Genomic DNA, 72,089 nt, shown 5'->3' with positions numbered 1-72,089 from the left:
TTATCAATACTTCTGACAGGATTATCTTAAAATAGGACTTTTCACTTATTCAAGTAGTAACCGTTTAATACATTTATCGATTATTACTCACACAACTCATCCATCGGGCAATCAATAATTCCAATATCTAACCATCGTAAATAGTAATTTTATAATCAACTCTTAGCTTATAGATTAAAATAATCTTCGATCTAATTCCAATAAATTTTCATATAATTCCAATTTTATTTCAGTATGATTTACTTCCTTAATTAGTCACCAAACAACAAATCTTTTCTACCCACAAATAATTTAATTAACTTTACTTGAAATATAATATCCTTTAACGAAATCCGGGATTAGCTATTAAAATTAATACTTCTTTTAGTTTATCATTTTAATTCATATAATATAACATCAATTTCAAACTAACTGCTATCTTCCCATCAATCAGTTCTCTTTTTTCCTAAATTACCTTTCGTCTTCAAAATTATTCATTAAGTACTTAATTTATTTTCTTATTTAATTCTTAATCCTTAATAGTCATTAATCTAGACTAAATTAAGGAATTGATCGTTCTTTAAAGAACGAATATATATATATATATATATATATATATATATATATATATATATATATATATATATATATATATATATAACAAATTAAGGTCCAAAATAATTTAATTATACTAGTAACTCTTCACCTTTTAAAATAATCATATTTCTTATGACCAAATATTTTAATTTATATGCTTTATTTATTTTACCTAAGATTCATTCTATGAATCCATATTTATCAAATCCTAAATTAATTTACATAAAAATAATTAAAATTTATTTGAATTTCTTAGAGTCTTCTAATCAAATCAATACTTGTGAGATATATTAAAATATACCTAAAATTAAATTAACTAGCCACAAAATGCTAGAGATTAATTAATTTTCTGGAAAATAACCAAAATTAGTTCTAATACCCAAAACACAACACTGTCGAAAATTGCTTGGCCGGAGACAGTGGTTGTGCTCGCCAGAAAGGCAACTGGAGGTAGCTGACGTAACCAAATTGACGCGGAACCCTATGAAAATTTATTCCAAGAACTCTATGACAAGATTTGGAAAAGATCTAAATAAACTCCCCTCCATGGCACCCAAAGCTTAAAGAAGCAAGAACACCAATAATAGAGTAAAAGAATAAGATAAACGCTACAAGTAAATTGATAAGTTTACCTTGATTCTTGATGCAATAAGAGGAATGCAATCTCACACTCTCTCCAAAGCATGAACACGCCTAAGCATGAAAGAAGAAAACTCTCTTTTTGATTAATTGATTGAATGTTTTGAATAATTACAATATAGCAAGCTATTTATACTAATTCTAAGAGGTCCAGATCCTTAAAGGATTTAGATTAGTTAGTCTACATCAACTAAGGATAAGTATTTTAGTAAATCTAAACCAACTAAAAATCTTAACAACTTAAGGATTTGGATATCTAATCCAAATCAACTAAAGATTGACCAAATCTAAACAAAATAAGGCTAAAATAATCAAGGGTGGCCGAATTATAGGAGGCCCAACCCATTAACAAAGCAAAAACTCAAAATAAACTAACTAATATTTCAAGAGGCAGAGGCGGGCACGGTCTGGGGCGTGGCAAGCCGCACAGGCGTGCTTCAAATCAAAAGTGTCTTCACGAGAGGCAGAGGCTTGCACGGTCTGGGGCGTGCTAGTTGGCATGGGCGTGCGTCAAATCAAGTGTTATCTCGTGAGAGGTAGAGGCGGGCACGGCCAGGGGCGTGCCAAGCGCACGGGCGTGCTATCATAGCATTGTCTAGGCATGCTATATGCTGGAAATTCAGATTCCATCTCTACTTGTGCTTCCATTAATGTGAGAAACTTAGGTATTCCCCATGCTTCCTTGAGCTTTATGATTGAGTGGTATCGATTCTGTATCACTGTCAGTGGCGGGGAAGGGCCAAGTCAGCTGGCCTTCAACTAGTCTTGCCGAAAAGTGGATAAGAACCACACTAGCAATAGGGAAATAGTAGCATTTCCCTACCGCGTCGCCGAAAGAGGAGAGAGAGAAAAGTTGCATCGTTGCTTGCTTGAGTTGCCGCTCTTACCAGAGTCACGAGTGAGGAGAGAACACAACTTTAGTAGTGGTGACCAAGGAGGATCGGCATTGAGCGGCGATCGGGAGCCGAGATCGCAGGTGGGGCGCGATCGATCGCGGTGGGTCTGTCGCTTGACTAGGAGAGAAGAAAGAAAAAGAGAGAAAAAGAAGTTTCTAACACATTCTAGGGTAATCTGGATCGATCTAAACTGGGTTTGATCCAACTCTATTGTTTAGTCTAGTTTTCATATGGTTTGAAGATTTTAAACCAGTTTATAGGTTCGTTTTAGCAATAATAAAATATATTCTTTTAAATTTCATTGTATTATCCCATTGGTTCGAATTAAAAATTAATCTTTAAATGAAAAATCTACAAAATTATATTTTTGGGTTACTTCAAAGGAAAAGTAGTTAATTATGCCAAAATGTAGATATAAAATCGTATTTTTCCTTTATAAGAAATTGGGTCAATCCCTAATTATAGGTGAGTAAAATTCGATTAAAACCGAGAAACCAATCTCATTTGGTTATTTGGATATTTAGTGCAATTTTGGCTGGAAATTTTAGATATTTCGGTCTCGATTTTTGATTCAATTATTCAGCATATGTGATTTTCATCCAGCAATCGAAATTAACTGAATCGATGAGTTTGATTCAATTCCAATGAACTTCGATGTTATTTCAGTTTAAAAAAGGGAAAAGTTTGGTCCTCAGTTTTATTATTCCGTTTGAAACCCAACCCATCATTTGTACACCCTTATCCCTCATCTTTCAGGAGCAGTTCTTCTACCGCTCATAGATAATTCACTTTATTTTGGCTAAATTATACCCGAAACCCCAACCTTTGTGACTTGTAACAACTGTACTTGTAACGCCCTATTTTTTCCTGTGTTTCAATAGTATTTTACCGGTCTGTGAATAGTATCATCGGTCCGGGAGTCGGTATTATTTTTGTCCGGAAAAATTACTATATATGTTTTATATTTTATTTAACATTTTTGGAGCATGTATACATAGTTTTTATGGGTAGGAAGTAAGTAATGAATATTTTTGGAGAATTTAGATAATTAGTGAAAAGTGAATTATGGTGTTATATTAATTAAGGAAATTTGAGGAATTATTTTTATGGAGTAAATTAGAGAATTTTGTGGAGCTAAATAATATTTGGAAAGAATTTAATTGGAGAATATTTGTAGCCATTAGATTAGATTACTAGTGACTTAATCCTAGCCATCCAATTTGGGAAAAAGACTAAAATACCCTTGTTGCTTTATATATTTCTAATGAATATGATTTCATTCAATTTGGAGACTGATAATTCAAGTTATGTCTTAAAAACTCAGCAAATGTTAAGGTTACTTTTATGCTGGAAATTTTCTATATTAAGTCATTTTGGTTAAGTATGAGAATTTTTATGAATTACGTAAGTTGAAATTAAGTTTTTATTATGATTTTAAGAAGACTATGAGAAATGTTATGAAGTAAGAATTAAAAACAAGCATTTTGGGCTCTATTATACTTGGTGTGAATTTGTTGTATGATATGATTTATTATGTACGATGAACATGCTCGGCATTTGATGCCATTATGATAAGAAGCTATGATCATATGCTAGACACGTGAGTATCTTATGTTAGGGCGGACACGCTCTATATGTTATGAAAAGGTTGGCGACCTAAGGCCATTATGAATAAGCTATGAAAACTTATCTGCTTCTTTTTCTCTTAAGTGTATGTGAGCCCTTGTAAAATATTTTTAAGGAAATGAAATAGATGATATCACATTCTTTTACTAAATCTTAGTTTACAATAACTTATTTATGAGATCAAATGAGTTTTTAAAGCATGATGTGGTGGTGTATATATGTAATGCATGTTAACATTTAATGATTTATGTATGTAAATGATTTTTTAAGTATATTGTCATCACAGCATTGGTTTATTGTGTTTTATGAGCACCACTGAGTTTTATACTCAGCGCGTTGATTTTATCACGCGCAGGTTGGAGACTGTGCTTACTGCTTAAAGACTTGAAGAGTAGCATCAGAGCTGAAGAGATATTTTGGTAGTTAATTAGTATTTTATGTAACTAAAAATTATGGCATGTATAAGTATTACATTTTTGGAGACTATATAATTTAATTTATGACTTAATCATGTTATTGTAAATTAGTTTGGTATATCTATTGGGAGATAAACTTGGAACTTATTTAATGGTTAGAACATTAGAAGTTGATATATTTAAATGAATGTATTTAATTGATGAATATTAAAATGTTATTGAGGAATTATGTAGTTATGAAATTATAGAAATGCTATTGTGTTGATATTGGAGTTTGATGGGGGTTTGGAGTTTGAATTTGGGAGTGCTTTGTATTCATATGTTTGACGACTTCTATTTTTAGGGGAAACTCTTGTAGTTTTTCTATAGGACTCTCCCAAATCATTGTCAAAACAAAATATTATTATTGTAGAACCATTTTTCTTTCTTCTTCTTTTCCTTACACGTCTTCTTCTTCTCTTCTTTCATTTTCTTCAATTCTTACTTACTAAACACATCAAATTCACCCCATCCAACTTGATTTAAGTAATTAATCTTAGAGAGTGAAGCTAGAGAAGTAATTTTTGGTGACTAATTTCAAGGAATTTGGAGATTTTCCTACTTGGGTCAAGTAAGTGATTTTATGATAATCTCATTATTTTTGGGTTTAGAGTGCCAAACTTGTGAATACTAAGCCACTTATAATTCATAATATGATTCTATGATTTTATGATTTATATGTAGGTTAGGACGGTGCCTCTGGCACCGAATGTGGCATCCGCCGTCGGGTCTCTCGGGATTAGGCAGTGGGTGATACAGTACTTGAAATCGAACTTAATCCCCAGACACTCCAATTTTAAACCTTTGTAAAAAAATTGCACCCTAATTTGGAATCCAGTCAAAATTGACATTAAAAAATAATAAACGTGGGATCCACTATAGTTATCTAACCCACCTTATGTTACCTAACCGAAACACACCGTTTAGGTTTGAAACTCAGTGTCATTTTGAACTCCCACTCTTTCTTCTCTCACGTCACAATCGAACCCTTTCTTTCATTGTTCTGTCTCTCTCGCCTCTCCCTCTCGGCACTCTCCTCCAATAATTGAACCTTTGTTCCATTGCAATAATGGGATAACTTTACTTCTAAGATCGGTGCGTGATTCCAATTTCTGAAGATGTTTTTTCAACTACTGAACTTGAGTTAGGGTTTTAAGAAAAAGAAGCTGGTGCATGATTCATGACATCAAAATGAGAAAGGGTTTTCAGAGGAAGAGAAACTGGTAAGTATTTAATTGCTTTTTTTAATTTTTAATATATGCTTTTAACGCATTAGAGTGAGTTTATATGCTTTTTGAAATGGTATAAGCTGGATGAATATAATGAATAAAAAATTTTGATAAAGTATTTTATATTATTTGTTATGCACTATAGGATAATAATTTAATATTAGCATGGAATCTCAGCTGTAAAGAGAACACTTTTTATTTTTTTTGCTCTTAAATATCCTATTTACACAGTACCGATATTGTGGAAAATTAGTTGGTAGTCATAAATTCATCAAGTATGAAATGTGCTTAATATATAATATATATTTGTGTTTTAGTTGTGATTTTAGTTATCATTGGATGTATTTAACAGGTTCCCCATAGAGGTATGGGTTGGTGGTGTCATGAGTAAGGAGGGAAAGATAATGAAATATGTTGATGTATGGGTTTTAGAAGAATGGGGTACCCAAACAGGGACAAATATGAAGTATGAGGAAATAGTGAATATGGTTAGAGGTTTTGGTTGTGGTGAGGTACATAGAATACACTATTTAAACCAAGGGATGATTGGAGATGCTTGAGTTTGGCAAGGACAGATGAAGACATAGTTGCAATGCTAGGAGAGTCAAAGGATTACATTTTTGAAGCTAAACATTGAGATCAACATGAAATTAGTGAAAATAGTTGGACTCATCATACAATTAGTCAGCTTAATGATGAAAAAATTTCATTTGAGCTTAATCATGATGGTGTGGATGACATTGACTTGATTTTGAAGCCTTGGAGAGGGAGGGGTTGATAGTAAATGATGATGAGAATGATCCAAAGGGTCAAAATGTTGATGGTTGTGTTGAAGTAGATATAGATATTCAAAACCAAGAAAGTGATTCAAACATTGATGTTTCTTCAATACCCGATGAAGATAAAAATGATGAAGAGGTTATGAAGGTTAGGGAGAACAAGCTGAAATTGCGGAACATAGTAATTGAAAATAGACTTGGGTTAGGCTTAGAAGGGCCTTTTGCCGCTGAGAATGAAGAGCCTGCTAACAATGAAGTGACTAAATCACAAGAAGAGCCTGACATTGTGAATGATCCCATAGCATCTGATGTGAATGTGCCTGAAATAAGAGCAACTATGAGCAATCTGATGTAGAGTTCTCAAGTACAAATAACAACGATGAAGGGGAAATGCAGGTTAAAAAAGCAGAAAAAGCTATCTAAACATGTTTATGACCCTTCATGCGATCACAAAAAACTGCAGTTAATTTGCCATTGCCATGGTGTTTCCTTCTAAGGAGCAACTAATGATGGGTGTACAGAAATTTGCTTTGCATAAGGAATTAATGTCAGATAGGTTGATTGTAGATGCGATGGATCTTGTCCTTAGAGACTATATGCAAGCACCCGAGGAAAGGACAAGTCATGGGTAATCAGGACCTATCAAGATAAACATGGGTGTTTTAGGTCACTGACAAATAGAGAAGCAACTTTTGTCTTTCTTACAAAAGACTTCTTATGAAAAATAAGAAGAAATCCTTCTTATGGCGTGGATAAAATGATTATTGGCATGAATGAAAAATATGTTATTACTATTAATAGACAATTGTGTTACAGAGCGAGGGCTAAAGCTATGATAAGGCTAAAGCTATGGCAAAGCTAACAGGATCTCTAGAGGCATACTACAAGAAATTGAGGTCTTACATAGCAAAGCTAAAAAGAGTTGACAAGGAGGGGACATTTATTCTACAATGTGAAGAGAATGGAAGAAGGGGCCAAATGTGTTTCAAAGGCTATACATTGGATTCTCAGCTTTGAGAAAAGGCTACAAAGAGGGTTGTAGACCATGTCTATTTGTTGATGGTTGTTTGTTAAAAATAATGCTTGGAGGATAGTTACTTAGTGCAATTGCATTAGATGCGAATAATCTAATATATTCGGTTGCATGGGTTGTTGTGGAAAGATAGAAGGAGGCTAGTTGGACTTGGTTTTCGAATTTGCTATTTGAGAACCTAGGAGTTATAGACGGTGTTGGAATCACTATTATGTGTGACCAACAAAAAGTAAAATTCTTTAAGATTAGTTCCATTTTATTCAAATTTTGTGTTCATTTTAATTAAAATGTTTGAGCTTGTGATCTCTTTTATTTGCTAAGGGATTGGAGAATGCCATTAGAGAGCTTATTCCTTATGCTAAGCATAGGAACTGTGCAGTCCACATTCATGCCAATTGGATGAAAAGACATAGAGGAGAAGGGTACAAGTAATGTTTTTGGGCAATTGTCTTTTCTACTCAGGAGGCTAAATTTAATAAGAAACTCAAAGGATTAAAGGAGCTTGATGCAGAAGCAGCTGAGAATTTTTTAAAGAGTGTTAAAACAAAGTTCTATAAAGCATTTTTGTCCACTTATCCTAAAGTGGATAACGCTATAAGCAACATTGTGGAGACCTTTAATGGATACATTGCTGAAGCAAGGACTATGCATTTGATCATGATGTTAGAAAAAAATAAGTACATCCTTAATGATAAGAAACTACTTCAACAAGACACATATTGAGAAATGGAAAGATGGGGTTGGAGGAAGAATAAGGAAAAAAAATAGAAAGTACCAAGATGGAAAATTCACAATGTTTACCAAGTAGTTCTAATGGTGATACCTTCCAAGTCAAAGATGATGAAAATTCCTTTTTGGTTTCCCTCTCATAAAGGAATTGCTTCTGTAGTTTGGAGTTGCTTGCAGTCATGCCATTTCATACATTCACAACATGAGATATGAAGTATTAGACTATGTGGATGATTACTTGAAGAAAGATTGTTACATGAAGACATACCAATATAGACTTATCCCTTTGAATGGAGAAGACATGTGGCCTAATGTTGATGAGCCATCCACAACTAGAGTACAAGAAAAAACCAGGTAGAAGGAAAAACTGTGAGGATGAAGTCAGGTACTTGATGCATGATACCGTCTCCAACTCGTATTAGGCAGGTTTGCACAAGATGACATTGTATGGAAAGTGGATGTCTGCTACTATGAATTTTAACTTGAACCTTCTTAAGGTACCATCTACTCCGAGCTCTAATGTCACATCTATAGATCCGGCGATAGGGACTGGCTTCCCAGCAAGTCCGGCCAGAGGGGTTCGGATAGGTTTCAACTTTATTTGGTCTAATTTTAAGGCTTTGAAAACCCCATAGTCAACAAGTTAACCGCACTACTCTCATCTACCAGGATCCTTTTTACCAAGAAGTTTTCTAGGACCCCTTCTATTACCAAAGCATCATTGTGTGGGGTATGCACATGTTCTCTATCTGCCTCAGAGAATAGGATTGGTGGTCTTGTAACCAACTTTGGTTGGCGGAGTACAGAATAAATTTCCGTAACCCTTCTTTTCCTAACCGAGTTATTTTCCCTGCCTGAAGAGCCTCCAAATATTGTGTGAATTGTGCCTAAAGTGTTGCACTGTCTTGTCTTCTTTTCTTTCGTCTTAGTTTCTTTTCGAACATGTCCCATAAATTCTTTTAGTTTGCCTCTCTGTATTCGGCGTTCAATCTCTTTTTTCAATTGCCAGCAAGCTTTGGTATCATGGCCTGTGTCCCTGTGAAATTCACAGTATCTATTCTTGTCTCGATAGCCCATTGTATCTTTTTTCATCTTTCTAGGATAATTGAGTTGAACTTTATTTTTGTGATCCTTAACCCAGGATAATATTTTTAAGTGTGGCTTGTTCAAAGGGGTGAACTCTTGGTCTTGTTGTGATATATCTTTTCTTGAATAGGGTGCTCTAACAGCATAGCTAGCTCGTGGATGCCAGAGAAGCTATCTTCTCCTAGGCGAATGTCTCCTGATTGGAGACGGGTGTCTTCTATGCCTGGGCTTTTCTTCCTTGGGTGAGCTTCGGTGTTGAGCTTCGTAAACTTCGTCCAGCTTTATGTATTTGTAAACTCAATCCATGAGTTCGACAAAAGTTACAAGAGAGTCTATACTCAAACTCTCAAATAATTTTTATATTTACAGTTCTTTGCCATGGCACTAATTGCCACTTCATTGTTCAGGTTTTCAACTTGCATTGTCGTTCTCTAAAATCTGGAGACGTACTATCTCAAAGTCTACTAGGTCTACTAGGTCAGATGAAATTTTCTTGGACAGCACACTTATTATGAACCGAGCTTAGAGTGCCGTGGCCAATTGGGAGAATGATTGGATGGATCCTGTTTTGAGAGTTTGATACCACTCTTGGGCTGCCCCTTGAGTGTGATTGGGAAGACCTTGCACATAAGATCTTCAGAGTTAGTTTGTAAGTACATCATGGCTTAAAAAGTCACTAGGTGACTTTAGGGATTGGTGGATCCGTCACAACGTTAGAAGGTTAGAATTTTGAATTTTGGGGGGAACGTCGTTGACGACGTTTCAAAGATTGGCATTATTTATGACTAGCTGTCTGCGACTCGGCTCTTGACTATAGGGAGTGACCATACTGAGATTTGCTTCTGACTCCACCTCATGGAATTGTTCAAACATTGGGTGATGTTGTCGTTTAGGTGATGGTAAAGGCGTACTGTGCTCTTTGTGGCGTTGGTTTGTTAGACCACTTGCAGGTGTCAGTTCGCTGCCTAAATGAGGGGCCTTGAGAAGGCATTTCAGCACAAAGGTGAACTGGTAGTATACTTGAGCTAGGGCTGCTGCCACTTGAGGGTCAGTTGTTTGCAGAGGAGGTATTATTGTGTGTTCAACTACCTCATCATAGTCATTATCCTAACCCTCCATGTTATGGCCTTTGACTGATTCATTAGCCATGGTGTCCAAGGTGAAAAAAGACTAAGGTTAATGAGGATCGAAGGTATGTACGCTCACCGCACCGATTGTTAATTTATCAGAAATTGAGTGAATGAGAGAGTTGTGAATTCGTCTTTGCTAGAATTGATTGGGGATATTTATAGTAGAAGAGAGATAATCATAGTTGAATAAGGATAGTAGGAATCCCAGTTTATCTGTTAGTTAGAGTTTATGTATGATTCTAATATCCTTCAATATACTATTCATTATATATTTCATTATTGTGTATAACTAATATAATTTTACAAGTTGGAGTGTCATTGCAAGTTAAAATGTTTGATATATCCAAATTTATAAGTTGAAGTGTTCAATAATTTAAAATAGAAATTAAGAGTGCCACAAAATTTATTTATGTAAAATACTTGGTTTAATATATGTACTTATTGTATCTTTTCATTCAAAAGTATCAATAAAATGTCGAAGTAATATCTGCAAAGTGATGTCTGAAATTAATAAAATTAAAAAAATAAATAAGTGATGCCTGAAATTAATAAAATTAGAAAAATAAATAATAAGACACATTTTTTAGAGTATATGACAAGTTCAAAAGTGTCAATATGTATATATGAAATTTATAATATATTAGACAGTCTTTCGTACTTAGCATAGCAATATAGTCTTTCTTTCTTTTTTTTTTCAAGGTGTAAAATATGTGTATCAAGTAGCTTGTTAAAAAATTGCGGTACATACAATGCATGTATAATATGATCTAAATGTATCAGGTAAAACTAAAATTTTTTATTCTAACTAAAGTGAGACATCACTCTTACTATAGTATGTAAAGGAAAATAAAAAGACAAAAAAGTTAAACAATAAGAGAACATTAAAAGTTATTGTGTTTAAAAGTTATAAAAATCATAAATAAGAGAATAATTTTTAAAGAGCTATTATGTGTAAAATCCATAAAAATCATAAATTAAAGAGAGAGGTAAGAGCCTTATTTTCTTTCCAAAATCTTTAATTTTTCATATAGTTATAATCAAATAATCAAATTTTTAGAGAGTTCAATTCTCTAACGAGAGCGTCACGTCAACAATAAACAAATCACTGCATAATTCTTCTTTATATATATATATATATATATAATATGATGGTGAGCTTTAATTTAGTGGTTAGATTATTACAGCATGTTTAATGCAGGTTGATTGGAATGTTTAAAATAGAATGTTGACACCATCATCATATTCAGAATCATCGCCTTTTTCTCTTGTAATTTTTTTTTTTTTAAAAAAAAATTGTAATTCGAAACTTTTCATGTATCATATGATGATGAGACTGTGAATTCTTGAACTAACGTTAATGTGTTCTCCATTATTTAAACAATATAAAAGGAAATTTTATATCCCTCGGTGAGCGTTATTTATATAGGAATCAATTAACATGATGAAGATAACTAATATCTCGTTGAAGGGTTGTATACATCTGCCCTTTTTCAACACATCTTGTTAGAAACTTGTAATTATTACAGTATATTGTGCAGGTATTCAGTCATAATGAGATACTAAAAGATTATTTTCCTTTTTAGATTATATACTTTGTACTATATAATTATATATATACCCTAAACTTATACGAGGAATTAACCAAGCCGATTGCTTGTTTCGAAACACTTCTTCTTCTTTCATTCTCACAGTTCTGAAGAACATTGATATGGTGTGTAGTATAATAAAAAATGTCACAAGTTTAGCCTCAATTTCTAGTATCTATGGAAAAAAAGGATATAAAAAATCATTGCAGCCTCGTCCATTGGTGGGATCCATTTCCTTTGGGAGGTAGTTTTTTTTCTATGATTTTGTAATTTTACTTCTACTAATTGGATCATTTTTTTTTTGTTCAGGCACGAGCCTGTGAATATATTCCGTTCGCTAGTCCGACTCTGAGGACATCAAATCCACATTTGATTCCTACAGAGCTATAGTGGTATGGCAGGATTTATAGCTAGTCAGTGATTCACGACTCTCCGATGTTCGCATTGTTCATCAGGTACCTTTCAATCTGTTCAAGTTTTCTACTTTCACTGTTCTTCATGTTCTATTTTATGATTTCACAACTTCTTGTCAGATAGGCTTCATCCGATTCCTGTTCGGGCTTTTAGCTGTATGGCTTTATCTTCTACTCAGCTTTTTCTTTGTTCTCTACAGCATTAGAGATATTATCCTTGAGAGAGAGCGAGGGTCCAGATTGCCGGAGTTCCTATAGATGCTTATTTGTGGCCTGATGACTATGGCTGTCACAAGTTTCTTTTGAGAAATAAGGCATCAAAACGACATGTAACATGTACATGCACCAATAACTGTGCGGTCCAACCTCCAAACAATGACTGTATTAGTGTTTCTTAATGGAATCAGAATTTCTCTCTATCCGTAGAGTCTAATAACTATGGCAAAATCTCTCTTTTATCACGAGACTCTAATAATTTAGTCAGAGTATCGTTGCTCATATTAACACAATCACGAGAGACTCTACCTAAGCCAAGGCCTTGAGCTTGGGTTTAAAAGATTTGGCTAATCTAGGGTGGCCTCTCAGCTCTAGGAGACCAGATAGAGCAGGTCTCTCCCTTTTAAGCAAAAAGATATAGAAGGGAAATAGCCATTTGAAACTAAATATTAGATGCAATTGTACAGATAGTCCTATCATATATACAGCTCAAAAAAATATGCAAATTTTTTATATTTCACATTAAAAATATCCTTCTATGGCAATTACAAGGAATTACAAACCCACAAGTTAACAATGGAAAGCAAAGAAGAATTTACTAGCCTCAGCAGTACGCCAATGGTTCTGAATGGGAAATGACCCATGACTCTACCTCTACCTACAGTGCTCGAAAACTATCTGCTTTATCAAGTCTGGCAGTACCTGAGCTTGATGATTCACCCATTGCATCAGGAGAAGCTGCTGCATGAGGCAATTCTCTCTTTAGAGAGGTTGGAACTCCTGAAATCTCCTGGAGAATTAAAAAAATGAAATTCACTAACATCCATTAAATTTGGGTTGATTCTCATTTAAATTTTACCATTTAGATTCACTTCCAACAAGCTGAGAAACTCCAATAGTTTAAGTATATGGACCGTGCATATAATTTCTGTTTGTGGGTTGTCGGAAATTAGTATCAAATTATTACCTTCATTAAATGTAACCTCAAGTCGCAAGGTCGAACTTGATTTCCAATGCATGCCATTACAAATTTTGAATACTGAAACAATACATCAGCAGCAGCTTGCTTTTTCTCTTCAACCTGTAAACACATACATCCATGACTATTACAGTGAGAATAAAGAAAGCAAACAGCAGGGAAAACAAAATGCCTCCAGAGAAAGGAGTTTGCAAGATCAAGGTACACTGAATTGAGAAGTAAAAGCTCCCCCTCCCTCTGGAGCTCGCCACAAGACGCGACTTTTACAGAACTTGATAAGGAGCTAAATTAGCAAAGCAATCAGATTTAGCAGTAATACAGGTAATGAAGATCAAATAGCACATGAACATGGGTTTCTTTCTCAATAACATTAGCAATTCAATTAGTAGAATCTATGCACAAGTGGCCTGCCATTACACCCTATTTTTCACACTTATATATATCCAAGTAAGCAATAGCTGCAATTGAAAGCAGGCATCCCACTGCTGAAGATCAGGGTAGGGACGAAGCCAGAATGTAAATAGAAGGGGGCAAACCATATGACATATAAGTGAAGGGGGGCAAAGTGGTTGGAGTGCTTTGAAAAAAGTGGAGAAACTAGGGTTCGAAATGTGAAAATGTAAACCAATTTTTTTTTTCCTCCTTTGGCAATTGACCCCCTCTTCGAATGAGTAGCTTAGTCCCTGGGTATGCCACCCAATTAAGGGCAGTCTGGTGAGCATTTTGTTCTTAAAATATTAAACCTCCACAAGCTTTGCAATAAACAATATGCTGAGAATGAAAATTTGTAACAATGCATTATTATCTTTTTTTCCCCAAATGAGCAACAACAAGCAGTAAAAGAAAACTTCCATATAGAACAAGAACATGGAAATTAATAACAAAAATAATCAAATAGAAAATTCTCATTGAGGAAATCCCACATCTTCCTACATGTAACTTGCACCAAAAGCATAGAATTTACTAAAAAAGGAAACTGAACTTGCTAGACATTAGAGATACTGTATTCAAAATGGGTAGGCCCATTATCTAATTGCATTAATTTGAGTTTTCAAATAATGCTGCTTCGTTAATATGGCCATAAACCCTTGCAGGCTAACTAACAATTCCGTGATCCATGTAGCTCAAGCTGAAATTTACCATACTATATGCTGTTGATTTATGTAATTAATGTTTTCATAATTGAAAATAACATAATTTGATTTCAAAATTGCAAAGCCTCAGCAATTTATATAGAATTAGAAAACAAAAATCAACACCTAATTTTAAAGGCAAAAGCCAAAAGGGGAGATTGATGCCAAGATGATCTAGAAAGCCAAAAATGGCAAGTGAATACAATTCCATTCATACAAATGAAACAGAAAGGAAATTATGAAACAACATCGGGATTTTCTCATGGCTGGAAATTTCATGGAGATAAACTAAACGAAATGATCCCAACAGAGAATTTGAAAAACAAATAAATAAATACAATGAGGTAATTAAAGCATGAAATTTGATCATGTACCTCGTAGTCTTCTTTCATGGTGTTGAAAATCGTTGGTAATTGCTCTATGGAACTCTTTCGATCAACTGTTTCTCTGTTATGTGCTCAAAATTGAAACGAACCTAAAGAAATAAGAATTCAATCTCAAAATTGAAAATAATGCCAAAAGTGAAACCAAACTGACAATAATTAGAAGTGAAGACTGCTTCTTTGTCATTAATCGTGTTTTCCTTCGATTTTCCACCGAATGCATGTTTAAACAGCAGCATATCATTTTATCATGACAAATATATTAACCATTCATTAAAATTAGAGAAAAGCTTGGCAAAGATTGACTTCAATATTCTGGACGATTGTTCATCTAAAAGATCAACTTATTGCAGACAGTACCTGCTATAAGAAGCACCTCACTCACCATTGTCAAATGCTCAAAAACACATAGTACAAATCAAAGGAACATTTCTCAACTTCACATTCTCTATTGTTCGTTTCATAGGTTAAAAGATCAATAAATTAAAGATGTGCCCAAATTTCTCTACCAAGGAGAAAAACAGGTATTTAGATTTTAGACCACAACAGTTAATTTAATATTCTCCAATCAGAAAATCAGCTCTTGATATTTACTCTTGTCTAAGCTAAACTCTTCTTGGCCTGCAAATTGACTAAATTAAAATATAGCCCAACATGTTGGGAAAAAAGAAAAATACTTGAAAATGTACGTACGTGGCAAAATGCTTGAAATGATGCAATTTAACACTTACTACAAAAACGCAAAGTCTTCATATAAATAATGAGTCAATACCAATAGAGATGATCTTTTCATTATCATTTGACATAAACACAAAGAACCTCAGAATATCACATATGGCTGTCTGACTTTTAGGATTCCTTTTATTCCTGAAGTTAACAATTGAATTTTAGCAGTAAATCCTAAGTGGCCATCCACTAGAACTTAAGGAAATTAGGATGGTTGGCACTGAAGGAGGAAAGAAGAAAGGATCCATAGAGCACTAACTAGAACATGTTGTCGAACAAAGTAAACCTAAAAAATAACTTGGGCCATTATAAATTTTGCGAGGTTACAGCAAGGCACAAGGAATAGAAATGCTGGAATTGTTATAATCCCGGATGCAGCACCACAAGGTATTTACCTAAAAACAACAAGATGGCACTTCTTGAAAAATAGTGTAGAGGTTACAATTGAGAGACGGTGTAAGAGCGTGCTAGATAAAAGAGAAGAATCAGGTAGCACTACACAGAAAATTTATCCTTTAGAAAAGCTGTGAAACTGAATCACAATTTACCATACTTTTATGATATCCCGACAGCATATCTAGCAGACAAACTTTTTGCAATTATTAAAGAGTACAGGTTAATGAAAAATTGAATTTTGTAAACTTTTAACAACTTGGTTAATATTTTGGATCAAAGTTAACTGCACACAACATGATGAATCAAAAATTGAACATTCCTTAATATAAACATAGAAAACCTTCTCATATCATCAGACAGTAACAATAACACTGAAGTATTATTGCCAAAAATTAGATTCATCCCATTAATCAATAATAATAATAATAATTAAAAAAAGGAGCAAAACCACAACTGAGAAGTAATTAGCACCCAAAAACTAATTGGAAAGCAATGGCAATGGGATCCCAAAATTGATATTGCAGGTACAACCCATCACTCCATTATGCCAAAAAAAATCTCTAACAAAAACAGAAAAAACAGTAACCAGTCCTTCAGTTAACATTGCCATACACAAATAGACTAGCATAAAGATGGAAGTGTGGATTTTGTGAGTTCGATCTATAATAGAAATAAGATAACATCGAATTAAAAAAAGATAAAAGGAATCACAGGTCAATACACCCAAATTAGAGAAGAAATTAGCCATATGGAACATAGTATACCATGAAAAGAGCAACAATGAAGAGTTAGCGACTGAAACCCTAGAAAAGATCTCTTGGAAATACTGGAGAAGAATACAGATGTCTGAAATTCCATTTTGATGATAGTAAAGTGATGTCCAAGGAGGAATGGCAGCGGGGCGGGTACGGGCTGGAAATAAACTACCCAACCCTGAATTCGTTAATCATTTTAAGTTCCCGAATATGTTAAAAGAATAAACCAATAATGCCCAAACCCGTCCCAAATCATTTAGAATTACCCGCGTATTATCCAAATCCATTTAAATTTATTCAATCCAGAGAACCTGAACCCGCGTGAAACCCGGATCCGAACTCAAAGTGCAACAAAAAAATATATAAAAAATGCATTAAAATTCAACTTCAAATAATAAAACAATTCAACCTGTAATATTCTAAAACAACAGTACATAGTTAAAATACAACAAAAGAATTGAAATTCAACTTAAATAATTAATTCAAACCAATATCTCAAGTAAACAATTTAACAATCAAACATCTATTAAAATTCAATAAGAATAATAACAATAACAAGCTAAAAATCAATTAAAATATAATAATCCTAAATTATAACAAATTATCATAGAATAAGAACTATATCCATATAGAACATATATAAAAAGTATTTCAATAAAAAATTACTGAATTAAAAAGTACATTAAAACAGAACAACACTATAATAAAAACACAAGATCTTTTACATAAACATAATTCTTGAACTCCGCTTTTTCAAGAATTCCGCACAAAAAACACTCGACTACCCGCATGAACAAGAATCTGAAAAATAAATAAGAAAAAGAACTCCACTATCCAAGTCAACCCTATATCCTTCTCAAAAAATAAAAAAAAAATTCAGCCCACCATTCTCGGTATATGACAATCATATGCAAATAATCTCATTCTCAGTATCTCAGCACAATCTTAATCATTATTAACAAATCAAACTTTAGATTAACAAACCAAACATGTCAAATTTCACTCATATAGCCACGAATTGGCTTATATTCACCATCCTTTTGCCTTTTAATATATATATTTTCAACAAATAAAACATGCACAAAACCCAGAAACGAAAAAAATAAAACATATATCTCTCGGCTGAACCCACAAATTAATTCAACAATTCCACCGCTTTGTCGGTTTATATGTATTTATATAAAAGAAAAAAAAAAGAAAAAGGAAAAGGGACGAAGCAAAACGAAAAAAAAAAAAAAAAAGAGAACGAAATAAAAATAATCAAGAACGAACCTGGCTCTTGTACGCTTGAAGAGCACGACTGTTGCGGAGGCGACGGTCAAGAAAGAAAGCGACGGGAGGGTATAAAGAAAGACTGACAGTAGAATGAGAGAATGAACGGCGCAGTAGGGGTGGCCACGGTTCTAGAACCGCCGGTTTCGGTTTCAAATTTTTTGGAACCGGAACCGAACCGAAAACTAACGGTTTGGAACCGAATGGTTCCGTTTCCTCAATGGTTCCAAAATCGACGGTTCCGGCCGGTTTTTCGACGGTTTCAGACCGATTCTGGCCGATTTTGGACGGTTTCAACCGGTTTCAGATGGAACTAGAACCGTCGATTCCGACTGGAGCTAGAACCGCCGGTTCACAGTTCCAAAACTAATGGAACCAAAATCGAACCGGTTCCCACCGTTCGAAACCGATGGTTCTGGTTCAAAACACCGGATTTTGGGCACCCCTGCGGTGCAGGGACAGGGAGGGAGGAGAAAGCTTGACTTTGAGTTTAGATTTGAGAGAACTTTTTGTTTGTATTATTAAAATGCAACCGTAGGCTAAAACGACGTAGTTTTTTTTGTGGTTTCATTTAATCCTCGTGCATCGAAATGGTAAAATATTTATAATTACTATTATTATTATAGCTACTAATTAAAAGGTTATAATTCCCTTTAAAAAAAATTAAAAGGCTATAATTATACGTCAATATTATAGTAATTGTAATAACGATAATATTAGATAAAGTATTAAATTTAATATTTTTTTATTAGAGAATATACTTACTAGGTTATATTTAATTATGGTTGTTGTAATCTTTAATCTATATACACTAAACTTCTAGGTATAATTATACTAATAAATATAATGTTACTGATAAAAAAATAAAAAGACATTTAATTAAGATCCAATTATAATTATGTTTATAAGTTCACTGGTAATATGTTATACGAATCGTATTCTAATTTGCTAAAAATATATGTAAATTTCACATTCAACATGAGTCATATTTTTAATTAAGATCTAATTATAATTATTATTAAAAGTCCACTAGTGATGTTGATAAGTAGTTTTAAAAAATTTTAATTATAAGATTATTAGCATTATATTCAATTAATAACTTTTTATTTTTAATAAATTTCGTAATTACCAAACTATAAAAAATTCAATTAAATTACTAAGACATGAATACTATATATATATATATATATATATATATATATATATATATATATATATATATATATATATATATATATTTGTTTAATATATTTTATGAAGAAAGATAAATTCAAATTATGAAGATATTTTAATTTAATGTACATAATTTTATTAAAACTTACTTATGAACAAGATTACTTTACAATCCAATAATATTTTATTCATTAATAAATATTTAAAGTATAAATAACTATAGTTACAAGTAATATATATTTCTTATACAAGTAATGTATATTTCTTATACAAGGATGTTAAGTAACTTGGTGGTAAAATAGTTTAAGTGTTATATATAGGCCATGGGTTTGATTTTGCTAATCATCATAAAATTTTTGCTTTAAATCAAACGGGTAACGAGGTGGGTACCCAAACCCCGTTACTATCAATACCCATTATCCGACCTTTTGAATCCAAATTCGATCCGAACCCGATGCGGGTTCTAATATCACTACCCTAATCTGTTCCAAATCTGTCCCAAACCCAAACCACCAAAAATCAGATCGAGTAGAGTCGGGTTAAATTGCCATCTTTATGTCCAAGTGGTAAAAATGAGAGGTAGTATCATTCAATTATAATTGAAAATTGAAAAATAAAACTAAATTAAGATTTTTTATTTTCTTGTAATAAATCTTTTATATTCATTATTTTTTATCTATAATCTATTAACGTATATAAAAGTAGGAATTAGAATGGAAAACATTAGAATTGTGAAAAATATCCCCAAACCGTCATAAAATAATATAAAACTAGAGAGAATAAAGAAAAGAAATAAAGAGAAAAATGTGAGAGTGATCTTTACTGATAAGAAGCCACACATATATAGGCACATGAGTGGTATCTAATTAGGTACAGAAAGACATTTAAATTGTGTTTTTGTGAATCGTGAATTTTTCTAGACAAAATTGTGTTTTGCTAGAAAGGCACGTGATATTTCATTTTGCCAGAAAGCAATTCGATCGGATTTGCCAAAAAGGTATCCGCATCAAGTATTCTTGCCAAAAAGGCACGTCATATTTCATCTGAACAGAAAGATAATTTGAAACGTGAATTTTTTTTTTTTTTTTTACTAGAAAGGCATGTTTTGTTAAAAGGGACTTTGGACCAAATTTGCTAGAAATGTATCTGAATTGAGAATTTTTATCAAAAAAGCACGTGATATTTCGTCTTGCTAGAAAGACAATTCGAATCATGAATTTTTCTTTGCTAAAAAGACATTTTGAATCAGATTTGCTAGAAAAGTACTCAAATTTTATACTTTTGAGCCAGCAAGGCTCTTAATTTTGAATTTACCCAAAGTGACATTTGAAATTTTCTTGTGTTTATTATTTTGACAATATTTATCTCATAAATATTATCAAAGTGGAACAAACTGTTAACGCGCAGTTTTTTATCCATTATGCTCAATGATGAAAATTTTTTAATTCTCTAATTAATTAACGTTAGTAATTAACAAGTTAACTCAATGGAGGAAGAATTGCTTGAAGAAATTCAAATTTATATGATAATAACACTAACGATGATGGAGTAACCTTGATTGGACCATCTAATGTTTGGATGCTATGCAAATGAATTTAGCAAATGAGATGTATAATTCTTATAGGGGAGCAAGAGCAAAGTAATTTTTGTGGTTTGTGTTAGTTTTTTTCGTTTTTTTTTTTTTTTTTTTTTTTTTTTTTTTTTTTTTTTTTTTTTTTTTTGCATTTGTTTTAACTGCTATTGTAATGTATTGTAGAACTAAATATTTGTCTTTTGCCCATTAGAGCTTTGTGAAAATGTAGAAATGGAATCATGTCCATTAATGTTTATAGGATGCTTTTTTCTTGTAATTGCATAATTCAAATAGGCAATGTCATATGTTTTAGCAATTCTTATCTTCTTTAATGTTCCTATAAGATTATCGTAAGTTATATATCATTGCATAATATAAGTATGATAATAGGTAACAAAAAAAAGTAAACTCATTTGAGGATGAAGCACTTATGTGGTATTTAATTGATTTGGAGAGGATGTTAGCTAAAAGTTGTCTACTACAGATATAAAGGCAATGACCCTTATAAAATCTCAAATTAGGACATTTGATATGTTGTCTATGATATAACATAAGGTATTAATACAAGTGGTTTTGATGGAATTATCAAAATAAAGTTATGATTGTAGAGCCAACCACGTGGAATACATACTTGGTGTTACTTTCATGTGGAATGCATGTCAAACGATAAACCAACTATATCTCTTATGTCATTTATCTTAACATATTGTAAAGATGAAATGACATAGTAGCAAATGTCACAATATGATGTCGCATTGCAAGTAGACTCAAGAATATAATTCTTTTACAGAGCCTGTATTAGCAATCACGTAAAAAAAGTAATTAAAATTAAGTGAAAAAAATAATAGTTTTCATCTTTTTATGGTAGTAGCCATATGTATTTTAAAAGTTAAAAAAAAAAAAAGAGTTGTGCAATGCAGTAAAGGTTATGTTACTTATGGTATTACTAATAAGAAACAAAGACATTTGAATATCTCATTATCTTTGAAAATTTCATATTGGTGTTTGAAGGAGAAAAAAACAATAAAAAAGATCTTTGAATATCTCTTATCTTTGAAAATTTCATATCCTTACTGAAAAATTCTATTTTGTATTGTGATATCGTTCCATTTTTTTCTGATCATAATTCTATTTGGACATGCCCATTGCCACTAAAAAGTGAAGTTGTTGGATGCTTCCAAGGGGACTTGTGGATTGTCGTTAAATCCTCTTCAGTAGGGATAGTAAATCGGTGATATATGGATGATGTGACAATGGTTGGGACTTGGTTTTGATGATAGAAGAATTGATATAATTGAATTAACAGTAAGGTTGCTAACTGTGGTGCCATAGTGTTTTTTTTTTTTTTTTTTTGAGAATTTATTTTTTATAAGATTAATTCCAAAAATTATGGAATTCATTTCAAAATCTAAACTTTAGAAGCGTGTTCGATATAAATAATATAGTTCCACACTTAATATTTTTGTTATATGCTAACATTATAATATCTTTAATTCTATGAAATTCTAATTATGTTTAGAACTTTGGATAGAAGCAAAGGTAGAACTTCTATGTAAAATAATTATCATAATAATAAAGTTGTGATTGTAGAGCCATCCACGTGGAATACATACTTGGAGGTACTTTCACGTGGAATACATATCAAGCGATAAATCAATTATATATCTTATTTCATTTATCTTAACATTTTGTAAAGATGAAATTACATAGTAGCAAATATCATGATATGAGATCGCATTGCAAGTAGACTCAATAACATAATTATTTATAGAATCTGTATTAGCAATCACGCAAAAGAAAGTGTTAACTCTTAGAAATTGAGGGTGGAGTAAATTGTGAATTAGCTCATGCTTTGGGTGAGTTTTTTGTATTTATATTGGAACAAGGAGAATTATATTGAGATAAGGACTGTAGAAATCCTATGTTTCCCCTCAGTTGGAGTTTGTTTAGGAATCCAGTATTTTATTATTTTGTAAATATATTATTAATATTATGTATGTTTTATTATTATATATTATCAATATTCTCCCCCTAGTTACTTAGTCATTTATGTCCAAATATAGTGACTTATTATTTACATTTTCTATGTATGTTTTTACTTATTATTGTTGTCTATGTACTTTTAATGAGTTGTTAGAGAAAGACAGCTTCGTTTTTTGGGAGAACAAAGCGTTGGCTTGTCTGTGGAGGAGCATTTTCAAGAGTTGCTTCTAATGTGGTGACTCTTCAGTACCTCGCCTTGCCTATATAAGGCGCCTTCCTCCTTCCATTTGCTTCACTTCTAACTTCTTGATCACTAGAGCTTCTCTCTATAAGACCTTTCTCTCCCTCTAACTTATCCAAGTAAGTTTTTATATTTCTGTCTATTTTCCTCTTATTTTTTCGTTGGCTGGGATTATGGGTTCCTCTAGTGATGAGGAAATTCAAGTATTACTTAATCAGTTCGATGATGATAATATCGAAGCCATCAACTTGGGGGCGGGCGAAGCCAAAGGCAAGAAGGAGAACGTTAGGATCACCAACGTGCCATATGGTATCAACAAAGGTGAGCTTCTGGACATATGCTTCATATATCATATTGCACTAGAGTACAAACTGATCAGACCCTCGGAGAGTATGAGGGTGACCGAGCCCTTGGATGGTGATTCCATTATGATGTATGATGAAAGTTTCTGATCTGGATTCGTTTTCCCTTATCTGCACCTCTAAGATCATTTTCTAATGATTACAACATCACCATTAGCCAACTACACCCTAATAGTTTGAGGTTGTTGTGCGACATAGAGACATTGGCTTGCCAAGACAGGCATGACTTGATGGCTCAAGGGGTTCATGAGCTTTGTAACTTGTATGTTCAACCCAATCAAGACCATTATTTTCTTCAGGAGAGGAACAACTGTAATGTTTTTTCTAAGAGGTTTAAGATTTCCTCTTTAAAGAATTAGAAGTTTAAGTACTTTATCGTTAGCTGACCAGGTGGGTTCGGAGTGTCAAACCAATGGTCTGATGATCCACTATGTCACCTTCCTGCTTCGCCCACCCCTGAAGACTTGCGATTGTGTGGAGTTGATAAAGGCCATAGGATTAATATCTGTGGACTTGAGGCAGGTTATTCCCGAGGGTTATCTAGTTTGTTTCCCTAATGGGCTTATAAGACCCAACCCTTCCCCTCCTAGTAAGCTGCGTCCTTAGCTACTCATGTGTTAGTTCCTTATACTGACATTTTTTAATTTTTCTTTCATTTTTGTGCAGGAATGGCTCCTAAGAAGGCAAAGGGTTCTAAAATGGCTGAAATTGCCAAAGCGAAGAAGAAAAAGGCTAAAGAGAGCCGATCGAACCAAGGGCTTCCATTAGTGATAATTGATCCCTAGTAGAAGATACAAGCCTGCTAGTGTTGAACTTCCTCCTACTAGTCCATCAACTGAAACTTGAAGAAAAAGGCCTCAGGAAGTGATGATTCCTCCTCCTCCTCCTCCTTCTACTCGACCTAGCGAACCAATAGACATATGAGCTTACTTCCTATAGAAATATGGGCCAGCATGTTCTTTACAGAACGATCATCCTAGTCGAGAGATGTTTAGGCATTGCCTATTCCATGTTGACACTCAACAGTTTAAGTGTATGGACGACCTAGGTATAAGGGACCTCGCCAATCAGAGCCTTTTTCAGGCGATCAATGCTAATAACCCGAATTATGCTAGTATAAAAAAGGTTAAAAGGGGCATACACGCAGACGGAAGTGAAGAAGGTTCAGTTAGAGGAAGCCTTGAAGAGTCTAAACTCCATAATGAAGGAGTAAGAGCACAATATAAAGCCAAGCTTGCTATTAGGGATACCGAGTATGAAGAGCTGCAGGAGAATTTCTGAGCTCAGATTACAAAGTTTGCGCTTTGGAAGTAAAGAATCAAGAGCTGGAGAATGAGGTTCAAAAGCTTTAGGCTTAGGAGGGCTCAGTGGAGGAGGATTTAGCTAAGGCTTGTTTGAGCCTTAAGACTAAGATTATGGCCGAACTCAAGACTCGGGACTCAAAGCAAGATTGGTGTTGGGTGAATGAAGTATATCTTGATGATGAAGAGGAGGAGGAAGAGGGGAATGTTGAAGAGTTTGGAGGCAACCCTTTGTCATAAGATCCTAATACGGATGGCTCGCCTTACAAGTAGGTGGGTATCAAAGCAGATATCCACCATATCTCTTTTGAAGGGCAAGGTACCACTGAAGATTTTCCTTCTGGGTAGGATGTTGGTTAGTCTTAGGTGATGTTATTTTGTACTTAACTGTAGGGAGATTTTTTTTGTATTTAGTCTTGTGTAGGAAACTCTTGTAATCATCTATGTAACATTCTTCTTTTTTGTGCTAACAAGAAGAAAGTTTTTATTATTGTTCAAGTGTTGCGTTCTCTTTTTTTTATCATCAAATTCTAAACCCTGGAGATTAAAAGACCGGATTGAACTAGAGAACTATATGTATGTTCTAACTGATGGACTTAGTTAAAGGACCGCTTAGGTCTAAACTGGAGAACAAGGTATGGCCGAATTGTTGGACTTAGTTAAAAGACCGCTTAGATTTGAATTGGAGAACAATGTATGCTTGAACTGATGGACTTAGTTAAAGGACCGCTTAGGTTTGAACTGGAGAACAATGTATGTCCGAACTATTGGACTTAGTTAAAGGACCGCTTAGGTCCGAAATGGAGAACAAGGTATGTCCAAACTGATGGACTTAGTTAAAGGACCGCTTAGGTTCGAACCAGAGAACTAAAAAGAATGCTGAAAATTTTCTAAGATCCTTTAGGAAAAACTTGATGCATCATGTCTTTCTTACCTTTATGAGGCATGATGCATCAAGTGAAAAAACCTAAGGTCTCTTTATTATTTAAATATAAAGTTATTTTTACATCTTATTGCGTGGAAATACAATATGCCCTTTTTAGATTTTTTGCATTCCATGTTCGAGGTAGCTTGGCTACTTCAATCTTCTTAAGCTGATATGTGTTTGGGCTTAGCTACTTTGAGGCTTCATAGGGGCCTTCCTAGTTCTGCCCTAGCTTGCCTACACCTGCCGAACCTTTGGTTAACTCTGCTTTTTGCCATACTCTATCTCCCTCTTTGAACTGTCTATTTCCAACCTATCTATTGAAGTATCTTCTCATCCTTTGCCTGCATACCTCGGCTCAGACTGCAGCATCCTCTCTAAGTTCTTCTATTAGATCTAGGTTGATTCTCAGACTTTCATTGCTACCGAGCTCGTCATATTCCCTTGTCCTTTTGGCTGGGAATACCTATTTCTACTGTACCACTACCTCAACTCTATATACAAGGGAGAAGGGAGTTTGTCATGTCGCTTGCCGAAGTGTGGTCCTGTAAGCCCATAACACACTATTTAATTCTTCTGTCCAGTTAGCTTTTTCCCCGTCTAACGTCTTCTTTAAGCCTTATAGAATGGTTCTGTTTGTAACTTCGTTAAGGCCATTAGTTTAGGGATGAGCTACTGAAGTGAACTGAAGCCCAATGTGCCAATCTTCACAAAAGGATCTGAAGGCTCCTGAGTTAAATTGCTTACCATTATCAATGACAATCTTTTGGGGTATGTCATACTTGAATATTACATTATTCCTAAAGATGCTAATAATCCAAGCTGGGGTAATGGTGCTGAGGGCCTCGGCTTCTACCCACTTGGAGAAGTGATCAATTGCAACTACTACAAATTTTTTTTGCCCAGTTGTTACAAGAAAAAGTCCTAGTATGTTTATACCCCATTGAATAAAAAGTCAAGCTAAACCTAAAGGTTGGAGCTCTAAAGAAGTTTTCCTAGGTACGCAATCATATTTTTGACAAGTATTGCAATGATGAACATATTGGCGAACATCTTTCTTCATCGTTGGCTAGTAATACCCTATGAGCAGTATTTTCCTAAGCATTGCATGTGAGCCCTAATGTGCTCCACAAACACCCTCGTGAGTCTTTTTTATAATGTAGTTACCTTCTTCTTCAGTTAGGCACTTCGCCCAAGAGTGTGATTTTGATCTCCTGTAGAGTTCTCCCTTCTCAAGTGCATAATTTACAGTTTTCTTGTAGAGTTTGATCGCTTCTTGTCTATTAGCAGGCCAAACATCATTATGTATAAAGTCAATAATTGGGCTCATCCAATTGCTATTAGGTTGAGATATGAAGATTTCATTCAGCTTGTAGCTCGGTTGGCTCTGATGCTCAAGCATCACTTCCCTTGGAAATTCTTCTCTTCGTGCCACGGTCTTAGTTATGCCGTCTGCTCCCTTGTTGTTCCCCTGCTCTATTTGGTTATCTTCCAAGTACCACCTTCCTCCTCTAGTTTGTGTAAGAGAGATAGAGTTAGGGAGTGGTACTTGGCTAGATTCGCCTCTTTGGTGATGAACGTGCCTGTAATTTGATTGACCATAAGCTATGAGTCTAGGAAAATATGAAGTATTGGGGTTCGTACCTCGAGGGCTAGCTTAAGCATTGTGATTAAGCCCTCATATTCAGTTCCATTGTTAATTATTGCAAAGTCCAGGCGAACGACGTACTACAGTTTTATCTTCCTTGGCCCTTACAGTATGATCCCTATGGCAGCCCTCGAACTTCCCAAGGCCCCACCAGTGTGTAACTACCAAGTGTTATTATCAGGGTTCGGTACCTTGATTCCTGGTTTGCCTTCTTCATGTTCTCTGGAGAACTCAGCCACGAAGTTTGCAAACAGTTGTGCTTTCACTGTAGTACAAGGTGTATACCTGATGTCGAATTCTCCTAATATGATTGACCATTATACCAATCTTCCAGAAGTTTCAGTTTCATTTTTAGAATCGTCTTCAAATGGTGGTTAGTTCGGACAAGTATAATATGAGATTGGAAGTAATCAAGTAACCTATTCGCCAAAGTAAGATGGCGAAAGCCAGCTTTTCAATATTTGGATACTGCAGCTCGGTACCTCTGAGGACTTTGCCAGTGTAATAGATGGGGTATTACTCGCCTTCCACTTCTTTGACCAAAATCGTTGGAACTGTGTTTTCAATGGCAGCTAAGTATAAGTATAAAGGCTCATCTTTTTTGGGTTTGCTTAGGAGAGGAGCTGAGGATAAGAACTCCTTTATCTTTTTGAAGGCAAGCTGGCATTTATCGTCCCACTGGAAACCCTTTAATTGTTTTAGGGTTCGATAGAAAGATATGCATCTCTTAGCTGGACATGTGATCAAGCATCCCAAAGCTATGATTCGGCCGTTCAACTGTTGGACCTCATGGATGTTGGTGGGTGTCTGCATATCTAAGATCAACTTGATTTTCTCAAGGCTCGCCTCAATTTCCCTCTATGATATCATGAAGCCTTGGAACTTGCCTACTTTCACCCCAAATGTGCATTTCTCTGGGTTAAGCTTCATGTTGAACTTGTTTAGGATTTCAAAGGCTTCTTCATGTTGAACTTGTTTGGTACTCTTGATGATCATGTCATCTACATATACCTATATTGTTTTCCCTATCTAGCTTCGGAATATGTTATTAACCAACCTCTGATATGTGGCCCCTGCATTCTTAAGACCGAAGGGCATTACCTAATAACAATAAATTCTCCTGTCTGCAATGAAACTCGTCTTCTCCTCATCTAGCTTGTTCATTCTTATTTGGTGGTACCCAGCTGCTGCGTCTACAAAGCTGTATACCTTGTATCTAGCTGTTGAGTCTACCAGTTGGTCTATGTTGGGTAGGGGTAAGGATCTTTACGACACGCCTTATTTAGATCGGTAAAGTCGATGCATAACCTCCACTTCCCATTGGACTTAGGTACCAGAACCATGTTCGCCAGCCATTCGGGATAGTTGACTCCCTTTAAGAACCCTACTTTTAACAATTTATTTACTTTCGCTGTTATAGCTCGCTGCCTCTCGGGATCGTGGTTTCGCTTCTTCTGTTTCACTTGCTTGTAATTGTCAGGGACTGCACCTTAGGCGAATCCCACATCGGCTAAGCACAAGGTGGAAGTCCTATACATAAAGGGTGGCACTCTAGAACATGGTAGACGCGTTTTGGGTTACAGCATGTGTTGCTGGCCCAAGAACAAAACCGTGCGGGCTGGGCCCAAAGCGGACAATATCTACCATGGGCCGGGGCGTTACAATTTGGTATCAGAGCCAAAGCCTTGTCCCTATGGCTGGTGGTGGGGCAAACCTCAGCGAGGACGCTGAGTCCCTAAGGGGGGGTGTATGTCAGGGACTGCACCTTAGGCGAATCCCACATCGGCTAAGCACAAGGTGGAAGTCCTATACATAAAGGGTGGCACTCTAGAACATGGTAGACGCGTTTTGGGTTACAGCATGTGTTGCTGGCCCAAGAACAAAACCGTGCGGGCTGGGCCCAAAGCGGACAATATCTACCATGGGCCGGGGCGTTACAGTAATCTAGATCAATGCTGAGCTTATGGGACATGATATTAGGATTAATCCTTATTATGTCCTCTGTTGCCCAAGCGAAGCTATTAACGTTATCTTTTAGGACCATTCTAATATTATTCTACTCCTCCAAGGATAGCTTGGCTCCCAATGTTAAGTGTTTTCTAGGCTCTACTTTCCATGTGATCAGTTCGCCCACAGGCATCAGGCTTGAATCTGAGGTATGCCTAGGTATGTCAAAAGGCTAGTGTTTGTCTTATGGGCGTTTCTCCTTCTGGCATCCACATAATAGGTAGGGTAAGAGGTAACCCCTTCAATGCTATCATGTATGCCTCTCAAGCTGTTTTCTAATCTCCCCTCATAGCAACAACTTCGCCCTTAACTGAATAAAACTTCATAGTGAGGTATCTGATACATGTGGCTGCCCCGAATTCATACAAGGCTGGTATGCCAAGTATGTCATTGTATAGGATGTGATGCTACCATGAATTTTGACTTCAACCTTTCTTATGCGTCTTCAGTTCTGAGCTCTAAGGCTATCTCTATAGACCCAGACACTTGTAAAAGCTTCCCTGCTAGGCCAACTAGTGGGGTTCAAACAGGTTTCAGCTTCGTCTGGTCTAATTTCAAGGTCTTAAAAACCTCCATGGTTAATAGATTAATCGTACTGCCTTCATCTACTAAGGCTCTCTTTACTAGGAAATTCTCTAAGACCCCTTCAATTACTGGGGCATCATTGTGTGGAGCATATACATGCTCACCGTCGGCCTCGGAGAATATGATATGTGGTCTTGTGTTTGGTTTTTATTGGGGTAGAATGGAATAAATTTCCCTAGCTCTCATTTCCAAGCTAAATTGCTATCACCCCCTGACGAGCCCCCAAAGATAGTGTGGATTGTACCTAGGGTGTGGCATTCTTTCCCCTGTTTATCCTTCTTCTTAATTTCCTTTTGGGTTCTCCCTACAAATTCTTTTAGTTCGCCCTTTTACACAAGGTGCTCAATCTTCTTCTTTAACTGCCAGCAGGCCTCAGTCTCATGGCCCACATCTCTGTGGAACGCGCAATACTTACTCTTGTCTCGGTAGCCCGAAGTGTCTTCCTTCATCTTTTTGGGGTAGTATAGTTAGACCTATTCTGCTCTCTTGCCCAAGACAATATCTCTGATCAAGACCTATTCAAAGGGGTAAACTCTCAATCTTGTTGTGATTTATCATCCCTTGAATATGGTGTTCTAACAACATGATTGGTTCGCAGAAATCGGAGGAGCGATCTCCTCCTAGGCGAACGTCTGCTCATTTTGGAAGGGTGTCTTCTATGCCTAGGCTTCTCCTCTTTAGGCAACCTACTGTCCTAAGCTCGTAAGCTTCGTTTAGTTTTGTGTATTTGTGGGCTCGTGCCATAAGTTGAGCAAAAGTCAGAGTTGGGACTATACTCAGACTTTCAAATAACTTATTGTACCCATAGTTCTTAGCCATAGCACTGATAGCTACCTCATCATTCAAATTTTCCACCTGCATTGCCATTCTTTGGAACTTAGAAACGTATTGCCTCAGAGTTTCTCCCTCTTCTCTTTTCAAATCGACTAGGTCGAATGATATTTTCCTTGTAACACCCCTTCCCGGTCCACCCGTAAACCCGAATAAACCGAGTCGAGACGCTACAAACTGGTTGACTGTATGGTCTGACATGTTGAAGTCATACTGTATATATTGAATGTAATAGCATGCTGATACTGTTTACAAAAATAATGTAATTAATATTTACAAAACATGATACTAATGTCAAAATGAAATGGGCCCAACTGAGTGCCCTGTACATGCCATAAAAAGGGTAGACAAAGATACATATTAAAATGAGTAGCTACCCTGAAGACTGAGTCTTCTACAGATGAACTGCAGCAGTTGTAAGCTGACTCTCTATGGTCCAACCTCAAAACCTGCGAGTTAAACAGGTAACTCGCTGAGCAAATAATGCTCAGTGGATATCTCAACAGATAAAGAAACAAATAAGCACATACATGTATAGAAAGAACCATGTAAACATATATGGCACATATAAGCTCACACATTATGATACTTTCATGATACCTGGATTATCTTTTGTACTGTTTATAATACTGTATAATTCATGAAATGTTATGTCAAGATATCTGTATGGCTCCATAAGGTTATAGTGAAACCGAAGTGATAAGAAAAACTGTATGAAACTGGATGAATACTGTATGCTTGGCTGGTATGGCCCATATAATCATATCCACTCAACGGCCTGTAGCCGGAGTATCAAACTGTATGAGGTGCAGATCTGCTATCCTATGTCGCGACATAGCCTTATCTACATGGTTTCTACCTAACCTCAATGGAGCATAATGTTGGTATGTCAATAATATAACACAACATCACATTAATAGTTCATAACTTCATAATTCATAATGTATATTTGATTTCACATCATTTGCATGCTTGAGTGTTGTTTTGATACATGTTCTAATGTTGTATTTGATGTTAAAATGATTGGAGGCATATAGGTGAAGCAAAGGAATACAATTGCATTGAAAAAGAAGTCCAAAAATGCATGAAAACATAAGTCGCGAGCGCGCCTTGCAAGGTCGCGAGCGCGTAATGCACCAGATGAGAGACAGTGAGTTATCGGGCACAAGTCGCGAGCGCGTACTTGAAAGTTGCGAGCGCGAGAAGTGCCAAATGAGAGACAGTGAGTTCTCAGGCTAAATTCGCGAGCGCGCAATGAAGGTCTCGAGCGCTTACAGGCCAAGGGCCAAGTACGCGAGCGCGCACTTCACAGTCGCGAGCGCGAGATGTGCCAAATGAAAGTCAGAGAGTTTGCGAGCACAAGTCGCGAGCGCATACTTGAAAGTCGTGAGCACGAGATGTGCTAAATAAGAGTCAGAGAGTTTCAGGTGAAAGTCGCGAGCGCGCATGTGAAAATCGCGAGCGCGAGAAGGCAACGCGAACTCAAAATGCAATTCGCGAGCGCGCTTCCAGCCTGCACTGTCTGTACTCTTTTAGTCATATCTCTCAATATACAACTCCAATTTGGATGATTCAAAAACCCATGTAAAGCTAACACATAGGGGAACAAATAACTCTTCTATGACACTTCCTAATTCCATCAATAAATGGGGTCAAAATCAAGATGAAGTTACTGGTAAAATTTCCAGCAAAACCTGTTTCAACATAACCTCAATATTCACTTCATTTATTCAATACCTCTCCTATTTTCCCCTGTTTTCTCACCATTACCAGTCCTCCCACTCAACATGAAGCAAGATTTGTCTCAATGGCAACACACCACACAAATCTCATACAAGGAAAATGGAAAATAACAAGAGATATCAAACCTTTACTCCAAAAGCTTGAGCTCCTCTTTAGCTTCTTTTCTCTACACTCTTAGAACTCCCTTCACCTATAAATAAGAATTCTTATGAATTCTAAAATAATAACACCAAATGATTCAATTATGAACTTCAAAAAGGTTTACTTACTTGAATAAAAGAGAAGTTGAAGTTAAGGCTTGACTACCATTAAAATTGAAAGTAAGGTGGAAGAGGAAAGGAAGAAGATGAAGATAAACATGAAAATGGGAAAGTGAAATGGTTATTACGGGTAGGCCATCAAAAATCAAAGGATTTTATGTAAAACTTCCTAAATGGTACCTCAATTGTTAACAGGTTACTACTAAAGACCCAAGTTCAATCTTTTAATGCAAATCACTCCTCACCCACATGCTTTATCTTTTTCTCTCACTCAAATAAGTCCACTTATAATCTCATTCTACCCTAACCGGGTTTGGTTCAACTCAACTCAACTCGACTACTCAACTCTATGCTAAGACTCGACTCGGAGTAGGATGTCACATTCCTAGATGGTACACTCATTATAAATCGAGCCCGAAATGCATGGCTAGCTGTGAGAATGATTGAATAGACCCTATTTTCAATGTCTTATACCACTCTTAGGCTGCCCCTTTCAGTGTAATCGGAAAAACTTTGCACATAAGGTCCTCCGAGTCGATTTAAGGGTACATAATGTTTCGAAAGGTCACCAGGTGGCCTCGAGGATCTGTAGATCCATCATATGGTTGGAAGGTCATAATTTTGAATTTTGAATTTTGGGGGAAAGGCTGCACCTAAAATATTGGCTAACAACGGCGAGTCCTGCCGGAGACCGTAATCTTCTACTTCTCTGTCTCTCGACATTCTCTAACCAACTCTTTGACAACTTTATTAAAGATTAGCACTATCCAAGACTGGCTGAGTGATGCTCGGATCTTGATTACAAGGGGTGGTTATGCTAGGGTTTGCCTCCGACTCTGCTTCTTGGAATCGTTCAGATATCAGATGGTTTTGTGACTAAGGTGATGGCGGAGGGATGTTGTACTCTTGGTGGAGAGGGTTTGTTAGTCTGTCTGGCAGTGTCAATTTGCTGTTAGGATGTGGGGTCTCCAAGAGGCTCTTTAACACAGTGGTGAATTGAGAGTAAGCTTAGGCTAGGGCTGCTGCCACCTGAGGATCAATTGTTGGTGGAGGAGCCAATATGGTTTGCATAATTGCTTCACCACGGTCACTACCTTGGCCTTCCATGGTAGGATGATCGCCTGAATCATTAGCCATAGCCTTCAAGAGTGAAAAAGATCGAGTTTTTATGGTATGAAGGTGTGTTCCATGCTCACTGCACCAATTGTTAACTTTTAGAAATTGAGGATGGAGTAACTTGTGAATTAGCCCATGCTTTGAGTGAGTTTTTTTGTATTTATATTGGAACAAAGAGAATTATATTGGGATAAAGACTGTAGGAATCTTACATGTACCATCAGTTAGAGTTTGTTTAGGAATCTAGTATATTATTATTTTGTAAATATATTAATATTATATATGTTTTATTATCGTATATTATCAGAAAGTAATTAGAATGAAATAAAAAAATATAGTTTTCATCTTTTTATGGTACTACGCTTATGTATTTCAGAAGTAAGAAAAAAATGAGTTGTGTAATGCAATAAAGCTTATGTTATTTATAGTATTACTAATAAGAAACAAAAATTTTTGAAAATCTCATTATCTTTGAAAACTTCACATTGGTGTTTGAAGAAGAGAAAGCAACATAAATGATATTTGAATATCTCTTATCTTTAAAAATTTGAGATCCTTACTGAAAAAATTTATATTGTATTGTGATAACGTTCCATTTTTTATGATCATAACTCTATTTGGACATGCTTATTACCACTAAAAGGTGAAGTTGTTGGATACTTCCAAGGGCATTTGTGGGTTGTCTTTGAATCCTCTTTAGTAGGGGTAGTAAATTGGTGATATATGGCTAAGGAGGAGTTGATTGAAGGAGGAGGGTGTGAATTTGAAGCTGCTATACGAAGGAAGAAAAATGAGATGAGAGTTTCAAGAAAAATCTCAAGGAAGAATGTTGGAGATGTGAGATTTTTCTTAGTCTTAATTCAATATTTTGGGCAAAGATTATGGAATATTATCTTTATAACTTTGAGTTTAGTTTTAGTTGTAAATGTAATTGTTGAAAAGTAATTGTACTCCATGATTTTAGGACATATGTCTATTAAAATTTAAAAGATTATATTTTGGGTAGGTTAGTGTGCACAATAGTTTTCTATATAAGCTAAATGAAATATGAAACCGTGTATGTGAGTGTGAAAAGAGAAAACAAAAGAAAATTTTGTATGAGAAAGAAAAAAGAGATTAGAAGAGGAGAGTTTTAAGAAATTGTATGTAGAAAATGAGAAAGAAAAAGAAGAAAAAAAATTCTTTATAAACTGTGTTTACTTGTTATATTTCTACTTTATACTATTAATTTTTAACTTTGAGTTCTTGTTAGTTTTTTATATTTCAATTTTCTCCTCTCCATCTCCATTTTTCAACATTGTATCAGAGCTCTAATGATTTTGAGGGGCTTGTGTTTGTTGTTTTTGAATCTAATGATCTTTGAGACATAGTTTAACATCTGTAGATACTTTTGCTTAAGATGAAAGTGGGCTTTATCAAGTAAGCTTTTTCCTCTTCCATGAGAAGCTTTAAGTAATTGGATGAATGTTTACTACCTTGTGAGTTGTTTGAAAGATGAAGCGTGATTACTTCATCAAATTTCTAATTTTTTTTATTTTTAAGCTCTCTATTTAACAACAGTGGCGTAAAACGTTGTTTTAGGGACTTAGCATGTCCTAAAAACTGCATGATCTTTCTTTGATTTCTATTTTACAATAGAACTTTACTTTGAAGAGACCTAAGCAAGTCTAAAAATTACTGAACCTTGTTTATAAGACCTTGGTATGTCCATAAACTGCTGAATTTTCTTTGAAGAGATTAGTATGTCTCTAAACTGTAGAATCTATATTTGAAGGACCAACATGTCCATAAACTATAGAAATATTTGTTGAAGGGACCTGTGCAAGTCCAGAAACTGCTGATGATTGAATGGAACTATGAAGGTCTAAAAATTATTGATGTTTGAAGGGACAAGTGCATGTCCTTAAACTGCTAGTTTATGAAATTTATCGTTTAAAGGCTATGAGCCTTATTTCTATGGAGTCCTACTGTTAAGGAAGAGTTGATTGAAGGAAAAGGGTGTGAATTTGAAGCTATTGTAAGAAGGAAGAAAAAGAAGATGAGAGTTTCAAGAAAAATCTCAAGCAGGAGTGTTGGAGATATGGGATTTTTCTTAGTCTTAATTCAACATTTTGAGCAAAGATTATGGAAGATTATTTTTGTAACTTTGAGTTTACTTTTAGTTGTAAATGTAGTTGTTGAAAAGGAATGGTAATCTATGATTTTAGGAGATATGTCTACTAAAAGTTAAAAGATTGTATCTTGGGTAGGTTAATTTGTAGAATAGTTTTTTATATAAGCTAAATGAAAGATGAAACCGTGTATGTGAGAGTGAAAAGAGAAAAGAAAAGAAAAGTTTGTAATAGAAAGAAAAGAGAAACTAGGAGAGGAGAGTTGTAATAAATTGTATGTAGAAAATGAGAAAGAAAAAGAAGAAAAAAAAAAGTCTTTATACACCTTGTTTGTACTTATTAAATTTCTACTCTATGTTATAAATTTTTAACTTGTCAGTGTTTATGTTTTTAATTTTCTCCTCTCCATCTCCATTTTCCAATAGTTAGGCTGCAATTTGCGAGTTATTCCTTTAACACTTTTAGGATTATTGTAACGCCCCATTTTTCTGTGTCTAAAATAGTAAGTTACCGGTCTGTGAATAGTATCATCGGTCCGGGAATAAATATTATTTTGGTCCAGAAAAATTACTATGTATGTTTAATATTTTCTATAATATTTTTGGAGTATGTATACATTATTTTTATGGGTAGAAAGTAAGTAATAAATATTTTTAGAGAATTTAGAAAATTTGTGAATAGTTAATTAAGGTGTGATATTAAGTAAGGAAAATTAGAGGCAATATTTGTATGGAGTAAATTTGAAATGGTGTTATATTAATTAAGAAAATTAGATGAATTATTTTTATGGAGTAAAGTTGAGGATTTTATTGTGTTAAATAATATTTTGAAGGAATTTAATTGGGAGAATATTTGTAGCCATTAGATTAGATTGACTCAATCCTAGCCATCCAATGTTGAGAAAAGACTAAAATACCCTTGTGCTCAATAATTTGAGCAACCACTTTCTCTCCTTCTTCTTCTCTTTGGCGTTGGCTATCTCCTTCTTCTTCTTCTTCTCTTTGTTTTTCTTCAACTTCATCCTTAGCTAAATCCATCAAATTCAACCCATTTAACTTGATTTAAGGAATCAATCCTAGAGTTTAAAGCTTGAGAAGTGATTTGTGGTGATTATTTTCAAGAAACTTGGAAAGCCAAAGGCTTAGGAAACCTCTACCAAGGAGTAAAGGCAAAGTTGGAGCTTAGAATGCTTTAATCTAAGCTTGCTAAGGCTTGTTTTAAAGTAAGTGTTCATAAATCCTCCTACCTTGTTTAAATTTTTGATTTTGTGAAGTTTCTACTATTTTGTGAAAATTGGGAATTTTATATGAAATGATTTGATTATTGAATTTTGGTGGTATAAATGTGTTCTTGGGAGATTTCTAAGCATGTTTATATGTAGAATTGATGAGGAAAACATTTTCTTCTTCATCTTCCAAAAGTGGCAGAACCTATTGATGAAAAAGGCCTTAAGATTTCTTGTTCTCTTTGTTGGTTTATGCTCTTAAGATGATGTATGATGAGTATGAAATATGTGGTAGAAATCCCTACCTTGTATATGATTTAAGTAAGCTGAAATTGGGAAAAATGTTATTGAGTGAGATTAAGGACTATTTTTTGATCCTTTCGAGTTTTCCTTTGTGTCTGAGTCCTTCATGAAAGTTATAGGTCTACTTCTTAGCTTTCCAACCCATCCTCTTGTGTCCAATTTGGATATATATAGTTCAACTTATGGCTGAAAAACCCAAACTGACTCTGTTATGACGGGCTACATGCATCACTGAATTGAGTGCCCATTTTGACCACTATAATGATAAGATTATATTCTGAGTTCTTCATGAGAGTTGTTTCCCTGTGTCTTGAGACTTCTCTGGTTTTGGATTGGTTTGATTTGAGTGTCTGGATAAGTAGGAATTGGATAAACATTGGAATTAGTGCTGCTGAATCAGGTCTGGACTATTGGTCTGTGTTCCTAGCCTTTTTTCACCATATTACAGATTGATCTGGGCTGTTGTCCCTTGATAACATTTGTAGAATTTTGTCTTAGCTTTCTAATGAATCAAACTTCACTTAATTTGGAAATCTATAACTCAAGTTATGTCCTAAAAACCCAGAAAAGGTCAAGGTGATATTAATGCTGGAAATTTTCTATGTCCTAAATCAAAGGGTTATTTGGATAAAAGTATGTATAAATCATGTGTGATGAAGTGCTCTTGATTATTTGTATGTTTTAGAATTTATTTGACAAAAATAAAACATAAGTGTGAGAAGGGTTGTTGTGGATATCATTAAATGGATATAAATTGGAAAGGTGTGGAATTGATTTAGATAATGCATGATGAGGGTTGAAATGGATACTTTTGTGCATAAGAGTTATGTTAGCATGCGTGATTGGAGAAGGAAATTCCTCCCCTTGGTACCACCTTAGTGTAGTAAAGCTTACATAATTATTATATATATGACATAAGTATGATTATTTGATAACTTTTATATGTTTAGAGTTTTAACAAAGAAATGGGTATTTAAGGTGTAAGTGCTTTGTATATATATACTATCTTAAAAAGAATGTGGTAATTTGTGTAAGTTGTAAGTTGAGAAATTTTGAAGTGATGGGTATTAAGTAATGAAGTGTTTTTGATTAAGAATTATTGTTTTTGATTAAGAATTATTGCTTTTGTGCAAGAATGATTTTGATTTGGGCTCTACTATGCATGATTGAAACGTGGTATGATGAGATTGATTTTGTTATTGTGAAGCTATGATCATATGCTAGGGTTATCAGCCCTTATAAATAGGCGGACGCGCTTATTTGTGTGATGGGGGTGGTGCTTTCATAGGCCACGGTGGTGCTTTCATAGGCCACGATTGTGTGATGGGGGTGGTGCTTTCATAGGCCACGAGTATGTGATGGGGGTGGCGCTAACATAGGCCACGATCAAATCTGCTTATGTTCATTCTGCATGAGTATGAGCCTTAACGAAAAATAACATTTTATTGTTGCTATAAAAGAATGAAGACATAGTTGTATTTATAATCGTCTTATTGTTTTCAAAGTAGTTGAATTAAACGAATGAGATCATATTATTTTAGTAAACTTTACTTTGGAAATTAATGATTATGTTATCAAATGAATTTTCAAAGCATGATATTCCGGTACAAGGTTTTAAAAATAAATAGTATATGTATTGGTATAATAAATGTGCAAGTAATGAATTTATGAGTTGAAAGAATTAAATTCTTCATGTTGTTAATTCATAGTTTATTTGATATTTCTTTTGCTATAAATGTAAATGCATGTTAATATTTGAGATTTTATGATTATAAATGATTTTACGAAATTTGTGTTTTAAGTAAGTTGCCATCGCAATTTTGGTAAGTATGTGAATTATGAGCACCACTGAGTTTTATACTCAGCGCGTCGATTTTTATCACGCGTAGGTTGAAGATGTGGATGCTACTTGAAGAGTAGAAGCATCTTATCAAAGCAGAAGTCACTAATTTGGTAGTAGTCGATTGAGATTTATGTACTTAAGAATTATGGCATGTATAATTATTACATTTTTTTGGAGATTATGTTATTTGAATTATATGTAATAATAAATTATTTTGGTTTATATATTTGGAGATAAGCATAGGATTTATTAAATGAGTGAATATGAAATATTTTAAGTCAGTTGATATGATTACTTCATTAAGACTTGATATCTATAATGAATGCAAGTAATTGATGAATCGAAAATACTATTGAGGATTTATTTAGTTATGAAAACATAAAAGTGTTGTTGTGTTATAATAATTATTTGGAGATGTTGGACATTTGGAGTTTCATTGGGAGTATTTTGTATTCACATGTTTGGCGAGCTCAGTTTTTAAAGGGATATTCTTACAGTATTTTTGTAGGATTGTTCCCAATGTATATATATATTAAAAAAAAAGATAAGAAAATGAAATGACATTTCTATTATAAAAAAAAAATAATATACTCATGAAACTTGTGAATACCCAATTACTTCTAATGTAAAATTTTAGTTTTACGATTTATATGTTAAGTTAAGACGGTGTCTCCGGCACCGAATGTGGCATCTGCCGTCGAGTCTCTCGGGATTGGGTGGCGGGTGTTACAATTATGTATTGTTATGTTAAACTTATATTTAACTTTATTTACCTAGAGATTTAATATTTCGCTTTGTTTAACTATGGAACTAATTGTATTTAGCCAAATGCATAAATTCACCCTACTTTATATAAAACACCTAGTGGCATCCTAAATTTTACAAGGGACCAATTGTACTCTTAAAATTATGAATTTTGGTGACATTGCACACTTTATGACACTAATAAATTTTTTTTTTTAGTATTTTTGGCTTTTATATATAAATTATTGATTTGATATGTGATTACTATAACTTTTGGAACAAGTTTTTTACTTTTTTAACTATCTGAAAAAGTGCTTATCACAATTTTGAATGTTTAATAGAAAATTTTTGCGAATTGAAGTGTTTAATAGGTGCAATTTTATAAGTGAAAATATTCAATGGATGAAAATAAAAAGTAATGGTGCCACAAGGTTTTTGTGTAAAGTAAATGGATGAATTTATGCATTGACTAAAATACTCACTAGCTCACTGCATATGATGGTTTTGTTTAGCCTTGCTAAGGATATTAGGCAATAACTTGTAAGGTTATTCCGTCAATATATTTAGGATTCTATATTGTTATTTTAAACTTATATTTCGCTATGGAGCTAATTTTATTTGAATGTTTACTTGTAGAATTAATACTTAAATTTGTTACACATAAAAATAATGATTCTTTCCCATACTAGATAGATTGAGCTCTAGAGTATAAAAGAAAACCTTAGCCGCTTTCTCTTCTCTCCTTCTTTATTAAATTTTTTTTTCTTTTTCTCTATCAAAACATAATAATCAAGCATGTAGATATAGAGGAAGGCTTAATTTTTATCTCTTGTGATAGCCCTTCCCTCCTATTTCTCTCTTTTTTTTTTTTTTGCAACTTTTATTGTTTTTTATCAAATAAATTACAAATCTATATCTATTTGGTATAGATCTATATTATTATTTGTGGTTTATCTCCATTTTGTGTAGAGTTTATAATCTCTCAATTTTATGTAGTGTACTTATTTTGTTTTTTACCATTTGTTTTGTTTTATTTGGACATGTGTGGGAAGGATTTTTTAAATAGGAGATGATCTTTGTCTTTTAGAGCCTAATAATGTGGCTTGTTGCTCCATTAGATTTAATAGTTTAAATCTTTGTGTTTGTATAAGCAACTAGCTCATGGGTAATCAAGCCATATACGAAATATTCAAAGAGTTTGTTTAGCCAATCACTTTGAAGGTTATCAATTTTTTCAAGTTCATCTATCAATTTTTATTAAGATTTCTTATTAGATCAGTAAACAACAATTATTTAAATTATAATAATTTTATTTTATGTCTGGTCTTGATGAGAGGGGTCATGTCCTCTTTGTATAATTTGTATTGATTCGAAAATTATTAATGAAATCCTAACATATTATGTTAAAAAAAAACCTATGAAATTAATGATATTTGAACATTAACTTATGGAACTAATATTAATATCATGTGCTTTTTTTATATTGCTTTAATTGAATAATGTATTCGATGGATTTTTTATCATGAAATTAAAATTTGATGCATATATTTTTATTTGGTTCATTTTAGTTGAGGATTAAAGTAATAATTTGCTTTATTGAGTTGCCAAAAAATTTCAATTGCATGGTATTACATTTTTTTTTTTGAAAAGTTATTAGAAATAAAATTATAGATTGAGAAATAATTTCTTTCTTATAATTTGCAATTATTGAAGATAATCATATGATTAATATAAGGACAAGTATTCTTTAATAAATATTAATTGAAAAAATTAGCTTATAGTGAATTTAATAAATACATTAGTCAGGACCCTATTTTTTCAAAATATATCATTATGTCCCTAAATTTTAATTACGTCAAACATTTTAGTCCTTCCATCATTTTATGTGAATTTTACTGTTAAATTGCTATGAAAAGATGAATATCCTATAAACTTTGTTCATAAATTCCAAAGAGACAAAACAAATTCATAAAAAACACTCAAAAATAAAAAAGTAGTAAATTAGTGAAAATTTTTTTGCCAGAAATAAGTAAATTAGTTTTTAGTATAACTTTAATTAAATTAATTCCTTCAATAAAGTAATCTATTGGTAAATAATACTCAAAAATAAAAAATGAAAAAAATCTACAGCTGCCCTCACCACCACTAGAACCATCTCCAAAGCCACCATCAGACTTTGGTCAATCCCTATTTTTTCTAATCTCTCAATTATCTGATTAAAAAAAATATTGGCATTTTCCTCTTCAACATCATCGATCTGTTAAAAGACAACTGTAGCCGATAGATTCACTAACTAAAATCAGTCCGTCACCACCACTTTCACAAATCGCAATAGGGAAGATTGAAAGTTCCGAAAAGTTTTTCATTTAGGCAACAAAGATTTCTATCTTGTTTTTTTTTTTTTTTTTCTTTTCCTTCACATAACAAGGCATATGCATCACAATCAACAACTCTATATAAAAATATAGTTTTATTATAAGTTAATTAATGCATAACACATTTGATGCTTCTCAACCATCTGTACAAACTAGGAAGGCACTTCTCTTCCTAAAATGAAAGCCCAAGTTAGCATTTATTCTTCTCTAAAGATTAGTTTATACTAGATCTTGATTTAATTATCCTCTATACTTTGAGTGTCGTTTGCCTACAATAGAAGAAGGAAAGCTGATGAAAATGAAGAGAGAGAAAATAAAAAGACGGGTAAGGAGAGAGGAGAGGATAGTGGTGAGTGACTGAGAATATTTTAGTTAAAAAAAATCATCTCTATCCTTTGAACGCATTTTATTGCTTTGACTCATGGCTAAATACAATAAAAATAAACGAAATGACTAAAGTGTCTAACGGAATCATAACTTAGAAACATAATTATGTATTTTTATAAAAGCTGGTCCTGACTAATACAGAAAGACATAATACTAATTTTTTATGTATTTTTATAAAAGCTGATCCTGACCAATACATAAAGACATAATACTAATTTTTCCTACAGAAAAAGTTAGAATCCAACATATGTAATGGGCCAACAATGAAAAACCTAGATCCAGTCCAAAAAATTAAAAATAAAAGCCCATTTCTCTTTTTTATTAGCTCAACTCAATCAAAACCAACCTCCTCTCGACTCACACCGCCACCGGTACAAAACCCATAAAGCTGCTGCCACCACCACGACAACCACCACTACCAAATCTCCGCCGCGAACACCAACCGTCGTTCTTTTACGAAATCCCAAAACTCTCACAATTTTTAGAATAAAAACCCACCACCAATTTTCCTCTACGCATCCTAAGCCCAAATTTCGCCAGAACCGTCGCTCGCCTCCGCAATCCCAACCATGTAACATGTAATTCAGCTAAATTATTTGATTCTTTTTCTTTCTTCGCTTTCGCGCTTTCTTACCCTTTATTCCTTACAACTGGTTTTTCTTCTTTTCTTTTTTTTCCCTGATTTTCATTTTTGGAGAAAATTAAATTTGCTAGCAGAGATCCGCTCCACCTCTATTAACATTCATGGCCGCCCCGTCGCCAGCTCTAAGCACTGCCAGCTCCGATGTGGGTAGCGCTGCCACCACCACACTGCCTTCACACCGTACGGACACGCCTTCGAAGACCCTCCGCGGTCTCAATAAGCCCAAGTGTATTCAGTGTGGCAACGTCGCTCGCTCTAGGTATATTTCAGATATAGAGTCTCAATTGGTAAATTGTTCAAAATTTTTTTATGGGAAGAGTTAATTCAACCAATGCAATTTTTTAACCCTAGATTGCTATAGTGAGTCTTTTTGGTAGCACAAGTTAATATAATAGTCAATGTACTTGAATTTGCCTTTTCCATCACTAATCAAACACATGATATGCTGAACATTTTGTTAATATTGGACAGATATTGTTATTGAATTTTTTAGCCCATGGATCTATTATTTGAAAAGAAGAGATCTAGGCCAAATTGCTTTTCGGTCTTATGACAACCACTGTAGCCTATAATGGTGAAAACTTTTTTCATCTTTGCTTGGTGTAGGTGAAATTTTGAAATTCCCAACAATGGAATGAGTACACAGTTTTTTCTGATGTTTGTTGTGCTAGATGCATATGTTTCTAATAGAATGATGATGGTGTATTTGGGAGGTTAAATGGTAGAATAGTAAAATAAGAAGTATAATACAAACTTTGGGAGGAAACTATGAACGTATTCTTTGTTAGATTTTTTTTTTTTTTTCCCTTTTGATGGATAAAAGTATAAGTTGGAATCTTGAGGTTGTTATTGGCAGTGTTGATCCTGCAGCCATTATCTTCCAGCTAGGCATCCTTATTCAATTTCCAAATGAATATAGATTTAAGCAACATCATCTGCAAATTAAGTGAGCAGTAACATTGGTTTGTTGGACATGGACATGTTATTGAAGGTTATAACATATTCCTTTTTGAATTTGAGTTTTTTTGTTTATAACCATATTCTTTTTTTTTTTTTTTTTTTTGTTTAGTTGCACGTGGAAATTTTGACAACTGCATAGGTTGGGTTTGAAAATTTCATGCACTGAAAACCTGGTAGAGCAGAATGTATGTATTTGATTACTTTGAGGCTTTATTTGGTTACTTGGAATCAAATATCAAGAATGAGAATATGGGAAATGAAACGGAAATGATAGTTTAATTACCATTGATAGTGTTTGACATGTGATAAGTAGGAATGGGAATGTAGCTACACTTCTTGCCACAATGAGTTCGGGATAGAAATGAATACTAAATTTGTGAGATACTCTTTTTTACTTTCCTAGCAATTTTTATTTTTATTTTTTTTTTGTCGCTCTTTATTCCAGCCTTGGGTCTAGGCACTTGTCCCCAGCTTGCTTGTGGAATTTTTCAATTTTCTATGAAGCTTAAGCTAGTTTGCAACCCAAAAGCTAGCTGAAACTGACTGATACATTCAATCTATATATAAATTCAGAATTGTATTATTTACATTTGGCTAAAGGAGGTATTTCAACTATGATATGTGTAATTCAAGTGTGAAGAAAATATTCTCTCTTAGTTTTTTCATCAATGGGGACACATATATATACATATACAGGATACTATAAACCTATTAGGAATCTTTAACTCCTAATAGAACTCTATTTACAACTAATCCTTAGCAATCCCCCTCAAGTTGGAGCATAGATGTTAATCATGCCCAACTTGTTACAAAGATAGTTAACCGAGGTCCATTTAGAGCTTTTGTAAAGATCTCCTAACTGTTCACTTGTTTTAACGTGCTCTGTAGAGATAACACCCTGTTGTATCTTTTCACGAATGAAATGACAATCAATCTCGATATGTTTTGTTTGTTCATGGAATACTAGATTTGATGTAATGTGAAGAGCAGCTTGATTATTACACCATAACTTTGTAGGCAACGATGACCTGAAGCCACTTTCTTCTAACAATTGACGAATCCAAATTATTTCACAAGCAGATTGTGCCATAGCTCGATATTCTGATTCAGTACTCGACTGTGAGACTACATTTTGTTTCTTGCTCCTCCACGATATTAAGTTTCCACCCACAAAGACACAATATCCTGAAGTTGATCTTCTATCAACCTTCGAACTTGCCTGATTTGCATCTGAAAAACACTCAATGTTCAAATGCCCATGATTACTGTAAAGGAGGCCATGACCTGGATTACCTTTCAAGTACAACAAAATTTGTCCTAAAGCTTCCCAATGGATAACAGTAGGAGAAGACATAAACTGGCTTAAGACGCTCACAGAATAATCAATATTTGGATGTGTTACCGTAAGATAATTCAGTTTGCCCACCAATCTTCTATACATCTCGGGATCATCAAACAACTCACCACCAATTGAAAGTTGCAAATTGGGAGTCATTGGGGCACTGCATGGCTTGGCACCCAACTTTCCAGTTTCCTTCAGTAAGTCAAGGATATACTTCCTTTGAGATAAGAAGATGCCTCTCTTACACCTAGACACTTCAATACCCAAAAAATACTGTCTTTCGTCTGGAACTGAGTCTGGAAGAATGATTTGAGTGATGTAATGCCCGCTGAATCACTCCCTGTAATAACAATGTTATCAACATAAATCACACCCTGTAATAACAATGTCATCAACATAAATCACAAGTAGAATCAAACCAGTCTTAGTGCTTCTGAAAAATATAGAATGATCAGAAGTACTCTTCTGCATGCCAAATTGGTGTACCACATTGCAAAATCTACCAAACGAAGCTCAAGGACTCTGTTTTAGGCCATAAAGAGATTTTCGAAGTTTACACACTTTACCCGACTCCCCCTGAGCAACAAAGCCTGGTGGTTGCTCCATGTAAACTTCATCCTAAAAATCCCCATGAAGAAAAGCATTCTTAACATCCAACTGATGTAAAGGCCAGTCAAAATTAACTGCTAAAGAAATAAACAAACGAATAGAAGACAATTTGGCTACAGGAGAAAAAGTATTAGAGTAATCAAGGCCATAAATCTGAGAATAGCCCTTAGCAACTAATCGAGCCTTGAGACGAGCAACAGATCCATCAGGATTCATTTTAATTGTGAAAATCCATTTACAACCGATAGCTTTCTTACCTGTTGGGAGAGGTACAAGATCCCAAGTACCATTAGTATCTAAGGTAGCCATCTCCTCTTTCATTGCTGCACACAAAAGCTTGGACAACAGTTTTAGGGGTAGAGACAGAGTCTAGATTACTTACAATACGACGAGATGAAGAAGAAAGATGATCATAACTAACAAAAGAGGAAATAGGATAGGTACACTTGCGTTTACCTTTTCGAAGAGCAATGGGAAGGTCAAGGTCTGACTGAGGAGTGGATGGCACAGGCTCAAGTTGAAGTGGCAGGTGGGGGAAGTGAGTCTAGAGTTCCTGGTCTCCTGGAATAAACCTGTTCAAAACGGGGGCGGGCAGATGCTGGTGCAGGAGGGGGAATAGGAGCAGTAGACGTTGTAGCAGGAGTAGGTGCAAGTTCAGGAATAGGAGCAAGAGTAGGAGAGCTAGGAAATTGCTGGATAGCGTAGACTAAAAGCTCATCATCCTCCCTCTCACTCTTATACACAGGAGAAGGAAAAAATGGAGTAGTCTCAAAAAATGTGACATCTACAGAAATAAGATAACGGTTAAGATCGGGAGAGAAACAACGATACCTCTTTTGATGCCGAGAATACCCAAGGAAAACACAACGAAGGGACTTTGGATCTAATTTGGAAACCTGTGGACGAACATCACGAACAAAATAAGTACAACCAAAAATACGAGGTTCAATGGGGAATAAAAGTTTAGAAGGAAACAAGACACTATAAGGAATTGCACCATTAAGCACAGAAGAAGGCATGCGATTAATAAAAAAATATGCAGTAGAGACAGCATCCGCCCTTAAATGTTTAGGGACCTTCATTTGGAATAGAAGTGCCCTAGCAACCTCAAGAAGATGTCGATTTTTTCTTTCTGCAACCCTATTTTGAGGAGTATCAACACAAGATGTTTAATGAAGAATACCATTCTGTGATATATAAGATTGGAAGGAACTAGGTAGATATTCTTTAGCATTATCACTTTACAATATGCGAACAGAGGCATTAAATTGAGTTTTAATCACAGCACAAAAGGAACAGGAAATAGAGAATATCTCAGAACGAGTTTTCATTAAAAATAACCAAGTAACTTGAGAATAATCATCCACAAAAGTTACAAAATATCAAAAACCAGTTTTAGAAATAACAGGACATGGACCCCAAACATCAGAATGAACTAACTCAAAAGGGGATGAAACCCGTTTATTGACTCTAGGAACTAAAGGTAAACGATGATGTTTGACAAATTGACAAGATTCACATTCTAAAATTGATAAAAACTGAAACTGCGTACACAACTTCTTTAAAGTAGACAATGAAGGATGACCCAAACGACAATGAACCTCAAGAGGAGAGAGAGCACCAGCACAAGCCAGAGATGACAAAACGTGTTCATCCAGAAGATAAAGGCCACCTGACTTACGTCCTCTACCAATAATCTGCATCGTCAAAAGATCCTGAAACACACGATAGATAGGATAAAATTTAACACAACAATTCAGTAGACGAGTAATTTTGCTAACAGACAATAGAATGAAAAACAAGGCAAACAAAAAACAAAAGACAACGGAAGAAATGGGATGGGATTGGTGGTGTCAACACACTTGACAGAAGATATGGACCCATCAGCTAGAGTCTGTTGAACCTTGATATCGGGTTGATATCGGGGCTAAAAGGCAATAAAACATTCCATGAAATAAGCTGTAAGGGACTTATTTTGCTGGTTTGCTCGATAAAATCTTTTGCAGACCTCATACATACGAGACATATTACCTTTTCCCGAATACAAAAATTCAAGATATTCCTTAATTTTTTAACAAACTTACAATGATTAATTAACCCAACCACGTCACTATCAACAGGATTTCGAATCAGTAGAAATAACTTAGCATCTTCCCTTAGCCAACTTTGTCTATTGTCACTAATTGGTGGATCATCAATTAGATGATCATCTTTTTCAACACTTCACAAATAAATTCTAATTGTCTTACTCCAATCTAAAAAATTAGTTCTTTTCAATTTATGTTCTGTGTTATTCATTGCTGGGATCAATTCAGTAATAATAGCTTTAGAATCTGTAGGTTCAGTATCCATTAATAAAAACTAAACACCCCAACAGCAACCAAATAATAGCACGAACCCAACAGAACATTAGCAACTCCAAAGGGAACCGAAAGCCGCAAACAGCAGTAGTAAAAAACAAAGAAAGCGCCCAGATGCTGTCGGAGCCGAAACCAAGCACTAGAAAAGAATTTGGACGGCAAGTCGATCCTAGAGGACGAAACCCAGTCATCGGAAACTGCCGGACGCGCCTCCACTCGTTGGCGCGTGAGATGACATCAGATTCTTATGACGGCGCGTGAGGCACACTCGCCAGTCTTCAGGCCATCGGATTTGGTGGAGACACGCCGATTGGAGGTCACTCTTCCTCCCTTGGGTGGCGGTGAGACAAAAGCAAAGGCCTAGGTGGGAGACTGAGATTGATAGTCGCGAAACAAAGTTGTCGCCGGAAACGTCAATGCAGAAATCGAAAAAAAAACAAAAAAAAAGAAAAAAAAAAAAAAAAAAAACGCTAACGAGCCAAAGGCTCTGATACCATGTAATTTAGTTTTTTCATCAATAGGGACACATATATATACATATACATGATACTATAAACCTATTAGGAATCTAATTCCTAATAGAACTCTATTTTCAACTAACTCTATTTACAACTCTATTTTCAACTATGATATGCAAGTCTGAATCACTATAGCAGCCTCACAAATTCTATTATCTGTTAGTGGCTGATATTCAAAACTATTTAAGGGCGCTGCATAGTTTAATATAGTTGTAATTTTTGTAGTAAATGTGATTGGAAGTATGAACTTATTCTATGTATTTTCATTGTAGTGTAAAAGTATTAGTTTCCATAGACTACTGTATGTGTACGTTTCGAAACAATTTGATATATCCTTCCTTCCATTGACACCTTTTATACATTGAACTACCTATGCAGGTGTCCCTACCAGTCATGCAAAAGTTGCTGTTCAAAAGCTCAAAATCCATGCCATATTCATGGTATGCTCATATATTCATAGTTATAATGTTGAAGAATAATTCTTTTTGTTACATAAAGTTTTGTTTGCAAATTAAATTTATTATGATGTTTTAGCCTTCTCATTGAATTGCAACAAAGATCAATGAGTTGTTTTATAAATTTTGTTGAAAGATGAGGTGAAACATCAATGTGGTTCTTCTTTGGTGTTGTTTTGACAAAAGTACCTTCTGGGTGCATTCGCAAAGTATCCAAAAACTACTTTAAGGAGGGCTGGTTTGATCCTATTTGTTCAAGGAATCTCAGAAGCAGGGATCGGCTGATTTCTGGTCAAAGTATGGTATGGGGGAACTGACATAGAGCAGCTGCAACTGGGCATATGATTGTTTGAAGCTGTGGTGTAGGGTTGGAGACTTCTAGATTTTGTTGCATTGAAACACTTGGGACAACTATTTGGTGGGTTACATTTATCAAATGTGGGCGGGGTTGTTGATTTAGGGGCATGGAAGAAAAAGATATTTCATTATATCTTTGATGAGTGTTACAGTGGCTAAGGGTAATCTTTTCTTTGAGCTTGCAAATTCATGGTTGAAGATTTATACATGAAAATTAAACAAAAGGCAAGGGGGATAAAAAGTTGGGTTGATATACTGGTGGAAATGCTAATAGACGCCTGTTTTTATGATAGGTAACATGAAGGACACAAATGCTTACCAACTATTTGCTATTCACATAAGAATGGGATTCCCGAGTTGTAAACAAATTTATGAAGTTCTAAATAAATTAGATATAGTTGACAAAACCATGCAAGGACTAACTGGAACTTTTAAAGCTAAATATGCAAATAAACTGCATACATTGTAATTAAAACCTTGTTCTTTTTTGTTTAGAATTTTACAATTAGGAATTGTTTGGTCTTAGGGTTTATGAGATCTGATAACTAAGAAAACATAAACCAGAATTGGATGTTCTTGACTTCTGAGAAACTTGAATTTGTTGTCTCATAGTTGATGATTTTCTACAGAGTGGGGATAGTAAATATAGTAATAATTCTAGCGACAATAATGCTTGCAATAATGCCATTTAGGCAGTGACACAGAGACTAAACTGATCAATGATTGTATTTTATGATCATAATTGTGCAAAAAGTGGTAGTGGTGTGGGTCTTGGTGATGTTTCATTGTCATGGTTGTGATGTTATTAGCATTAATGATGCTGCTGCCTGCGCTGATATATACTTGGCAACTGTGATCATGAAGGTAACTATGGATGCTAGTCTTGGCATGATTAATGATTTAGAATATTGTGACAGTAAAAGTTTTGGTGATAGATATTCTAGTTGCAAAGTGAGTAAAGGGAGCAACAATTGTAGCAACAGTGAGAAAGAGTTAGAATGTATAAGTATAATTTGCATATGCTAGTCCCAGCTAGAAGCTGGGACTTGTACTTCATTGTGATTGTTGGATTTTGATTTCATGAGAATGAAAGCAATTAGACCAAAAAAGTAATGGAACTGGGTGTGTTCTCAAGATTCGAACTCTGTGGCCATAATTTCCATGAAACCGAAATAGGGTTTAAATAAATTTCTGACTGGGCATTTCACCAAGTCCTTTTGCTGCCACTGCTAATAAGAAGACTCTCTCTGTTTATGATTTATGTTCAGAACTCACATGTCTCTACTGCATTGGAACAAGTCAATTCTGTTATCCATGTAGGGGTTGCAGTTTTAATGTCCCATTTTTCCAGACCTGAGCACCAAAGCAAAGGACATTCATGACGTGTTTGCCATAAAATAAATCCCTTGTAAAAAGAAAAAAAAAGGAAAAATTAAATGCTACATATTTGCATTGGTGGGCAGAAAGTGATGCTTGCAATTGTCTGAAAGTTTACCGTTGAGGAATTCAAAGATGGAGCCATTATAAATTTAGACTCTATTCTGTTGTGAGTCCTTTATAAACTTATTCTGCCACTAGTGAGTGGGGAATTTTCATTGCACTATCATAAGCTATCCACTTTAGAAAGGAGTATCTGCATCTTTTCATTGAATGATAGAAGTCCTATTTTTCAGTATCTTTGCCAGCCTATTATTCTTTGTATCGCAAGTATATTATCTTTGATATTAAAGGTTTATAATGCAAATTGCATTTTATCTTTAGTTTTATTTATCTTTTGATATCTTTGATTTTGTAAGTGCAGTTTTGAAAGCAAATGCAACTTTTCCAGACAAGACAACAACTTCAAGCACTCCTCTGTTTGATCAGCAGTCAACTGAAGTATCTCCTGCAGCGTAAGTTACAAGCATCAACCATATGATCTGCTTATGCGCATCTAGCTTCATCATTGCTTTTAAACGTTGGTGGGTAGTTTCTAGTTAAGCAACCTCTTTTCCTTAGGTTATTTTACTGTGCTCTTGTAGATTGGTTTATGACCGTGGATAAAGAGACTTGCTGCAATTTGCATGTGGAATATCACTTTTGGTAACCTGGGTTTTTGTCTCGTGGAGTTCTCTTGTAGCATCGTCTCATAAGCACGTTAGTAACTATGGTTTAACACTTGATTGGGATATTCGTTAATGTATGTTTTCTTTCCAGGAGTTCACTTAGGGTTGCATCGCTTCGACAACTCTCTAACAACTTTTCTCAATTCAACAATTTGCATGCATCACGTTCAAGGAAGCCATTGACCAGAAAGGTGCACAGTAATGACCTGATGTCTTGTAATGCTTGTATTTTTTGGTTATGCTTTTGTTTTCTGTTAGTAACGCATGTGAGAATGATTTTCATGGAACCTATTGCAGGAAGCTGCATCTATAAATGAATGGAGATTCTCCAAGTTAAAAGAATACAGGGATAGAAACATTGAAGTAGAAAATGTAGCTTTTGATCGGTATATGCAAAATATTACGTTACTGGAGGAGGTGTTTTCTGTGAACTCAAAAGTATCCACCGAGGATGGCTCTCAATCTTCAAATTTGGACAATACTTCTGCAGAAGATCACACAGATAAGGCTACTGCTGGTAAGAAGCTGAAGCTTATGTTGAATCCAACAAGAAATGAGAACTTTAGGAAGAGGGTACAACAAATAATCGATGGAGGGTTAAAAAGGTTTCAGAAACGTGAGTTTAATGACAACGATAATGACCAAAACAGCGAGAATGAGCTCAACAAACAGCAAGAGGAAACAAAAAAGTCATGGGCCGAGAGGACTTCAGCTGTAAGTGATCTTACTGACAAATTGAACAAAGCCCGAAACGAAGAGGATCTAGCATCTTGCCTGGAAATGAAAACGCAGCTCTACAATCACAAGAGCCAAACAGAAACCATGGTCATGGAGGTATCTCATGAAGGGGCTGCCAAGAATGACTTCTCGCCTATAAAAGAATTGGATTATCTTTCTCAAAAATTGTTTAGAACGGTGGAAATTGACCAGGAAGATCTCAACAGAATTGGTGAAAATTTCTCCTCCCTACAAAAGTTAGCAAATTTATGATTTGTTGTGGCTAGATATCCAATGAGGAATGGAGTTTAGATTAGTTTTAACTAGAAAAGATTGAAGGTGTAGCTTAATACTGTAATACAGCCTCATTAGCTTCATTCTGAGATGTACATCCAAACCACTTTGCAAATTTGTTGCACATAATGTGACAATTTGTCCCAAGTTTCTTCTTCCTTCAATTTTGGCATGTTCTAGAGTTCGACATTACCAAAGATGTTGCAAATGAAGATGTTTAGAGTTTGATATTACCAAAAATGTGACCTTTCCTTTCATCTGTAAACATTATAATGCCAAAAAATGTTATTGTAAAAACAAACTTTAATCTATTATTGGTAAATTCTTTTTTAAATACATTTTAATGACTTCTAATCAATATATTTTAACATCAAAACATATATGTAATTCAATGTGAAAAGGCTATACTATAGTTTGTTTCTAGTCTCAGTTTAAATGATAATCGAATATTTTTCTTGGAGAAAATGAAATGGTCCAATTTGGATCTGTTATATCTATCTATACAAATTCCTAAGGGTGAAACCAACTGAATTGACCCGTGTGTCTAGGGGAGCACCATCCTATTGTGTATCCAGCAGTGTTATTTTGGTACATCGGACCACCGAATGAATAAAAAAAAAAAAAAAAAAGAATGCATCGCGATGACAACCCTATTTCATATTAAGACTTTTGGACTTTTGTAAAGCTTGACCTTGAAAGAAAACAATAATAATAGTAATAGTAAGCCTGCCAACAAAAGCAGCCTCTTTCTGGGCTAACACAAAGTGGGTCAATTTCTGAATAGCCATTTAACAGTAATAGACTATATGTACAATTTGATTCTTTTGTATTTTTTTCGTATTTTTTCGATTGCTCTCTCAATATATTCCCTGCCTCTCAAGGAATCCCAATTTGGAATATGAAAATTTCAAGTGATATCATATGCCCTAATCTTTCTCCTCTCAAAAAAAAAAAAAAAAAATATATATATATATATATATATAAGAAGTCATAATTTATGGTTTGTTTGGATGCTCCATTAAATTGGAAGCATGTGGTTTTGCTTTCCACAGAGTTTGATGGCTTAACTCCTTTCCTTTGAATTGAAAACCATTCAAGTGGAACCCACAAAACAAACCTTAGAAAATTGGCCTATATGGTTTTATTCAACATTGGCCTAATTTAAGTTTCTCATAATTATTGAACAGCCAAACATGACCTTGTCAAGTATTTATCTTTATTTTTTATCATTATCCATTATTTATCTTTGAATCAAAGTCAAATGAGTTAACATATATAGGTTTTGCTTATTTCTCCATAATAATAAATTATATATTAAAAAAAAAAAAAAAAAAAAAAAGAGAACCCTAAAAATGGGTACTAAAGGCAAACATAAGCCATTATGACAAAGAAATTCCCTCTAAATTGTATTTCATAGTCATAATATTTATAGCTCTTTTGAACCATTGGTTAAGGCTTCACTAGATTTCTTTCTTCATAGGTTAGTGCTTTTATTTTCTATTTTTAAATCTTAATTAATTTTCTTGCCTTTATTCTCCAATACCTAGTAATACTTCACAACCCTCAACAACAACCTTTCTTGGTGGATATCAATTTTCATTTTTTTCTAAGATGATTTCCCTTTGAAACAAGGCTGTCATCTGCTTTCAATTTCTATGGCTATACTCATCTCAACATCAACTTTTTCAATGACCTTTTTTTATTTTATCAACCCCATTATCCTCTCAACCAATTCATCTTAATCATGATTCTTCTAGCTCCTAGTTGATTGTTTTTAGGATTATTATATATAAATAGTTTGAATATTTATTAGGGCACCAATAAAAGAAATACAAATTGGAGACTATAGTATAGACTTTTTGCCAATACAAGAAGAGGATCTTGATAATGCAAAGATAGAAAGTCTATATATTTTCTTTTTGTGATATAAATTTTCCACTACTAAAAGGTGAATTTTCATTGGACAACAAACGAAGCGATCAAACTTTAGAGACAAATAATTATATTTATTTTCGTTTAATTTGTTTTAATTTGAGTTTTTTTTTTTTAATGATCAAGAATTAAATTCAATTTCGTCAACTCTTAAAAAGTGAGATGAGATGACGGAAATTTATTTTCCCTTAACTAGAGGTTTCGAATTCGATCTTTGGATATGGTTTTAAACACTCGGGAAAGACCCCTTTACCCCTTTATGAATTTACCCAATGAGAATCCAGATTAATCGAGCCACTGAATTTTAGATACCGAAAAGTTAAAAAAAAAAAAATCGAACTTGGCAATGTGTGTCCTTATCAATAATAATATTTTTTAAATAACACATGGATCCATATCAGAAGCCAATTAATCAATTAATTTGATGAAACTATTCCTTTTCTTGGACTTTCATTCTCACATGCTTTCCATCTAGACCTTTCTTAATTCAAATCAAGGTGATTAATTTAAGTAAGACACCATAATTGTGTTAGTGGCAGTGTAAAGATTAATATATAAAGAATATATTAAACCCATAAAAATCAAAAGAAAAGATAAGAAATTGGACAGATCCCTTATGGTTATCTGTATGAAGAAAGCTCAGATCGGTAAGGGAAGCATCATTTTCTGTGATGTTTGGTTACAAGAATAAATATTCCTCTTTTTTTAAAAAAGGACTTGCCCATGTGTATGTGCAGCCAAGAATCATTGTTTCTCTATAATTGTGTATTGGGATACTATTAGGGTTGTGATTGATGCCATTCCAATGTCAATATTAGGGTTTTCCAATTTTTTCTTTCTTTGTTTTTTTCTTTATAATATGATTTCAACTGTGCCACTAAAATCTTTCACAAGGGTCTTGTTTGCTTGTCAATTCCAACAGGACCACACACATTAGTTCTAAATTTGGTTAATAGTTATAATTTCACCTACTTTTGCAAAGACATATACTTAACTTGCTTAATTCCTAGGTTAAAGCTTAATGGGTATCCCTAAATCTGGTTGGCAATTTTTTCTAGTAATATAATAACTAAAATTCTATAGAGGATGGAATCCCTTATGCTCCATTTAAATCCCAATTCCAACCCATTAATGTTGCAGTTTATCATTTTGATGTCATATTTGATTGCCAATTCACAAAATTAAGCTGATTTGAAATTCGACTAATGCATAAATTTGATCCTGAACTTTCGTTGATTCTTCTGTGGCTTCGTGAACTTTACGGGGTTCAATTATGATCATGCACTTTTATATTTCATTTGGGTGAATGACATAAGTATTACCGAAATATGAAACTGTAAGATCGTGATGAGCTCCCTGCAAAGTTCAAGAGGCTACAAAAATAATCACCAAAAGTACATGATCAAATTTATATATTAGGCGGTTGAAATGTAGACCTGGTTACATGTTTCAATTTCATTGAGTTTCTAACCTCAAGGATTTGCTTAGACTTTGTTTGGGAGGGAGAATATTGAGAAGAAAGAAAATGCAAGGAAAATATATGTGGCTATGGTATTGACTAGTAGATTGAAGCAAATAGAACGTAATTAATTCAATTCATTTTCTTTCCCCCCATTCTCACTCCCAAACAAAGCCTCAGTTTATTAGTTAGTTTGCTCCATATTTTATTTCATCTGTGAGAAGAACTCTTAAAAGCAAATTATTCAGAAAGCATTTTCTTTTTTTAGGGAAATTGAAAACGTAATATATATATATATATATATATATATATATATATATATATATATAATTAATTAATTAATTACAAAATCTCCTTTTTGATATTTTCTCGAATAGTTTGAATTCAAACAAATTATAAGTTGTGTTTGGAAAACTTATTAAATGCACTAATTAAATTGTACCATGAGAATCAGAATTGGACTTCAAGTTTCAAACAATACAAAATTGAGAACTCGTGACCCAGAATACAAGGAAATTGAGTTTGATTGCTGCATTTCTTTCCAGATAATCAATCCAACGGTTCTTTTTCTTTATACATCCTTGTCACCTTACACACAACAAGTACCTGAAAATATTGAAATAATAATGTCTTTGAAGGCAATAAGATGTAAAAATGCACTAACATACGGTCAAAGAAAGAAAATTTTGCATTTAATTCTCTGGCCTCTCTATATCTAAATTATATTGATAGTTGGGTCAAACTCATATTCATGTAAAATCATTCTAATAACTAACAATTTCAGATTACAAACTTTTAATCTTACAAACAGGGACAGAGGGAGGGGGAATGGGGAATCCGGCCCTCCAAACTCAAAAGAATTTTAAAAATTTTACTTATAAATGGTGCAAAAAAAAATTTTTTTCCTTGATTTGGCCTCTTAATTTTGAAAATTTTCTTTTGGCCCTCTCTAGATTTAGAGTGTAGCTCTGTCCATACTTACAAATAAATCTGCAAAAGAAAGCATTTCACTCTCGCTGATTCAATCGTATGTTGGTAATGATCGGTAAATTTTAGATAAAGAAAATTCTTAGCCTAGCTATTGGTGTTTTTTTTTTTCTCTGTCTCTCTCTCTCTCTCTAAAGTAAAAAGATACAAATACTACCTATTTTCGTTTCACATGTTATTATTACATTGATTGGTCCAATGTATGCTCTTGATGTGTAAATAAGAGTTGGTTGTTGTTTGAAATATATATTACTTGTAAGCCAAAACTCTTAATTTAGGCGATGAGGGTGAAAATGACTTAATAATGAGACATTAGACAAAGAAGAGGGACATAATCCCAAGAAAGAAAATAATGTTCAAGATTAGCACACTAACATGGGTCCCTACTCTATAGCTTAAGACTCCCTAAACAGCTGCAATTTGTCCTTCCTAAACTTAAATCACCCATCAAATTAATTAATCTAACATTATATATATTCCAATTGAAGTTGCTTAGCTTATCCTTTTCTTCAATAAATATTATTATTTTATTAATGCTCGATTGACATGGCACAAATGGGTTCAAGGGATCAAGTCAATCAAAGCAGTTGAAATTCCAATCCATACAATATTTATATACACACTATAATGTAAATAATGACATACCTTCCTAAGGGACAACTACAAACATGAAATTCCAAACCCTAATAAGATTTTTGAATGGTAGATGCATAAATATACCTTTATGAAACTTTAAATTTTGCAAAGTGATTTATTATGTCTCTAAAATTGCGAATTTTGCTGACATTATATTCCTCTTTATACTAATAATAATATTTTTTTTTTAATGTTTTTAGTATCTGTGTGTAATATATTTACTTAATGTATAGTTAGTATAATCTTTGAAAGAATAATTTTCACATTTTTCAGTTTAAATAAATTTCGTTGCTTATCTACACAAAAAACATTTTCTTTATAGGTTTTTTTAAAATTTTATTTTGACTAGTGCAATAGGTGGGTTGATAGATCTTTAAATAACATTTTGGAGGTTTAGAGTAGAGAGGGTGATGATCAAAGCAAAGGAAATTATTATTATTATTATTATTATATTATTATAGAATTAATTAAGTGGTAATGAAGTGGCATGCATGAAAATTAGAAAGGAAAATGAAATAATTAAAAGAGTGTGGGGGTGGGGAGCTGATTGCATGTGGAAATTGAAGAGTGTCCTCTTTGGACAGCATGCAATAAGTGAACATTGTCGGCATTTACTAATTGCTTTAATATTCAAACATTTTGGTTGAAGACTTGCTACTTACCCAAGAAAGAAACTACTCCTTTTTCCTTTGCATTTTCTCTCTCACTTCTTCTTTCTTTCTTTTCTTTTTTTTTTTTTTTTTCTTTTTCAACAATTTTTATATATTTCCTATCATTCTTCATACATAATACAATTATTACTTTTTATCCATTTGCATTATTTTTTTTCCTAATTAATATTTAGATTAGAAGATGGCAATTTGAAGAAAAAAAAATGTTTTTTCGATTTCTTTAAGGGTATATATCAAGTGAATTCATCAAGAGGTGTCAATTGACATTTTTATTTGGTAATTACTCTCATATTTCATAATGTAGAGAATTAAGAGTTTAAACTTTTCAATTAACTATTTTTTAAAAAAAAAATCATGTGATATAATTGATATGATTTGAGAACTTAATTAATAATAATTAAAGAGGGTAGAGGCAGACGTTTTAGATTAGTTGAAGAGTATTATAAATATATGTGTAAGGGCCAAAATAGCTGCCATAATTATAAGTAGGCAAAGAAGAGATTGATTGAATTAGTTATAATTAGCCGACTTAGAGATTTGATTATGACAATTTAAATGGGGCCAATAGCTTTATCATTTTTCATTTTTTGGTAATTAATTAGTGATTAAGATGTTGTTAGTATCACTAATTCATCTTCTTGCATGCTTCATGATCATTTGGCTCATTCGATTGAGCAAGTTATCATCAAAAAGGCATGAATTCAATTTTACAATTTAAATAGAAAATATTCAATTTTGAGAATTTACAAATATACGACTATAAAAGGAGAGAGAACTTTAAATTGAATAATTTTCAATTTTACGCCTAATTAATTTGTTGAAATTGAATAAGACTAGTAGGTTAATAAGGAAGAAAATTTTCCTTCCAGGCCGAAGGATCTGCTCGGTAAAATTAATTAATTTGATAGTTGTTAGCTATTTTAATAGCGTTTAGCTGTTTGAATAGCTTTTCATGAAACAATAAAAATTAAATGTTACATGAGTTAACTTTTCATAAAACGCTACCATAACTTTTAAAAACTAGTTTAAATGATTTGTTACCGAACAACTGTTTTAAGTAACATTTAGCATTTTGATACTTAAAAAATTGTTGTTGCCAACACAGTCTAATTTCTGTTGGAAAAACATTTTTTGGAATAATAATAATATCCATGACTGTACTAAATTAACTTAATGTTGTATCCTTAAAATCATTTCGAAAGGAAACCTCAATCGAATGCATATATAAGTTGTCTTGAGCATATCCTTAATTGTAAATGAAAAATAAATAAATAAATAAGAAAATAGTTTAGTTTTATGCTCTATTTATTTTTAGAAATAGCTTATTTAGAAAATATTTTTTAGATTTTTTGATATTTCGAGTCCGTCAATAAAAAATATTTTCCTAATCAAACGAAAGACTAAAACATTTTAAAAGAATGAAATGATATTTCAAATGGTAAAATATTTTTTTAAATTTGAATAAACTTTTTATAATCTTATAAATGCTCATCAAAACTTTGTCATGGATGCTTGCAAGCCACCACTAGTCAATCTGTCATCACCACCAATCACTGGGATTGTCAAAATTTATAAATTTGACATATTTTTTTCCTCATATTCAATAACAAATTTTTAAAATATAAATTTTTTATAATTTTAAATATTATTGTAGTTTTATAAATTAAAAATTATAGTATTTGTTAACTAATTTTTAATATCACAATCAAACAATATAAAGGAGTTATTTGAAAAATATTTTCTAAAAAACTTACTTTAAAAATAAATGGAGTTTAAAACAATAATTATGATAAAAAATTTTAAATTATTAATAATTAATTCATTTAAATTAACTTAATTAAATATTCCAGTGGGTTCTGCTTTCCATGATCTAAATATGCCACAAATGCAGCTGCAAAATCAAATATAATGATATTAAAAATTTGTTGTAGAGTTGATGTGAACTCTCAAACTGCATGTGATGAGTTAATTATATTAATTAAGTTATGATAATTGTTTATTAATTTGTTTGATGTCTTTCCTTTTTTTTGCTTGTATGGGTTAGCCACAAATTATTCCAAATGGAGAAAAAGTGGACAATTTTGAAATTGTATTCTTGAGGCAATGAGATTCCCATGTGTCTTATTATTGCAAGTGCATATCCACCATATGGAGAAAGACAAGAGAGCACTTGACCTAATCCAACTAATCAGAACCAAAATAGGTGAGCTTATTTTCCCTCTACTCTAATTCATCATTGAAATATTGTGAAGATTAAAAGATTTTTATTATAAACCCATTGGAGTTGGTAAATTTGCATCTAATTGCAATTAAAATAACTAAATAGTTCTCTTAAATAATTATAAAACTAAAAAGTTATATCATCTATTAGAATTCCTATGCTTAATAATCTTCAAAAGAAGAAAATAATTTTAGCATTCTAGTAATTTTTTTATTTTTTATTCATTGAAAGACCTGATGGATCGAAATAACACTGCAGACTACAGAACAGGGGGTAATACTCCCTTAAACTCACCAAATTGATGAAAACACTTGTGTTTGAATTGACTCGAACTCGAGACCTCTCATTTTAGTAGTTTTCTATTATTTTAAAGATAAATAAGATATTGATTATTATTGATTATTTATTTTATAATAGAAGAAATAAAAAATTAAAAACCCAAATATTAATAACATTTTATAGGCATTTTTATATAAAAAATGATAAAAAAAACAATTTTTTCTTATTTAAAGATAAGCATTCATGTAAGAAAAGATAAAAGTATATCTCTTTCTATATATATGGGTAATAGTTATTAATCTTTGTAATAAAACAAAACCTTAACCCACCAAAATAAACCACAAACATACATTATTATGGGAAGAGAAGATAGGTATAAGATAATTTTATACAAAAAAAAAAAAAAAAAGTAATAAAAAATGAGAATTATTAGTACCAACAAAAGTAGAAGTGGAGAAATGATGGATCCAAACGTACTAGATTTTGTACCAATACCAAGTGTCACATGTGTACCAAGTCACATGTGTAGCACATGGTATGCTTGATTTCAATTGTCCCCTATCTTATAAGTGGTGAATAATCTCCTACAAAAGCATTTAGAATAGCCAAGATTGGGACCCTTTTGATAACAAGACAATTCAGCACCAATTAATGGATGGGAAAGGGCTATCAGTACTTGTGGGTACTACTTAACTTCATTTCTTCTAAGATAAAGCCCATATATGATTTGGGTGGGCCATTTTCTTTTTTTTTTTTTTTTTAATTTCTTTCAATTTTTATTTTTTTTAAACTTTTCCTTTCTTCTAGTCAAAGGATTAAAGAAGCAAAAATTAAAATGTGTTAATTACTATTTGCCTTTGATATTTAACCTAATATAAAATATGTTATTTAGGCTCTATATTTATTTTATTATATAATTTAGTCCTTCCAATCCATTCCAATTAAAGTGATTTTGATTTATAAATTTAGGAAAATATAAAGTCTCATATCAACAAAACTCTTAACAATAAAGACCAACTAGCATATTAGGTTAAATCTTAACAATAAATAGTAATTTACCAAAACAAAATCCTAAAAATTGACAAACTTGGTAGGTAATTTTCAGTCAAAACCTGCACCAAATTGTGGTTAATAATTTTCAGTCTCAAAATGTAATTGAAAAAGTTCTTTTACAATCCAATTTCAGTTTTACATTTTTTAAACTAGAATCAACTGTTTTGGTATAAGACTGGTAGTTTCGGTGTGAAACCGTGAAGAAGTACTTTCAATAAAACTCCTAATATATTATTTTATTTTATTTAAATTTTAAGGATAAATTTTAAGAGTTTTATTAAAATTGATCTCGTCCTTTTCAATAACACTATCTATTATTATTATTTACTTAAACTACAAAGTTAAAAAACTCGAAAAAGATTATCAATTTTCGATTCCAAATTGGAACGAAATCAAAACAAACTATTCCAAAATTGTCTAGAAAACACTTAAAATCATTCAGTTTTATTTTCACCGTTTTTATAACCGAAACCGAAGGTTTTAAATACGAAACCAGTTGTTCTGAACTTATTATCATGCCCATCATGATACAAGCCCCAACTGTTTTTAGATTTGGATTTCAAAACTGCTTTTAAGAAAATATGAACTATTTTAGTATTTTAGATTAGGAGATAGATGTTAAATAATTATAATATTAGGTCAATATTAATTTTTGTGGCCCATTATTAATTGTTTGGACCTATTATATGTGGGTCCAAAGCAGTGAACCAAGACACCAGACAGTAATAATCATTTGGTTGGATATACAATTTCATGCAATGGAAAAAAAAATTGCTATTTGTGATTGATTCCCAAACAATTGTATCTAAAGCTATTTCGAGAAAAGACAAAGAGAAGTTAGGAGAAAGACTTGTAAGGAAGCTTACATTATGTAGGGAGAAAAATCACTTTTACTTTAGAAATAATAATACTCCAACATAATAAAATATAGTTAATGTGTAGTGTCTATTACTCTCATATAGTTATATATTCTTAATTATTTTTTTTCTTTCCTTACCTTTCTTTTTCATTTTTCTTATTATTTTCAAGAAATTGTTTGCTTACCTAATGAAACAAAGTAATCATTTATCAGTAATTTCAGAAAAGAAAAATGGTAATGGGAGAAAGTGAGAGAGAGAAATGTTCAAGCTTCAAAAGATGACACTAGGGAAAATAGATGTATAATGCAAGAAAAGCAAATCAAGGTGGAGAAAATTCTACTTTGAAAAGCCAAAGAAAGTTGAAAGATGAGAACCCATAATTAATTAATTAATTAATTAATTAATTGACAATGAAGGAGATGATTGCAGAAGCTAATTAATTAGTGATTTCTTGTCATACTACCACTTGCTTTTTCTTAATTTTTCTTTTAAATACTGTTTCTTGTTTTTAATTCTTGGAAAAAAAATTTTCTATTGCTTGATTCTTTTTTACTATGGTAGGTGAAAGAAGATTGATAGCTATTTGAGGGGATATGAATTGAAAAAATAGTGGGGGTAAGTGCCAAAATGAGTGTTTCTCTATATATATTATATAAAAAAATGGAGAAGAGCATATGAAAGGGAGGGTCAAGGGAAGCAACAAAGAACGTGGAGGCAAAGGAAAGAAAGACTGACAACTTATAATACATTGAGGTGGTGGGGAGTTGTACAAAGATATATAGAGGACTTTCTTTTCCTTAGCTAATAATGTTGGTTGAGAGATGTATTTGTTTTTGTGTGCAAGGAGATATGCAATTTGACCCAACACACAACCATGCCTCCTCACATCATCATGTGTAACTATCTTCCATCTCTCTCTGTATATATTTTTAATATAAATAGATATTCGATTGTCAAGACTGCATTCGGTAACAACTTTTTAAATAGTTTTTAAAAACGATAAACGCTATTTTTTATAGTGTTCGGTAACATAGTGTTTGAACTAACTTTTAGAGGTTAAAGTAATATTTCATAAAAGATTAATCTATATAATGTTTAACTTTCAACGTTTTATGAAAAGCTACTAAAATAACTAATAACTACTAAAACAATTAATTTGGTCGAACAAATCTTAAATTATTAAATTATAATTTTAAATATAATGCTAAAAAATAAAAGTAAAAAGAATAAAAAAAGAGAAAAGAGAGAGAGAAATAATAGTTGGTAAAATGATTATTTCATATGATATATAGAAGGTCAAAAACTCCATCCAAACCCATGATCCATTTCCACTTAACTTAAGAATTTGAAATGTAATAAAAAGTAGTTTAAAAGTCTAAGAAGAAAGAATAAGATATATCACAATAAAATGAGAAAGAAACATCTCTATCTCTAAAGGCTTATATGCCCACTTCCTCTTTTATTCATATATCACAAATGAATCTGTCTTTTATGTGAAGTTTCTCCACTACTTGTAGGTGTAAAATAAAAGTTAAAGTTGCAATCTTTTCCATGTCAAAGTATAAATAGCACAAGTAGATTCTCTCTCTCTTCCTCCATGAGTATCAATCACAATTCAAATAACAAAAACATTACTGTGCAATTCTTGATTCTTTTCTCAATTAATTTTTGGCCTTTTATATCAATTTTCTTTACCATTCAAGTTGGGTGTCCCTATTTTTTTTTCCACAGGAAAAAGTTGTTCAAATAATTGCTATGTCTAGAAAGTAGAAACCAAATTTATCACACACACATATATATATATATTATAAAAAAGATCCCTTTGACGAATTCACCAAAATAAAAATAAAAAAAAAAAAGAATTTCTATAAGAGAAATATTTTACACATCTCTCTCTTATTTATAATCAAGAAAGATGAGAAAGTGACATATTTTTGGTACCATAGCTATAGATATAGTGCCGGCTTCATGCATGAAAAGGATCTATCGAGCCTCACCAAATTAATCAAACATAAGGTTTCTTTTAAAAAAATTTTGGTTGGTGTCTTAATTGCATTTGGGGTCAAGCACGTAATTTTTTGCTTTGCTTTGATGAAATATGTGGAGGTTTAGACTTGCAATCATTTATGCTTGCCTATCCAAGATTTTTTTAATTTGTTTTATTTATTAAAGAAATTTGAATATATAATTGATTAGACAAATTTGGGCGATCTTCATACATTGATTGAAAATGAAATGCCAATTGAGAACCACAATCTACTAGTATGTTTTTTTCAAATATTTTTTCTAACTAAAATTACTCCGTGAGTCGTAATATAATATAATTAAATTAAATTTTAATATATATATTACATGAAAAATATATTTTTAATGTAATCAAAAGTATTTTTAATATACGTACGATGATTCACTAAACCTAAATATATGAAGAAATTGGGGTTATTTTTTAATTGAAGTATTTAAATGAAATGGCAATTGAAAACCACAATCCACAAATATTTTTTAAGTAAAGAAATTTTTTTTTTCAGTATTTAATTAAAGAAAATTTTTAAATGGAAGGGAAAATTCTACATGTCACAAATGTAGGTCCTATATTTGTATAATCTTCTTGTTGGGTAATTCAAGGTAGGTATACATGTTTAAATCCCATCAAAATTAAATACCAAAAAAGAATGGGTTATTATGGAAAATGACCTAAACCAAACATGTCACTCTTCTAGCCCTTACCCTATCATGAAAATGACTTAACCCTCTCTCAATTATTATTATAAAAAGATAAATATATTAATTAGTCTCTCAATCAACCCAAAATGGGAAAAAGCCTCGTCCAAAAAAAAAGAATCAAAGGGAAAAAAAAAAAAGAAATTAAAGAAAATGAGGATTTTTAGATTGCTTATTCCATTCTAACAAACACCAAGAAAATTCACCTACAAAAAAGTACTATATAAGACCATTTTCACCTTCACTTTTTCTATATATGTATATGTTAATTAAATGTTAAAAAAAAAATATATTTTTAGGGATTTGTTTGTTTGTTTGCAAATTGCAAAGCCATGTGTTGTGTTGCAACCAGAAAAGCTAATAAGAGAATCATCCAAAGAGCCTTTCTCTTATCTTCCTTTCCATGTGTGCTTCTGACTCGTGAACCTTATTAATGCGTCTCGTTTCTCTACCTTTATATTTATATGATACAATTGTGTTTTCCAATACTTACTTTATTTTTATTTTTGTAAGAAAATATCATATCTATTCATTGTATTATGTATAAATTGGATTCAACATTCGGTTTAGCCGATTCTATTCAGTGAATAAATGTTCGGTTAACGAAAATTAAATTTTTAGTGATCGGTTAAAAGTTCAGTTAAAACTTAATTTAACTGAATTAATCAAATTAACCGACCCACAAAATTATATCGTTTTGATTACGTAGATAATAAAATTAAAAATATTTTAGTTTTTATTTAGATTAAATAGTGATTAATAACTTTGGTTAATTTTTATTTCGATTAAAATCGATTATCATAAATTTAAGTTAAATTTGGTCGGCTAATTAAGTTTTTATTTTCTTTAACTTCGGTTTAGTTAATAATCAAAATTAATTCGGTCAAAACAGTTCAGTTAAGTTTAGTTAAAAAATTAATTCGGTTAAATTCGCTTAAGTAAAAAAAAATTCAGTTAATTTATTTTGGCTAAAAATTTTACTCAAACCGACCGAATTAGCCGAATACTTACCCCGGGTATAAACATTACTAGTAATTTATCTAATTGCTTAATTTATTTGATATACAAAGTATAGATTAATGTTTTAATAATGACAAATTATATAGTAATTATTAATTTTTTTCATTTTATGGCACATGGCATAAGGATTTGATTAGTAATGTAATTGTTATTTTTTTTATAAGGTAGTTAACATTCAAATCATTTTTTTATAAAAAGGACAATATTTTTTTATCATTAAAATTAATTTATTTTATTATAATAAAGCATATTAGAACAAATTTAATTTGTCTAAGCAATTTAACCCGAATCAACACGCTTTCCAAAATACTTTAACCTAACCTAAGCTGAAAAAGTTAAGTGCAAAGTCGGAATTTCCTTTTATTTGCTTTGTTATCGTCTTTCTCTCTTCTTTTTTTCAGCTAAATTGCACGCAATTTAAAGGTTGGATGCTTTCTTTATTTTTACATCATATGCATTTAAATTGTTAAATTGGCATTAAATTTTAAATTTTACTGTAATTTGTCTTTTAATTAGGTATAAGCCATTAAACGTGTTTATGGAAATAAGTTAGTATGATATATTTAACTTTCTCTACAAACACTCAATCAATGCAGCGTTGGGGGCGAAATAGAAAAGATTTGGCAAAAAAGATTCGATTTAACTAATTTTTTAATTTCTTTATAAAGTTTGTTGTGCCTATATAAAAGAATCACGGAAACTATTAAAATCTTTTAAGTAATTTAAAAACAGTTTTTTAAACAGCTAATCTAATATTGAAACAATTATAGGCCATATTTCATAAAGGTAGACAAATGAATTCCATTTCTAGGACTTATAATATTTTGAATAGTCATTAATTAGATATTTTCAAATATACTACAAAAATTGCAAGTAAAGCATTCAATAGATAAATGAAAAAAACACAAGAACTAAGAACAAATCAAATATAGTCAATTTAAAATAAAATGGATTCCACGCCTCTACATTATAATATACAAAAAAATTAGTGTATCTTTCCTCTTCTTTTTTTCATGTATTACATAAGTAATAACTCTACAGATGAGAAAATAAATATGAATTATACATATCCTAATTATTTAATTATAAAAAAAACACAATTTATTTGTTTATCTTATTAATTATGATAATATGTTAAAATACTTGTATAATTTTTTATTTGATATTTATTTGAAAAATAGGAAAATAATTTTTTAATCAATTAAATAATCTAATAATCCAATAATCTAAATATCTTTATTCCTTTCAAAACCAAAAAAAAAAAAAAATGAAATTTTGTAGGATAATAATCTTACTTTTTTGAATTAATGGATATTCTTTTCTTCTTTTTTTTTTTTGAAAATTTAACAATTCATTAATAATGAATAGGAATAACGCTCAATTTGCCCTTTAAACTTAGCACAATATATAATTTGCTCAAAAATTAATTTTTTATACAATTTATCCTTTGAAGAACTTGCACCAAAAGAACAAAATGCCCGGTTCTTTAAGAAAAATTTTTTTATAGTTTTAACTAATAAAAATTACTTTAAAAATTTTAAATTAGAAAATAAAAAACGGTTTAAAAATGTAATAATGGTTATAAAAATTCACAGAATTTGATTTTAAAATAATTTAACAAATATTTGATTTAAAAAATTATAGAATTAGAAAAAGATTTGATTATATTGAAATATTTGGTTAGAAAGATATTTATTATTTTTGTTTAATTGTTTTTTAATTATATTTGATTTACATCAAATATTTAATTACTTTGTAATCATATTTAATTTATATCAAATAATTTATTTTTTTGGCACAAAAATGAGGCATTTTGTATTTTTAGTGCACGTTCAAGAGGAAACTTGTAATAAAAGTTAAGTTTTGAGCAAATTGTATGTGTGCCTAAGTTCGGGGGCAAATTAAATACAACTTATTACATCATAAAATTCATATAGGAAAAAGAAATACAAATATAGAAAAATTGAAATTTTCTGTTTGAAAATGTTCTTGATCTTGATAGAAAAAGTTAATCTTTCAGGTAAAAAACTGGTCCATTTTTAGATAAGACAACAAAAGAAACATTCCATAATATTATTATGAACATTATTTTTTCAGTTTACAATTGACACCTGTAGAAGAAATTAATTAATACACTAAACTTGAATGGAGGAATAGGTCGCACTACCAAGCTCCATTAATAAAAGAAGTTTTTTCGAACTTAAAGATCTGAAGTCTCTATCCACAAGTAATCAACAATCCATCTTGTATTTCGAACTACCAGAGAATAAAAGATCCACATAAAAACTCCTCAATAATGAGAAAAAATCCCATTAAATGAGAGAAATTAATAACCTCACTAAAAAGGTACCAAAAACACTCTTGATCTATCAACTATTACAGATACAAGAGACTAAATCCAATTTTTTTTCTAAACAATATTAGTTTGAAAATTATTAGAAAGAAAATTAAATAAAATAAAGAAAAATGATAAAGAGATGAAAAGAAACCATCGCCAATCAAAAATACGATCGGTGGTGGTTTAAAAATAAAATCTAGAAAACACAAAAAAGAGATAGCCAGAAAAGGCTAGGCTTTGTAAAATCTTTCCTTAATGGATATTCTAATTATTCAATTGTTAAAAACTCAATTAGGATGATATGTCAAAATAGTATGATAATAACCTTTTTTTTAATCAATTAATAAACATTTATAAAAAATCATTTTCTTTAATAATATAATGTTAAAATAGGAGGCTAATAAATCTATTTTTTAAAACCAATTTTTAAAAACTCAATTATTTAATGTTCTCAAATTATTAATGATTTTTCAAATGAATAAGGATGTTTTAGGATTTCTTAAATTTCACTAAGGTTATTATTGGTAGTATTATTATTTTTCCATATTTTATGTGTTATAAATTATTTTCTCTTTTGAGTTTACCAATTTTATTCTATTAATTATTTAAATGCAAAGTGACATAAAAATCAATAAAATTTGTTTAATGGACATATATACTATCTGTTAACTTCTTTTTTTTTTTTAAGATAAAGGATAAGATTTACTCTGTCTACCGTCTATCCGTTAAACAAACTAATCAAAATAAAGATCTTTAACTGTTTTTTTTTTTTTTTCTAGTGAATAATTAAAAATACTCAAAAATACTCTCATTTTTTAAAAAAAGATATACATTTTCTATTGATTTGATGCATGGATGAAGCTACAAACCAGGTTCAAGCAAGTCATACTCTATAGATAAATATAGGATGATGGTATTGTGACATCAAATATTGTAAAAGTATGAATATTTTCATCAGACAAATTGCCCTCCTGCTAATCTCTAAGAATTGGAATTTATGCATATTTTTTGAAAATGTAATTCATTAATAAATATCACAAATCACAAATAGACATATCTAAAAAGTTCATCACGTATTTACTCCATTCTCTAATAGTAGCATATATTTAATATTGATTAGAGGGTTAAACTACTGTAAAGAATAATAATTTTCTATACCAATACAGAACATTCTTACACCATTAGATTTATTGTTATTACACCTAAACCATTAGATTTTAAACTACTCAAATGACTTTGCAAAATAAGTTATATATTAGATTGAGAATAAAAAACTTTTTTTTTTTAAATAATTGTGCAAATTTAATAAACCATCTTGTTGGATCTTTTCAAGATACTTAAAAAATACGAGGATGTACCAAAATGAAGTATTATTTAATTATACTTAATATAATATTTTATTATGTAATTAAGTTAAATTATTGATTAAATTTTATTTAGTTTGAGTATTAAATTTTGTCTTTTTTTTCCCTCAAAAAAAATTATGTTTTTTTTAGAAGAATTAAATTATGTTAAATTATATCTCTTTCAAAACTATTAAATTATTTAACTCTACTTAAATGGTTGCTCATCCAATTTTCAATTATAGGTAATACTGTAGAATTTTTTATATTAAATTCATTTAAAAAAAAATTTTGTGATTCAAAGATTATTTAACATTTATTTATTTTTCAAAAAAATACATTTAGTTATTTTAAACTATTAAATTATACAAATTCAAATACTCATTTGAAAATAAATTTAATTTAAAACTCAAAATATAATTTTAATTGGTGAAATAAATTTATATAATAAATCTTATAAATCATATTTCATTTTTTTATCTATGAAATTTCAATTTAAAATATTTAAAAAATATACAAAAATAATACCATTTAATTTAGAAAACAAGGGTATTACAACAAAGAAAAAATTATTAAAGAGAGAAGGAAAAATGGCTAACTAAGAAAAGAATGTACAATGCTTAATATAACTTATTAAACTTGGTTTACATGTACATGTGTCATTACTAGAAAATATGCTATTGGTTTACATGAACATGTATCATTAATTATTGAATATGTTTATTTTTTTTTTAGAAAATAAATGTAGTTAAAATTATTAAAATAAAATAAAAATAATTTATAGAGAGAAATAAAATATTTATAGCAATTTTAAAAAACATTTAGTCCAAAAGAAACTGAAATATATATATATATATATATATATATATATATATATATATATATATATATATATATATATATATATATAATTTTTTCTACAAAAAGAAAAAGAAAGAAATTTGCAAAAAATAAAAGAAAATTATAACTAACCTATCATGTTTACCTGTTATAGTTTAGTTAGTATCTCAAATGTGATTAAAAAAACAGTTTCTCTATTTATACAGAATTTTTGAATTCTTTATTGTAGTAAAAGCCTTGATTAAAAATTAACTTTTAATTTTAATTTGTGTCTTTTCTCTTTTTCTATATTTCAAAATCGTTGTATAGATTATCAGAAGTTATATAAGATAAAAACAAGGACAATAACAGCTATGATGTTGGTAGTTGAAAGAGGAGAAAATGATGATTGAGATTGAAAATGGTGTATTTTGTTGTTTAATGAGACATACTAAGTGAATCTCAAATTGGCTAACCACAAGGTGAAAATAATGTATATAAGGTTGAGAAAGCTTTCGAGTAATAAGACACGTCATAAACTTAGATAGCAGCGGAACCATAATCCAAATTTAAAGGGGGCCAAAAGAAAATTTCTAAAACTAGAGGGCCAAATCAAA

The 72,089-nt window shown here is 32.3% G+C and overlaps 3 protein-coding genes and 1 long non-coding RNA gene across 11 annotated transcripts; 2 read left to right on the top strand and 2 right to left on the bottom strand.

Annotated features, from left to right (window-relative positions):
* Positions 1-8,574: 8,574 nt before the first annotated feature.
* On the bottom strand, positions 8,575-9,039 carry LOC149492556 (uncharacterized). The gene has a single exon (XM_089716470.1). The coding sequence runs from the start codon at positions 9,037-9,039 to the stop codon at positions 8,575-8,577; it is 465 nt and encodes a 154-aa protein (XP_089572596.1).
* A 3,852-nt stretch (positions 9,040-12,891) lies between these two features.
* Positions 12,892-16,943, bottom strand: LOC105636529 (uncharacterized). 4 transcript variants are annotated; one of them, XM_089716693.1, is made up of 5 exons: positions 16,775-16,943; positions 14,880-14,952; positions 13,578-13,655; positions 13,361-13,474; positions 12,892-13,183 (listed from the first exon to the last, which is right to left on the bottom strand). In XM_089716693.1, the coding sequence occupies exons 2-5, from the start codon at positions 14,895-14,897 to the stop codon at positions 13,052-13,054; spliced, it is 342 nt and encodes a 113-aa protein (XP_089572819.1). In that variant the 5' UTR covers positions 14,898-14,952; positions 16,775-16,943; the 3' UTR covers positions 12,892-13,051. The 4 variants fall into 4 exon arrangements, with proteins under 4 accessions (XP_089572819.1, XP_089572818.1, XP_012075236.1 ...); XM_089716692.1 differs by having other exon boundaries at positions 14,880-14,980; positions 16,775-16,942; XM_012219846.4 differs by lacking the exon at positions 13,578-13,655 and having other exon boundaries at positions 16,775-16,934.
* Positions 16,944-36,729: 19,786 nt separating this feature from the next.
* LOC149492555 (uncharacterized) lies at positions 36,730-39,489 on the top strand. The gene is made up of 2 exons (XR_016318754.1): positions 36,730-37,118; positions 39,314-39,489. It is a non-coding gene; the product is annotated as an uncharacterized LOC149492555 (long non-coding RNA).
* Positions 39,490-43,097: 3,608 nt separating this feature from the next.
* Positions 43,098-53,280, top strand: LOC105636554 (electron carrier/iron ion-binding protein). 5 transcript variants are annotated; one of them, XM_012219858.4, is made up of 6 exons: positions 43,098-43,351; positions 43,491-43,675; positions 49,584-49,645; positions 51,819-51,909; positions 52,214-52,313; positions 52,420-53,280. In XM_012219858.4, the coding sequence occupies exons 2-6, from the start codon at positions 43,518-43,520 to the stop codon at positions 53,110-53,112; spliced, it is 1,104 nt and encodes a 367-aa protein (XP_012075248.1). In that variant the 5' UTR covers positions 43,098-43,351; positions 43,491-43,517; the 3' UTR covers positions 53,113-53,280. The 5 variants fall into 5 exon arrangements, with proteins under 5 accessions (XP_012075248.1, XP_012075265.1, XP_012075256.1 ...); XM_012219875.4 differs by having other exon boundaries at positions 43,488-43,675; XM_012219866.4 differs by having other exon boundaries at positions 43,471-43,675.
* The last annotated feature ends 18,809 nt before the right edge of the window (positions 53,281-72,089 follow it).

Source organism: Jatropha curcas, chromosome 11, assembly GCF_041381405.1.
Source record: "Jatropha curcas cultivar XTBG-Jc1 chromosome 11, XTBG_Jcur_1.0, whole genome shotgun sequence".
NCBI lineage: Eukaryota > Viridiplantae > Streptophyta > Magnoliopsida > Malpighiales > Euphorbiaceae > Jatropha > Jatropha curcas.
This window is presented reverse-complemented; position numbering and strand designations above follow the sequence as displayed.

Bases quoted from the DNA above. Each gene is read 5' to 3' on its own strand.
- LOC105636529 (XM_089716693.1), bottom strand. The intron at 13,475-13,577 runs GTACCTTGATCT...ATGTGTTTACAG, and splicing joins CTTTTACTTCTCAATTCAGT to GTTGAAGAGAAAAAGCAAGC. The intron at 13,184-13,360 runs GTAATAATTTGA...TTAATTCTCCAG, and splicing joins TGAGGTTACATTTAATGAAG to GAGATTTCAGGAGTTCCAAC.
- LOC149492556 (XM_089716470.1), bottom strand. From the start codon at position 9,039: ATGGGCTATCGAGACAAGAATAGATACTGTGAATTTCACAGGGACACA.
- LOC105636554 (XM_012219858.4), top strand. From the start codon at position 43,518: ATGGCCGCCCCGTCGCCAGCTCTAAGCACTGCCAGCTCCGATGTGGGT. The intron at 49,646-51,818 runs GTATGCTCATAT...TTGTAAGTGCAG, and splicing joins AAATCCATGCCATATTCATG to TTTTGAAAGCAAATGCAACT. The intron at 52,314-52,419 runs GTGCACAGTAAT...AACCTATTGCAG, and splicing joins GGAAGCCATTGACCAGAAAG to GAAGCTGCATCTATAAATGA.